At 50.3% G+C, this 70,981-nt stretch overlaps 2 protein-coding genes across 2 annotated transcripts in view; both read right to left on the bottom strand.

The window, feature by feature from the left end:
* The window catches only part of PPP5C (protein phosphatase 5 catalytic subunit), a 23,618-nt gene extending 20,378 nt beyond the window's left edge, over window positions 1-3,240 (bottom strand). Inside the window, exon 1 of the mRNA XM_056846150.1 lies at window positions 3,060-3,240. Within this exon, the coding sequence (XP_056702128.1) occupies window positions 3,060-3,180 (121 nt within the window). The 5' untranslated portion in view covers window positions 3,181-3,240. The remainder of the gene's footprint in view (window positions 1-3,059) is intronic.
* Window positions 3,241-17,822: 14,582 nt separating this feature from the next.
* HIF3A (hypoxia inducible factor 3 subunit alpha) lies at window positions 17,823-63,462 on the bottom strand. Its single transcript, XM_056847027.1, has 15 exons — window positions 63,434-63,462; window positions 42,040-42,230; window positions 40,048-40,193; window positions 37,351-37,435; window positions 34,646-34,755; window positions 31,784-31,998; window positions 28,510-28,616; window positions 25,964-26,111; window positions 24,401-24,561; window positions 24,069-24,304; window positions 23,562-23,657; window positions 22,419-22,789; window positions 20,979-21,090; window positions 20,497-20,602; window positions 17,823-18,299 (listed from the first exon to the last, which is right to left on the bottom strand). The coding sequence occupies exons 1-15, from the start codon at window positions 63,457-63,459 to the stop codon at window positions 18,148-18,150; spliced, it is 2,262 nt and encodes a 753-aa protein (XP_056703005.1). The 5' UTR covers window positions 63,460-63,462; the 3' UTR covers window positions 17,823-18,147.
* Between the last annotated feature and the right edge of the window lie 7,519 nt (window positions 63,463-70,981).

Genomic DNA, 70,981 nt, shown 5'->3' with positions numbered 1-70,981 from the left:
GCCTGGCACCAATGCCATGTCTGTCTTTCAAAACTACTTTTGAAGAGGGCTTTGAGGTCAACAAGACCAAGGCAGGAAATAACTGTGTCCTCCTCGGGTGCCTTTGGAAGGGAAGTCCTCACAGAAAAATATTTCAACAGACCACAATGCTTCTTTCCAAAGGCCGGCAAGTGCTGTGGCTTCCCCCTCCCTACCACCTCTCAGAGGGCGCATGCCCACGATCACATACCGCAGCTTGCGCTGCTGTCCTTTAGTACAATACCTGCAATCAAGGCAGCCACAAAACAACATCACTTTCCCATAGCTTTAACGGGCACTTATGCATGAAGTGGGAATTCTAATCCGCCCAGGGGAATTTAAGCGGGGAAAGACCACTGGCAGTAATTCCACAGTAATTAGGGGAAAGCACAAGTTGTCAGTTTATTTATGTCACATCAGTGAGGGGCCAGAAGCTAAAAGAACACGAAGAGGCTGTTCAACGGAAACGGCTCTTTACGCAAACGTGACGTGAGGGACCGCGGATCGTATGCAAAATAGAAATAGATGCAGCTTCTCAGGAGAAGAAACAGAAAAATGCACTTTTTGTATACCCAAAAGGCCGCCCTGCCCCCGCCCGTAATGAATCCATAACAGTGAGGATTAAGCGCAAACTTCTAAGAGGCTAGAAACCTTCCTGCTTCAGGGCTACCGGCCAACACAGCCAGGCATTACAGGACAGACGCGCTCTGGGAGTTGGCAGCTGAGCTTCCAAAGGCAGTGGAGAGTCTGAGGCCTAAACTATTTAATTTCAGGCTTTGTCGCAACATGGCCTGAGGGCACGGCTAACAGGTAAGCCTCCTAATTGCATGGAGGCAGCAGGCACAAAGGCCTCCCAAAGCCACCTCAAAGGACTTGTTTTCTAGGGAGAGGCTGAAAATGTCAAAGGCCAGGAGCCCCGTGGGGCTCACCCTTCAGTTATCTGGCCCAGGTAGACAAGCCCCTGACTCGGATGCTCCAAGGATGAGGGCTTTTCAGGTCCTGCTTGGAGGGAACCGTCACATGGAAAGAGGCGGCAAAGAAACACAGCTTCGCCCATCAGGCATTTCTCATGAACATGGGCAGCTGCCTTACCATGTGACAGGCCGTTGGTCTACCAAAGTCAGTATTGTATACTGTGGCTGTCAGCAGCTCTTCAGGCAGAGAAAGATCTTTCACATCACCTGGTCCTTTTTTAACTGAAGGTGCCAAGGACTGAACATGGGACTTCCTGCATGCAAAGCAGATGCTCTGCCACAAACTGATGGACTCCTTCTCCAAGGCAGCCGCTATTTCCTGTCCTTCTTAGAGAGGGCATGCAAATAATCTGTGTATTACTGTTTCCAACTGTATTTAGCCCTCCCAAGAAAGTGATTGAAAATAAAACTCCTCTGCAAAACCAGCTGCTAAGACTCCAGCTCCAAGAAACTGCAGCTAACATGCTACTCAGAGATGCCTTCAATGGCCCAACTCTGCCACTTTCAGCAATAGGGACCAACAACCTATATGGCATATAATGGCTACAGTGCTGGACAGCAGCTGGGGAGACCCAGGTTCAAATCCTTCCCCATCCATGAAGCTCAGTGGCCAACTAGTCTCTCTCACAAGGGAGAGGATAAAATGGAGGCAAGAACAGACAGCGCAGTCCTAAACGGTTTTTACACCCTTCCAAGTCCATTGAACCTGAGGGGCTTAGAAGAGCGTAATTCCACTTGGGTTCATAAAACCAGTCTCCAAAGCTCAATGATGGAAACACAGGATTGAATAGTTCAGCAGGCTACTGCCCATGCCACTTCAAGCCATTATGAATTGTTTGAACGTTATGCCAGCAAATGGCCAACCAGCTCCAGTTTTCCACAACGTGTACAGCTAGCTGCAGGCTGAATGGTCACATGCTGTGAGATAGAAGAAACAGCCTGGTTACAGGTACTGAACAGATGCAGGTCCAAGTGGCCACGAAGCAGGAGATGCCCTCTGTCTACCCGCCGTTCCCCACCCACCCACCCAATCACGTTGCCTCAAGGGACCGAGTATCATTAATGCCCAGTGGTCAGTCATAGACCAGCCACCTTAACCCCCCCCCGGGGGGCAAAGATCCCCCCAGGTGGGTCACATCACAGAGCCGCACCGTTTGCATCAGGGGCTGCTTTTGGACAGACCTGGTACAAGCACACGCAGGCAAGCAGTGAGGGCTCCAGGCCTCCGGCCTCTCTTGCAGGAGGAGCAGCAGCACAACAAGGTCGCCCAGCAGCCGAGCACTCCTCCGGTGTGCTGGGGCTTGTGCCTTGCCCTTCACTATGGAACCTGGCCTGTGCTTCTGGGCCGCCCACCCTCTGGGCCTTGGCATTGGCCCTCTTCCTGTTCCTGTCATGTGATTGAGATGTCACATGCTCGCAGCAGAGGGGGTCCCAAGCTTGTCACCCACCCCGGGGGGGGTTTAAAGACAAGCCTGGGTCTGGGAAGTTTGAAGGCTGCCCAGGCTGCCTTAGAGCCTCCCCGCCCCCCCAAAGGATTTCCTGCCACTCCTCCAGGCTTTCTTCCCCCAGGGCACTGCAATGAGGAGACCACTCCCCCCCTAAAGCTCCCTTTGGCCGTTGGCTGCCTTCTTTCCACCAATAAAGACCCCTCCCCACTGGCTCTTTCATTGGGGGTCTCTCCCCCCTATTCCCCACATGGCCATTCAACATTTCCCCATCAGCAGCACCTCTTCCCTGATGATTCTCCTTCACTCACACACACCCTCCCAGGTTGAAGCCCCCTCCTCAAGCAAGACGCCCCTCTCCCATTGGCTTCTCCTCCCTCCCCGTTCACCCCCACCCTTTTGGGCCCCAAAGGCCATCTTTCTCCCCCTCACCCCCCCCGTGACTCCCTTCCCCACACCTCCCTAAAGTAGCCCCCTTCTTTCTCCCCATTGGCTCCCCGCCTCTGAAAGCCCCTCCTGGATTGGCTGCCACTGGGGGCCCCCTCTCCTCATTGGCCCCTCCCCTCAGGAAGCCCCTCCCTGGCATAGCGGCCCCGCCCCCTCCCCTTGCCTCAAGCGTTACCTTTGAAGAAGTCGTTTGCCTGCGTCTTGAGGGTTTCGGCGCGCTCCAGCGACTCCGCCTCGGCTTCCTGAGGCGGCCGCCCGGGGCTTCCGCCGTTCTCCGCCCGCTCTCCCTCCGCCATCGCCGCCGGGCCGTAAAGCGAGCTGCCTTGACTACCAGCGAAGGGGGCACCGCAAAGAGAAGGGGGGGGGCTCCAGTTGCCGTCAAGTGCGGACGTCGCAAACGCCACCTAGCGGGAAACGGGTGGGGGCGGAGTCAATGGCGGGAGGGCGGAAAGGGCTCGCGCCTCTGCCCATGCGCAGTGGCGACGCCGAGCGGCGTCCTGGTGGTTCCCCTCGCGCAAGAGGGGAGGCGGGGCCACAGGAGAGACTCCCGCACATTCGGCGTGGAAGGGGATTCCGTCTCGGAGGCGGGGGGCGTGGCCAGCGAAGGGACGGGGCTCGCGCCCTGATAGGCTGGAAGCGAACACGGTGGCTGTTGTGTGATTGGCCAAAGAGGAGCCTGGGGAAAGGCGATTTGTCGATTTAGGACGTATGGGTGCGCGAGGAGGTCTGATTGGGCCCGCGCCAGGCAAGGACGGGATTGGCGCAGACCTATATGCGGTTTCTGGTTGGGCCGGAGTAGTGGGAATCTTCTGCACTGCTCCTTTGCAGGGAATGCAATTAAATATTGTCAGCGCCTGGCGACGTGTGAGTGGGGAGGGAGGCGGCAGAAGTAGGACGCGTGGATGCATTTTTGTTTCTGCAATCTATAATGTTACATCAAGCATATGGCAGTTTATAATACTGCCAAAAAAACAAATCAGTGGGTTATAGAACAAATCAAGCCTGAACTGACCCTAGAAGCTAAAATGACTAAACTGAGGCTATTGTATTTTGGTCACATCATGAGACGACAAGAGTCACTGGAAAAGACCGTCATGATAGGAAAAGTTGAGGGCAGCAGGAAAAGAGGAAGACCCAACAAGAGATGGATTGACTCAATAAAGGAAGCCACAGCCTTCAATTTGCAAGATCTGAACAAGGCTGTCAAAGATAGGACATTTTGGAGGACTTTCATTCATACGGTCGCCATGAGTCGGAAGCGACTTGACGGCACTTAACACACACACACAATACATGAACACATGAAGCTGCCATCTGCTGAGCTAGACCCTCGGTTCTTTGAACCCTTCCGGGCGCATACCGTCTGGACCGGGGGATTTGTACTCATCCAGTGCAGCCAGGTGCTTCTCAACAAACTCTCTGCCCATGTCAACCAGCAGCTCTGTCGCTGTCTCTAGATGAGCCCATTCTCTTCTTCTTGGGAAAAACTGGGGCATTGAGCCTTTCTCTCTGTCCTGTCAGAGTTTCTCCTTTTTCACCCAACAGTGGGCCTATGGCCTCTTTACCTTGTGTTTGCTCCTCACATATCTGAAGAAGCTTTCCTTGTTGTAGCGAGCCTCCCTGGCCAGCCTCATAGACTCATAGAGTTGGAAGGGACCACCAGGGCCATCAAGTCCAACCCTCTGCACAATGCAGGAAATTCACAACTACCTCCCCCCCGACACACACACCCCTAGTGACCAGAAGATGGCCAAGATGCCCTCCCTCTCATCATCTGCCTAAGATCACAGAATCAGCATTGCTGACAGATGGCCATCTAGCCTCTTCTTAAAAACCTCCAGGGAAGGAGAGCTTACCACCTCCCGAGGAAGCCTGTTCCACTGAGGAACCGCTCTGTTAAAAAATTCTTCCTAATGTCTAGACGGAAACTCTTTTGATTTAATTTCAACCCGTTGGTTCTGGTCCGACCTTCTTGAGCAACACAAAACAACTCGGCACCCTACTCTATATGACAGCCCTTCAAGTACTTGAACATGGTTATCATATCCCCTCTCAGTCTTCTCCTCTTCAGGCTAAACATACCCAGCTCCTTCAACCTTTCCTCATAGGACTTGGTCTCCAGACCCCTCAACATCTTTGTTGCCCTTCTCTGGACACGTTCCAGCTTGTCTACATCTTTCTTAAATTGTGGTGCCCAGAACTGAACACAGTACTCTAGCATCACACTGCTGACTCATGTTCAGTGTTTGGTCTACTAAGACCCCAAGATCCTTTTCACACACACTACTGCTCAAACAAGTCTCCCCCATCCTATAATTATGCATTTGATTTTTCCTACCTAAATGCAGAACTTTACATTTGTAAACTTCAAAGAACCGAGGGTTCAAAGAACTGAGGGTCTAACTCGGCTCACTCTGAGCTTTGGCCTCTCTGATGGCTGACCTACATTGCCTAGCAACCTGCAGATACTCTTCTTTAGAGGTATGGCCTTCCCTCCATCTCTTCAGCATTTCCTTTTTCTCCCATAGCTCATCATGGAGCCTTACTTATCCACACTGGAGATGCTGGGGACTGAACTGGGGACCTTCTGCATGCCCAGCAGATGCTCTACCACTCAGCTACGTCCCCTGCCAATAATAGTTACATATACATTCAGGCCATTAATAAAATGACTGTAAATTAATACAATCATCTTTATTAGTTTCTATGCTATTTAATTAGTTTTTATGCTATTTATACGCAATGAGTAGGGCTGCCAACGTCCAGGTACTAGCTGGAGATCTCCTGCTATTACAACTGATCTCCAGCCGACAGAGATCAGTTCTCCTGGAGAAAATGGCCGCTTTGGCAATTGGATTCTATGGCATTGAAGTCCCTCCCCTCTCCAAACCCTGCCCTCCTCAGACTCTGCCCCCAAAACCTCCCGCCAATGGCAAAGAGAGAGAGACCTGGCAACCCTAATAATATTGTTATTATTGCTAAAGTGACAACAGAATATTCTCCTAACTTGGAGCAGAGGGCTTTTGACAGGAAAAAAATCCACCCCTAGGACTAGAATGACAACCTGCAGAGTGGAATGACGGCCCCTGGGAGTTGTATGCGTGTTCTGGGACTGAAATGACAGCATCCAGGAGTAGCAGAAGTCACTTACTACCTGATCCTTTGAACTGGAGATGCCAAGGATCGAACCTGGGACTTTCTGCATGCCAAGCAGCTGCTCTACCATTGAGCCACAGCCACCCTCTAACAAGCAATTTCAAACAGTGGGACTGCCGTCTGTCACCCATATGTCCAATGGACAGAAGCCATGTGCCTTACTTACAAAGTGTGAACTTGCCCTCAGCTGGTGGGCAGATATTTACCATGCCCTCTGGAGGCATCTAAAGACATCCATGCCTGATAGGCGTGGCAAGTCCAGCATCTTGGATTTAATGCACCAACCTCCGAAAAGACATTAGTTAACCCCCTTCATCTCTTCCCTTGCTTTCTTTCATTTTTCTAACTTTGCCTTTGGGTAATGCTATTTTCTACTTTATTAAGCAAGCAAATTGCTTCACACAGATAAGCCAGGCGGGTTGATAAAGATCAGAATTCCTGGTGGTGGTGGACACGAAGCTTTTGTGAATCTGCCCCTTCTATGCAAACAGAACAAGCAGGCAAGGGCCTCTCCTGAGCAGAAAATCTTTTGAGGCTTGCGAAGACTTCCCCTTGTGTTTTCTTTAGCCTGCCTGCCTTCCTTACACATTCCCTCCATTGCCACGAGGTGGAGGTAAAAGAACAAGTTTGCTGTTCAGCTAGCAGCTGCCAGTTTTGGTGCCAGAGAAGGTGGCAATTCTATGTGCATTTTCTTGGGAGCCAGCACTATTGACCTCAGTAAAACTACTTTCCAGTAACCAAGTCTTAGGCTGCTTATTTCCCTCTGTTGTGTTCTTAGATAGCTCCTGCTCATTTTGACCAGGTGCGCACAGAACATCCCCCTGTTCATTAGTGGGGAGGGTGGTTACTGGGATTTCCCGCTTCGGGCACTGCAGTCCCAAGGCCCGGCTCTGGTTGGCCTGTGCCTTGCCTCTCAGCAGCTTGCATACCCTCTTCCCCTAGGGTAGGCATAGAGAGGCTGACAGGCCAAGCCGTTGCTGGTTGTTTTGAAGCATGCACGAAATTCAGCCCTCTTTGGCTCTCTCCACCCAGCTGCTTCCGTCAGGTTTCTCCTACTTTTTGGTACGGCGTCTAGAGTGCAAAGAAGTCTCCGGAGCCTTCTATGGCTGAACGGCTCTACTGGCCTCAGACCTCTCATCTCCCCCACACACACCTGCCCTGTAGAAGATTCTTGTATGTATTTTGTGTATCAGCAGGGCACGCCCTTGGTATAAAAGCATTACCTACAACCATTTTCCACACCCTCGCCATTTTAATATTGGTTCCATTGAACAATGATTCTTGCCTTATTGAAATATTGGTTCGCAACAAACTCTAGGTCTAAGAAATACTCCTGGTCAAAGTTCACTCTGTATAGTGACATCCTTACCTCAGTGGAGTAATCTTAAAGGGATTAGTTTTAATCCACTCATCTTCTGGAATGTGTCATTGTCTTTGCTATTCCTTGATCTTGTTAATCATTAATCGTGGTATGCATTGCCTAAAGTCCATTGTCTAAAAGTATTGATCAACCTTGCTATTCATTATGTGTCCTTCTTAATAAAAACCTGAGAGCTCCACTCAGATGGTAGAACTGGTTCTCTCACGGATCAAGATACACTTGTGTGTGTTTTCCCTTCACTGCCCAACATCAGCCAGCCTCTCCTGTCCCTTGATCCCATGTGAAGGTTTCATTTACAGCCAAACTAACCCTTTAGCACAGAAATGGGGAACCTCAGGCCCGGGAGCCGTATGCGGCCCCCGAGGACATTTTTTGTGGCCCTCGGGACCTCCAGGGCCCTGCCGCGGAAGCGGGGCACGGGGCGGCCCTCCCCAAAGGTGTTCCTGGGGCAGCGGCTTACAGGGGCGTTGCGGCGCTCTTTGGACCTCCTCTTGCCGACTGTCGGTCGGCGAGAGGGAGGGACGCTTCCCCCAAGGCTGCCCCCTACAGCTGTGGTGTGCAGGAACACCGCAGCACATTGTAAGCCCCTCTCGCTGCCTGTCGGCTGTTGAGCAGTGACGGGGGCGGGGGAAGAGGCCAGAGGCTCCTGGCGGCAGAGCATGCATGTGGGAACCGATCGGGCTTCGGGGGGGGGGCTTTTGTGGACGCTGGGGGGGGGAGAGTATGGAGACAGGCCCAGTCGCGTGGGGCTCTGTGCGCCGCAGTGTGTGTGTGGGGAGGCTGGGGCCTGGTTGTGCGGGGCTGGCGTGCGCGGGTGTGTGTGGGGGGGCTTTTCTCTTTTCTTCCTTTTTCTGTCACTCTTTCTCTCCCTCTCTCTCTCTCTCTGTCTCCCTCTGTCCTTTTCTTTCTCCCACTCTCTCCATTTCTTTCTCCCTTTCTCTCTCCCTCCCTTTTCCTTTCTGTTTTCCTTCCTCCCTTGCCCATTGACTGTGGCCCCTGGTGCCTCGTTTGCTCAGGCCCACCGCTGGCTGCCCTCCCGCCTGGGAGGGGGGAAGCGGGGGCGCCCTGCAGGCCTTCTGTGTGGCCTCCCCTGGGGTTGCCAACCTCCAGGTGGTGGCTGGAGACCTGGCAACCCTTGCCTCTCCCCCCCACCGGGAGATCTACACCTGGTATGGCCCCTGAATGATGTCATAAATGTGCAAATGGCCCTTGGCAGGAAAAAGGTTCCCCACCCCTGCTTTAGCGTAAATGCAACCATCTTGAAACATTGCTCTTTCTCTTCATTAGTGTGAATGTTTGTGAACCTTCTGTGGCATCACAGGAGCTCAGCCAATGGCAGGTTTGGATAAGCTTCCACTCTTTCCAGGGAGCAAAATGAGTTTTAGTGACTATATCTTGGTCAAAGTTCTGTGCTGGGGGGGGGGGAGTCAACCTCTAAACTGCTCTCCCCCATGTTCACTTTGTGGAATTCTGGGGGCGCTCCAAACCCCACCTGGAGGTTGACAACCCTTGCCCCCATGTGCCCAGAAAAACAGCCGTTGCCACATGACATTCTCCCATGCCTGATTTCTGATCACTTTTTATTTCCCTTGGTGCATTAGTTATGTTTAGAATCTGACAACCCCCACCATTCAGCACCAAGAAACGTCCGACATGACAAGCCCCCGCCAGCCTTCTGGCCAACTGACTAGAGTCCCAAGTAAAAGAGCTTACCTTTCCTCCACTTGCCCTTTAGCAAACCACTTTACTCAGAAAGTTCTGTTTTGGCCCATCATTGCCAACAGAAACTAAATTTTCGGAATCAAGAAAATGTTGATACCTGTTCAATACATAGTTAGATTTGAACATAGATAGTTAGAAGGTGGAGAAGTGTTAGATTTGAATCTGAACTTGGGAAAACAAATTTACTTATCGACCAGTTCTAACACCAACAGGAACATTCAGTGGGTACATTTGGTTGCTAGGTTGGTGCAAAATTTGAGAGGGACAAAAAGAGAGTAACTGATAGAAGGCATTTGGGGTTACACACCGCGAAGTGTGCTTGGAGGCTGCAGCTGTGTTTAGACTGCTGGTTGGGGCCAGCTATTGTAGTGCCTTATTAACTTAGTTTATAGGGGAAACATATATTCTTTCACATATATGTATATTCACATAGCATGAGACACACATACATATATATTCTTATATACAGATCTAGAATCACTATGCATGATGGGTAAAATACGATTCTTTGGTCAAGAGACATTCACTACTGTAAGGCCTGGGTCAGCTTGACCCACAACTGTTACTAGACAGGTGCAAGTGAGATCATTCTTTCTCTGTGTCTTGGCTGGCACAGCCAGACTCACTAACGAGCTTACAGGCTAGTGATTGATGAGACCATTAATGTCATCCTGGAATGTAAAGTTGCGGTTCTTCATTACCAGCTAAAGTAAACGCCTTCAGATGACTCTTATAGGATATGCAAATAGTTGTTTATACGTTTCTAATGGTCACTGGCTCAAGTGTTATACGTAACTGTCATTAGTGCTGTCTGTTTAACCACCTATAAAATATGCTGTCTCTTTTGTTCTGGGTGGAGGACTCTGACTTTTTTTAAAGAGTTTCTTCCACGTGCGCTCTGCTCTTTTATTGATCAATAAAAGACCTGCTTGATTGTTAACCTCTCCCTTGAATTACTTAATTGAATGCTAAAAGTAATTAGGGCTTTACACTATCAGGAACACGTGACCCGCCCCACAAAGCCACAATTATACTGGCTACTGATCCACCTCTGAGCCCAATCCAAGGTGTGGGTTTTGACATTTAAAGCCCTACATGGCTTGAGACCAGGTTATCTGAAGGACTGTCTTCTCCCATAGGTTCCTTCCCAAGAATTAAGATCACAGAATTCAGCCCTCCTGACCATCCCATTAATCAAAGAAGCTCATTTGGTGGGTACACGAGAGAGGGCCTTTTCAGTGGCAGCCCCATGAGTATGGAACAACCTCCCCAGGGAGGTGTACCTGGCCCTCTCACTTTCAATCTTTAGGAGGCAGCTGAAGACTTTTATTTAGGAATGCATTAGGTTAAGATTACTAGCGGCCCTGAGTTGTCATTTTAAATTTTGGTTTTATGTTATCAATATATTTCATTCTGTGTGTTTTATCGATGTTTGTAAGCCGCCTTGGCCTCTGTAAATAAGACAGGCCACTAGGAAATATTTTAAATAAATAAATTTACATGTAAGCATTTTTAAATAGGTCTTTTTCCTCTTTCAAGCTTTAACTGTTCATAACACTTTCCTCCAGTTACGATGGGATGGGGTAATGGTCCTTCCATAATTGCACATAGATGAAAACTGTTAAGACTGATATTCAGTATTTATTTTCACAGAACATGCATCAGTCTGAGAACAATCCATTTGTCCTGATAGCAACTGTACCATTTGACAAATATAGTAACTTTGGAATGCCGAACCATGCTCTAGGCCGGCTGTACAACAAACAAAAACAGCTCAAGCAATGTCATCTAAAGGTCCTTACGCTTTTCTTGGGTGACTGCAGGGAAATTCCCAAACATGTTTGCAAAATCCCATTAACGACTGACACTGCGGCAGAGACCTGTGTGGAACAGCCTCTTCCCACACAATAAAGGAAGCTACACAGAGGCGAAGTTATGTTACCAGACGGATTTTATGTCTCACAACAGCGATAGATACAGACGCAGCAAGAGGCAAACCCAATCCTGCCACAGAGGAAAAAATTAATCATACACAAGGGCAGGAGGAAACAATATAAAATAGATATAAAAGCAGATCCCCGAAGCCTTGACAGACGCTGCCTCCTCCTACAACCAGCCCTCCCCTTTGGTGAAGCCCTTCCCTCACACCCCGTGTCATAGCCAGCAAGCCCTTCGGTGTCCACAGGGTCAGATATTGCAATACAGCAATCGTTTGTAGCTGGATTATCATGTGCGGACCATGACTGCGGTAGTGCAATATCCAACGAGTGGACACAACACCTTCATTGGTCCACAGTTAACTAACTCCAGGATGTCACATGCAGGGAATTCACCCAGCACCTGTTCAAGAGCATCGAGAGACGGTCCCCAGTACACAGCATTTCCCATTCCAGCATTTCAGGGGCCCTTCAGCTTTCCTCATGAAGCATCTTACTTACCGTCATGGTTAGAATAGGAGGGCAGGGGAGAAGCGGCACCCTTCCCCTGACTTCTCAGGTCCCATCTTCTGGACAACAAGCACACACCTTATTAAATGCATGGAACCACGCAGTGCAGGACCACCCCCCTCCAACTCCAGCCAATCCACCTGACCCCAAAAGACCCTCATTAACAACAATCTGAGCTGATGGCCTGCCCAGCTGATGTGCACTTTGAACACTGAAAGCAAATGCAAATTATCCCACCCTCAGCGCCAATGTTACCTGATTTTCACAAATTTGGCCCACTCCAGTATTTTAGCTGTTTAACTTCCAGGGTGATTCCGTCTCTAGGAAGGTTTATCCCCCCGCTACAACTCCCAATCTGCACTTCTACCCTGACATTGTTCACCCTAGGGATTTTTGTTGGGTTTTTTTTTTTTTTTAACTGTGATGCCCAACAAAATTAGGATCCACTGGAGGATTCTGCTGAAGGTTGTCTTGCAAGTCCTCAGAAAAACAGGAGCAAACTGGATTTAACTCACCCTGGTTGCTGCCATTTGCCTGCGGACCGACAAATACACACTTGAGGAGCACACTAATTGAGGCATTGGGGGAGGGGGGGGCTTTCAAAATAATACACTAAGACCGTGGCTTGACCAAGATTGAGTTCGGCGGTTTTCAAGCTTTCTGGCTGCCACCTTGACATGGCTGCCGCTGCAGGAAATTCTCGGCTGCAAGGGGCACAGTCCGTTCACACAGAGTACAAGTCAGACTACTGGGCCTCATAATAACTGCATATGAATGGGGGGTGGGAACTAGACAGGTCGCGAGCTCTAAATAGATCTCCCGACCAGTACACAGCAGCTGGTGTGTGTGTGTGCAGGACTGGGGTGAGGAGTTCAGCAAAGAGGGGGGAACTTAACCCTTTCTCCTATGCTATATTCCTCTCCTGAAATGCCACTTCTGTTTGCCCCACTGGGAGAGAAATACAAATAACATCAAGGCAACCAGGGTAGGATAAGGAAAATGGCAGGAAGGGAAACAGTTCATTCGTGCTCCCAGGCAAGGGGCACTGTGGCTATGTTCCAACCAAAAACGCTCAGGGCATCTGATCTGGTCCGTCTCTGCACACTCCTGAACACATCCAAGACCCTCCCATTTCAGGAAAGGCTGGTAGTGATGGCCAAGATCTCTATCTGGACCACCATTAGCGTTCTCCTCACTGAGGAGTTTCCAAGGAGCGCCAGGGCTCCCCCGTGGCTATTTTGAAAACCACCGACCTCGCTGTTCAGAGCTGGCTGGCATGACAAAATGCTTGGAGGGAGGGGGGGGCCATGTGCGTGTGTAAGCGTGGCAGGAGGGGGGGTTGTGTCTCTCGAATATGTACGTTTGAACACTGTGACACAGCAGCCTGTTCTCTGAGGGGTCCCAGAGAAGAGGAACAAGACGGATCCCGTTTGTCAGCTAAGGTGTTCCCTCACGGCCTTCGTCAAGTGCCACAGGCTGCCTAGTGGCCACCACTGACAGAAGGAGGGGACCACAGCTTCTGCGTGGCCCAGCCGCCGCCACCACTAAATGGAGGGACGGAGCACCAGGGCCTTCCTCGTGGCTTGGCACCTGCCACTCGGGACGGAGGGCTGCGTCCTTTGCACGTCAGCTGCGCTTCCCCCTCCTTGGACTCCTAACAGCTGCCTAGCAGGACTGGGATGGGAAAGCTGCCCAACGTCCCTGTCTCAGGTTGGCAGATCGCGACCTCGAGAGGCCTCCCTGTGCCTTTTGAGAGTTGCGGAGAAGTCAGAGGTTCGCCCAGCAAGGCGCCTTCTCCCGTCACGGTGTCTTTGTGGCAGGAGAAGTTGCCCTCCGTTGACTTCCCCGCTTTATGCCACTGTTTCACGGCACAGGGGCTCTCGGGCAACAGCCCACCCCTCGGCAACCTGACCAAAAAACCCTGCCAGAAAAACAGGCGGCAACCCTACTTGTGGCCTAGCACCATGGCAGCCCTACCCGTGGGCCTAGCACCGTGGCCTCTGTGAGGCCTGGGAATGAGGGGAGGTATGTGTCTGTGTGCGGGTGAAGCACCGTGGCACTGCGGTTGGGGCTAGCAGCCACCAATCAGGGCCGAGTGTTGACAGGTGGGTGGAGCTGGCCACCACCCTCTCAGTGTAGGCCGAGCGGAGGAGACGGGGGAGAAGCACCACAGCCACAGTGGCCTAAAAACACTACCCCAGGGACAGAATAGCACCTCATGCTCTTTTCGCATGATACGTCCCCGGAAGTAGGTGTGGCAGAACAGGGTGCCACCGAGTACGCAAGATAAGCTGCCATTTAAGAAGGGGCGGAGGTTTCCTGGGGGGTCCGTTGGCCCCACACTTGAGAACGAGTACTGGTCACAGGGTGGGGAGGGGGAGAGAGACACAACCCCCCTTTAGCAGGACTGGTTAAAATTCACAGGGGAGGGGGTACGGACGGCAGCAGGGGTCACAGCGCCAGGCTTCGGGGCGGACGAGAAATTAAAAAGCTACAACCCAACGATAATAAACAACAGCAACACTAATTGGGAAAGGGGGCCATAATCATTCACCACAGTCTCTGGGGAAATAATAATAAAGAGAGGAAAACGAAACCATGTAAAAATCGACAATGGCAGCGGCAGGGTGGGTGGCGAGAGCAAGACCCCCACCCCCAAAGGAAAAAAAAAACGAGAAGAGTTTTTAAAGAGAGACAGAGAGATGCGACATCCCGTGTTCTTCACCTGGCTTTGAGATTCTATTGTTCTGTGCGTGTTATCGAGTGCGGCTTCTGAGAAACAAAAAAGAGCTGCCTGGGCCCAAAGCGGCCGATTGTTGTGAGATTGCACATGCTTGCAATTGTGTCTTGGTGCGTTGGTGTCTTGGCGTGTGTGTGTGTCTTGCTTGCAATGAACTTGAAAAAGTTTGTACAGCTTGGCACCCATCATTTGGGCTCCTCCTCCCCTCTCCCCCCACAAATACCTACCCCATAACCTCAAAAAGTATAACATGAGGCAGGAGAAATCTGGGAGAAGGAAGCTTGTAAGGAAAGGAGAGGTAGTTGCAGGACCTGCGATGGTTTCCCCCCTCCCTTCTTTGCCCTCGGTTGTTGGAAACGGGGGCCCACCTTAAGTGGAAAAGCTGGCAAACTGGGGAGGGGGGAATCTGAGTTCAGTTCCCCCACCCCCTATATTCTCCCATGCCACTTACTTTTGCTCTCACCGACCTGGAAGAGATCAGTGGGTTTGGTTATGGTGCTGGTGAAATCGTCAGCATTGAAGGCACAGGTGAATGGTGCGACTCAGGCAAACTGGTTTAAGGGCATCGTCCTTCATAAACTGCAGTTCCCAATGCAGTTTGTTGGGGGAGGGGTAGATACCATTTTGGTTGTATCCCTCTCTCTTGGGCGGGGGCAGACTGAGGGCGTGTGTGGTCTGGACCTAGTGAAGTTCTTGCAAGACGGGCGACCCCAGCTGGGTTGGAAGTGGGGGGGTCGCACGAGATAGACCACTGCAATAGCTTAGCTCAGCGGTCCTTTTAGATGGAACCCCCACCCCCTTTTGGGTGCCCTCTACATTCCATATATGGCGGGAATGTAGAACTCTTTTCACCTGTGCACTTCCCAGCAAAGCTTCCTTCTCCTACCTCTGAATGGGTCCTCCGGTGAGTTATCACTAGATGCACTGGAATCTGGGACCAGAAGAGAAGGCAGCCATGCTACGTCAGAGGCAGCGCCCAGGGACACGTCTGTTCCTCCCTGTCGCTAGCCAGCTAACAAGGCTGGTATGCTGAGGAAAAGGGGGGTTTCTTAGCCAGGGAAGGCCAAGGTAGCAAACTCCCTGATACACACATGCGTGCACACACACAAACGCACTCCAAGGGTCTCTCATGCTTCCCAAGGAAGGTGTGGGAAACCCTGGTTTAGCTTAACAGACTTTTCTACTGACGTATAATCAAAGGGGGGGGAGGTGAGTTATGCTAATTAAGCCTGGATTGGGAGATATAAAATCCAGTATTTTAAAACAGTTTCAGTTAAAGTAAAAGTGGCAAGGGATAAATAATTTAGATTTTTTTAAAAGACTTATTTTTAAACAGAGACTAATGGGGAATTATTCCATTAAATGGGTCTATAATTGGAGGTCACCAGCATTCCTGTGGGGGGAAAAGGATTCCTGTGACTTTAACAGGTATATAGAAAGGAGAATTTCTGCATGCGCAACTTCCCCCACCACTGTAATACTATGGAGGGAGAAACTGTGCTTACCAAGAGTCTCTCTTCCATTTTAACAGTTAAAGCCAGAGGAGGTCTGTCCTGCATAAAATAAGGGCAACCCTACAAGGAACACTAATACTATCATGGTTCTTTCATATCGAAAGACATAAAAGAGGTAAGGCAATTTAATCTTTCACCAACCACTGCTGGTGCAGAAGTATGCAAGGTTTCGAGCTACACAGAACTCTTCCTCTTTGGGCAGAATGGAAAGGTAACTGGTTTCTGAGCAGCAGAATGGGTTAGGGATACAGATATTTCCATCATATCATGGCAATTCTTAATCCATTTTGCACAGCTGCTGAGAATGAATCACCTTTCCATGTTGTTTTCAAATGTTGCAGCTAAGACTGTAAACCTACGCATACTGGCCTGGGAGTAAACCCCAGTGGACATTGTGGAGCTTACGTCTGAGTAAATATGCATATGAGCAGGCCAGAAAAGGGTTAGGGTGAAAACCTCAAACCTGTACGCTGCTACACAGGAGGCAGTTCCATTAATTTCAATGGAACAGGCTTCAAAGAAAACATGTTCAAGATTGGGGCACAGGAACACGAGAAAGGCAGAGACTTTCTCTTGAAAAATTCATCCCCCCTCCCCAAACCCCTGGTAAAAACAGAAAATCTGGAATGGAATCTTAACAAAATCATATCCCAGAAAAAATTCAATTTTTTCCACACCAACCTACTTTCAGGTTGGAACTGCATATATGTCACTGGGTTGCCAAACTCAAAGTTTCAAAAATAAATTTCAAAAACATTTCCTTTAAAATTCAGGACTTTGTCTTAATGTATTTTGTTCTCTTGTTGTTGTTTTTTTAAAAAAGATTGTCTTTAAAAGCTTCTGATGGTATAAATAACATTTGGGTTCCTTAAAATTTGTCTTCCAGTTTCTGATTCTTTAGTTCCTGTTTACTGTCTAGCTCTTTGTGGCTTACATGAAGCAAAAAAACACTTTTTTTTTTTGCCTTTTTCCTAATAAAAAGTTTGTGATTTTTAGTACAATTTTTAGGATTTGAGGAGCCACAAAATTACCCCCGAGTGATGAAAATGGAGGGCGGGGAGAGCTTCCTCAAAAAAGCTAGAAATGTTTCCGATAATACGAGGAGCAGAGATCTAAAATCCTATTTTTAAATAGGTATTTTTTAAAATTAGGTTAGCTCCCCTGATCTTTACAATACATTCAGTTTCTTTATGTTTTAAAACGTGTGGCCTTGACCCGCAAAAGCGTTTCGGCTCCTGCAAGTGTAAACAGAGCTTAAACAGGGTCAAAAAGTGGCCAACAGCACCATGATTGCTTCTGCCTCTCTGTGGAAAATAATTCAACCTATTACATTTTTGGCCACTTTAAGTGGGAAAAAAGTGGAACATGGGGTAGCAACAAAAAATCGACCGTGACCAAAAAATGTGTCTCTCAGTTAACTGAGGTGCAGTTGATGCCCTCCGTATCCCTTTAGTAAGGGCGAGAGGCTTGCTGAGGTAAATGAGTAGGGCGCTACCGCCAAAGAGGCACCTGAAGGATTCTGGGAAAGAGGACGGGAGTCTCCTGAGAGGTGCAAAGATGACATTAACCCTCATTACAGCGAGTCCCCCATTTTTCCCCCTCCCAAGATTGGGTGGTCCCAGTTACTTCAGGAATGGGTGGATTTGTGTGAGAAGCTGGGGACATGGAGAAGGTATCGCCCCGTTTATGTTCACGAGCGACCCCTTTGGGGTTGGCACAAAGCCAAGGGCAGGGGAAAGGATAGTGCGTAACGTACTCCTCGTTCCTTATTTCAAAGGAGGCAGATGAAAGCTCAGTGTCGGGTTCCGACCATTCCTGGCCAGACCACCTCACATATTGTGTTGTGGTTCTGGCTCCTCCTTTGGGAACTGAATGGCACCGAGCATCCTGTACGTTAGGTGGGACCTGGGTGCTTTGACAGAACCCCACCACCCGGCTTCTAGCCTCAGGGATATTAAAAGGATACGTAATCAGGGTGGGGTGGGAGATTGTCCCTAACAGTGCAGGCTCCTAAGTTCGGCTGGGCCTTCCTCCCTCGCCATCTCCAGAGAGGAGAGGCTGCCCGATGAGGGGGACAGGACTGAGGTAGGAAGAGTTCTAAGGACCCTGGCGGAGGCTGTGGGGGGGCCGGGGGGAAAAGACTTAGAGGGGGTGCAGGACAAAGGGGAGGAGGAGGAGGAGGAAGAAAGGAGCCCCTCCAACTCTGCCTCTCATGGATGATCTGGGGTTGGATTTGGTTCCATTTGTCCCATCTGCGGAGCAGGAGTGTGGGATGAAGGTGCAACTGTGGTGTGGCTGCCTTCTCAGGTGGCCTGGTCCAACTCCGCAAGGAGCTCCTCCCCGAGCTGGAAGTGCTCTCCACTGCGCACAGAAGCCTCGTCCTCGCCATCGTACAGGGCCAACTGAGAGAGCGCTGGTCCATCCACTACGAAAGGCAGCATATCCCCCAAGAGGCCTGCAGGCAGGGAGAGAGGAAGAGACCAGACGAGGGAAGACACACAGAGATAAATATTTCAGGTTTTGAAACAGAAATTGTGCCTTTTGGGGCGGGAAAGGGGATTATCATGTGGCACTGGGTTCCACAGGCCCAAGTTTTTCCAGTAAAAGCGGAGCTCACTCAACACTATATTAAGCCAGCTGTCTGGGACAAGCCCATCCCTGACTTATAGCAAACCCAGAAACTGAGAGGAAACCACGGATCGATCACCAGTGTAGATGTATGCAGTGTCTTAATACCGGAGAGGCGCTGAGGATCCCCCGTGCAACTTCACATAGGCTGAAGTCCTCGTTTAAACAGTAGTGCCAACCTGTGCAACCTGTGCCTGGTTGGTTTGTAGCCCATTGTGGCGATCTACTGTGCTGACCGGCCAACAAAGCAGATGTAAGTCAGGAGGGCATTTCTTGCAGAGCTCAGCTGTGACATAATGGATCAGTAGGGTTGCCAACCTCCAAGTATTAGCTGGAGATCTCTCGCTATTACAACTGATTTCCAGTCAATAGAGGTCAGTTCCCCTGGAGAAAATGGCCGCTTTGGCAATTGGACTCTATGGCATTGAAGTCCCTCCTCTCCCCAAACCGTGCCCTCCTCAGGCTCCGCCCCAAAAACCTCCCGCCGGTAGTGAAGAGGGACCTGGCAACCCGAGGGATCAGCTTGGGAAGCAGCTTCTATTAGGGACATCCAAGCATTGTGTTGTTTTACTAGGAATCTTTGCTGTTAGATTCCAATAATGTTATCATTCAAATGTTATCGTATTTTGTAACTAGCTTCTTGATTGACTGAACAGTCCTACTGTACTTGTAATCTGCCTTGTGTCCCAGTGAGAAAGCACACATATGAAAATAAATAAAAATAAAGTAAAATAAAACACTTGGCATGGATTGCAGAGCGCTTTAAATATGATCCTGAGCCTATGCAACACTGCATGGGGAAGCTCTTTTGCCTCGCCCCCAACTCATATTTACAGGGGGCCTCAAATCCTCTTTACTACAGACTTGAGTATTAGAAAGATCAATTACAAAATTATTATTATTATAAGAATAGGAGTTTCCTAGAACAAAAGTGGTAAAAGCACTTCCAAAGAGCCTTTTAAACAGGAAATATGTAACAATGTGGCGTAGAAAGAAGCTAGGGGTAGAATCACAGAAACACAGAGTTGGAAGGGACCATCAGGGTCATCTAGTCCAACCCCCTGCACAATGCAGGATATCCACAACTACCCACTCACACTCCCAGTGACCCCCTACTCCATGCCCTGAAGATGGCCAAAAAAAAAAAATCCTCCAGGATCCCTGGCCAATAAAGGGTTAGGGACTGACCACTGTGTTTAATTCATACTATCTGTTGTAAGTAGGCTCCTACTATAATTTTTGCATTCACTTATTTTGTCATGTCATGTTAATACTTATGGCTTTACTTCACCTCTGGTGGCATCCAGATTTCTACAAGTGAAATCCCACCTCACTGTCTATTGGATGCTCCATCCTGTTGATTGTACTGACTTATTCTGTGTAATCTGCCTTGAGTCCCAGTGAGAAAGGCGGATTATAAATAATTTAAATAAATTATCACTAGTGTGACGGTACAGGAAGGCACAGAACAAGTCCATACACTTTACCCCCACCATCTCTTTTGCCCTTAAATTAAAAGAGTTTCCGACTAAACATTAGGAAGAATTTTCTAACTGTTACAGAGGTTCCTCAGTGGAACAGGCTTCCTCGCGAGGTGGTGGCCACTCCTTCCCTGGAGGTTTTTAAGCAGAGGCTAGATAGCCATCTGTCAGCAATGCTGATTCTGTGACCTTAGGCAAATCATGATAGGGGGGGCAGGAGGGGTTGCATCAGTGTTTGGCTCTCGTAGCCCCTTCTTGCATGTCCAGGGTAGTGCCGATCGCCACTTTGTGGTCAGGAAGCAATTTTTCTCCAGGCCAGATTGGCCAAGGATCCTGGAGGGTGTTTTTGGGAGGGAGGGGCCATCTTCTGGGCATGGAGTAGGGGGTCACTGGGGTGGTGGTGGGGAGACAGTTGTGAATTTCCTGCATTGTGCAGGGGGTTGGACTAGATGACCCTGGTGGTCCCTTCCAACTCTATGATTCAATGACCACCCCACCACCTTCAACAGCACATGCAAACCAGCATCAAAAACAAATGCTCACTCATTGGCTCCTCCAGAGACAGCAGCTTCCTGCCCAAAGCCATGTTGCTCCCGAAACCACGCTCAGATCTGGCATCCAGACACTCCTCAACACTCAACAGGAAACCCTGGAAGAAAAGGAAAGGGGGCCCCTAAATGAGGAGCTTCCCACAGTCCAGGCTGGAGGAAAGGGGAGAGCACCAGACCAATGCATTTGAATTTATTTTATTTATATCCCGTTGGGACTCAGAGTAGCTTTAGAACATCGTTCTCTCCTCCTGTTTTCTCACAACAACCACCCAGTGAGGCAGGCCAGGCTGAGAGACTGTGATGGGCCCAAGGTCACCCGGTGAGCTTCCATGGTAGAAGTGGGGATTCGAACCCAGGTTGCCAAGAGTCGTAATCTGCCACTCTACCCGCTACACCACACTGGCTCTCAGTGTTATTGCACCCCAGGCTAGAGGGACTGGGGGTGGGGATGAGAGAGACCCCTTTCACACATACCAGGCTCAGGGATGGCATCAGAAACCCATCGGGCTCGTGGCCATGAAGGCGCTTGGGGGGCCCCGCCTCCAGGAAGATGTCCCCCTCCTCCTCCACACTCAGCTCCCGAGCCCTGCAAGGAAAGTGGGGGGAGAGGCAGGGATGAGGAGATTCATGCAAGTGCAAACATCAAAACACATGAACACATGAAGCGGCCTTCTACTGAATCAGACCCCTGGTCCATCAAAGTTAGTATTGTCTACTCAGACCAGCAGTGGCTCTCCAGGATCTCAGGCAGAGGTCTTTCACATCATCTCCTGCTTAGCCCCTTTAACTGAAGGTACTGGGGATTGAACCTGGGACCTTCTGCATGCCAAGCAGATGCTCTACTACTGACCCATGGCCCCTCCCAACGGGCAGAAAGAATCAGGAGCAGTACTGGAATTTCACACTAGAACATTCCCCCACTCCGAGCAAGGCTATCTGAACCCTCTCTCTTCCCCCCCCCCGCCCCATCCTCTTGGAATCCGCTGTTTTTAATCAGTCAAACAGAGAAAACATACATCTAGAAGCTTCCCTAACCCTCCCTTCCAGCAGCCTTCGGAGGTGGAACCGTGCGTCTGGTTTATCAAACCACCAATTCTCACGACTCTTCTTCCCGTGGGTAGCCCACTAGGGGTTGAACTTTTCTATGCCATCTGAACATGGTAAAACAGCCTCCCAAACGTAAGTGCGCCACTTCAGTACACCCTCAATCCATCCAGTTGCTTCCCAGCAAGTGGTACACTGTATTTAGAAGACTACTTTGCTACACTTGGTGGGGAAAATGGTTGTGAAAACTGATTTAGGTTACCCAGAACACACACACACACACACCCTTTGCAAAATTGGAAGGAATTCAGGGTCCTGGGGAAGGAACAAAGATCTGGCTGGCTGTAGCAGCCTCACCTCCAAATCCCTTGCCTTTCTCAGCATTCCCTGTAGTTTTATTAAGCTGATATTTTGCAACTGGATGTAGAACGAGCAAACGGACACAAGCTCCATGTCCCTTAGCTCAACTCCAGATTTCCTCGGCAGATAGGAAAAGTATCCAGGAGTGAGAGAAAAGTTCTTTTCTACCAGAACCCCAACCTGAACAGAGCACCCCACAAGATTAGAGAGGCAGTAACAAAGCAAAATCTCACCTCTCCCCATTTGTAAGTAGCTCCATGAGAAGAGACTAGGAATGCGCACACAGAAGCCAAAAAATTGTGTGTGGGAAATATAGTGGAGCTCACCGCTCAAGGCTAGCACTCAGATAATGTGGGGATATCCTAGTCTGATTTATAGGGCAAGAGGGAGCTCCTTTCTCCTGCTTCCAGGACAGGGGCGAAAACTGGAACTGCATTTTCAACGGACCTGCTTAGTCTCAATTCAGAATTTGCTCCCACGCCTCCCTTCTGTACAAGCAAATCCCCTCACCTCTTCCGACCACCCAAGGGCAAAGAGGCCACTGGATTGGTCCCTTCCTCCAGCCCGTGAATCTTTACGGATGCCACCATCTCCACCACCTGCCCTGCATCGCACTGGTCACTTCCTGGCGGCTGGGCAGGGCGGGGCTGGCTCAGGCTGGTATCGCTGCCCCAGCGAGGAAGGCTGGTCGATTCAGGCGGGCGGGGAGACACCCCATGGAAGCTTCTGGAACGGGGCCTCGGAGGAGGCGAGGTTGGCCGGGTTCCTGAGTCCCTCCGTTTTTCAGCCAGCCACGGCGGGTGCTCCGTGCTGCTCAGCTGGAAGTCATCGTCCATTGAGATGTAGGGAGCCAGCATCTCTAAGTCCAGGCCTTCATAATCCTGCAGGGGGCAGCAGAGAGCTCTCAGCAACAATGGATACAAACAGCAAAATGACTTTACGGGGCAAGAGAATTCTCCAGCAGATTCGCTTAACCTGAATTTGTTTGCAAAACATTTTTTAAATTAAGTTCTCGTTGGATGAATGGTGTGTCTTTTAAAAAAAAAAACCCACCCCATTTCTAAAGAAAAACAATAAAAAAATAACAAAATTATGGGTGCTGTTGAAGTAAGAGAAGGGAACACAATAACATCACTGCCACAAAACTGATCCACTAAATCAGTGATTCCCAATCTTTTTTCCACTTGATAGCCCATTTCCATAAATTGTACCCTTCATATTACCAAAATATTTGTAATTAATATAGTTGCTGTTATTGTCAATTTATATTTCCACCATTATTCATTTCTCCCCCACGTACCCCTACATCTCCTGGTTTGTACCCCTGGGGCTACATGAACCCCAGGTTGGGAATCACTGCACTAAATCCTAACACTGTCCTTCAAAGTCTGCATTTCAAAAATATTTTAACATGTCCATCAAATTTGTGTAACCGCCCCACCCTCCAACTCTTTAATATACTCTGAAATACAACCCCCTAAGGGGAGGAGTGGAGACATCTAAATCAGCAGCAATGTCCACCTCTGATTATTGTTTTAAGGCTTGATTTTATTGACAGTTTTATTGTTATTTTTATATGCTGTAAAGTTTTTTAAATGATGTTATCCGCCCTAAGGGCAGACTAAAAATATGAAAAACAATATAAATAAATACCTGCAGTGCTGTCTCCATCGACTGAGGCTCCTTGTTGGCAGCAAAGAGCTTTTGGACATTCTCCATGTCTAAAAGGAGTTCATCTGGCAGCTCAGTCTGGAGAAAGAGGAGAAGGAAGCAGAGCAGAGGTGAGACCCTTAAGGACTAGGAACTTTGCTTCCCACCTTGACCTGTCTTTACCATAGCAAGACAGTGCCAAGGTCTTTCAACACACTTCTTAGGGCATCCTCTATACAACCCATTTCTTACAGGTAAACTTCACCACAAGGTGAGAAAAGTACACAAGGGGAGAAACGTACACCTCTGCAACACATTCTTGTTCTTCAGCCATAGTGGTACAGCCCTTCCTTCTCCCTCTTAAAGTATCCCATGTGGTACAGTCCACACAACACACCTGTGAAGTAATACCACATTCCTCCTCCCCCCCAATGACAAAGAATGATGAGACCGTCCTCCAGTCCACCTGCTCACACGTACCCCAGCTGTCTCTTCCAACAGTTTTCGAACTGGGCTACTATTTCCAGAAGTGTTCCTGACAGCCACAGCGGGTTTGGGAACCGGCACCGGGGGCCGTGCCCGCTGAGCTCCTCCTCCTGTTGGGCTCTGAGCTCCAGGAGTGTCGAAGATCGGGCCCAGGAGTTTCTGGAGATCCGGGCTGCAGAAACGTTTGGGGTCCAGCTGCAACTCCTCCTCACTGATGTTGGCAGGACGCAGGAAGGCCAGGACCTTGGGACCACGCAACTCTGGGAGGGAGGATGCAGCAGAGTCATGGCTGGGCCCTCGCTCCCCCCCCCCCCCCGCTCTCTGGTGTTCAAGCCCTCCCCCCAATACCTCCATACCGAAGCTGAGGTTGATGATGGTGTCTCCGCCGTTGGGGTCAAGCTCCTCCAGGCTCCCATCAGAGTCCAAGCCCTCGAGGGAGGGCGGGGGCAGGCGGCGGTGTTCTCCTTGCCGGTCGGTCTGTTCCAGGGACAGCACCAAGCCCGCCTCCTCCACCTGGCTGTAGGAGGCCAAGATGGCTGTCAGTGGGTCATTGTCCTGACTGCTCTAGGCAACCCTGAGCTGGTAGGGCCTGGGCTGCCAGGACAGGGGGTTTAGCTTAGGGGGGTTGGAGAAGGAAAGGAAAATGACAGCTCCTTGGACTGGCAGTTTCCAGGTGGGTAGCTGTGTTGGTCTGCAGTAGAGCAGTCCAGGAGTAACTTAGGTCTTTTATGCATGGCTGTTTCACTTGCCATTACTCCTTCGATGACCTCAGGTCTTTGTTTGGATTATGCACGCCGTTTCCGACTGTCAGAGGTCGCCTCGCTCTCCCCCTGAATTTCCCCACATTTTGCCCATGTTTTCAATGCGGGCAAAACGTGGGGAAAGGCAGGGGAAGAGCAAGGTGATCTCTGACAGTCTGAAACAGCATGCATAATCAACGCAAAGACCCGAGGTCGTCAGAGGGGTGGCGGTGAGTGTTTCAGTCATGCATTAAAGGCCTAGAGACCAACATGATTTTCAGGGTATAAGCTTTCAAAAGCTCCTTTTGTAAGATATGAAAAGAGCATTGACTTGCAAAAGCTTACTCCCTGGAAAATCTTATTGGTCTTCAAGGCGTTCCTGGGCTTGAACCTTGCTCTTTCACTGGCAGCAGCTCTCCAAGGTTTCCATGAAAGAAAGCGAAGAATTTGCTTGCGTCCCCCCACCCCACCCCGCTTGAGTCAGTTCAACTCCCGCATCCACTGTGACAACAACCCCCTAACCGGGACTGATCTTTCACTGCCCTTTGTTATCTATCTGTCACATTTTTAACCAAACCCTTTCTCAAAGTGGCGTACATGGTTATTTTCACAGCAAACCTAAGAAGACAGCTGGGTTGCGTGTGTGTGATTGGCCCGAGATCACCCAGCGGGTTTCACAGCAGAGTGGGGATTTCCCAGGCTCCCCTGCAGCATCGGATTTGCTGCTGTTGGAAAAAGGATGCCGGGCTCAACCGTCTGATTCTGCAAGGGTATTCTTACATTCTTATGAGCCTGGCTACCTCACAAGCATTGCACGGTCTCCCTGGAACAGATTGCGGCACATTTGGAAATTTGGAAGAGGGTGGTGAGCGCCACCCCAGAATGACTGCCACAGGAGGTGGAGCTGAATTAATACCTCCCTCCTCACACCTCCCAGGGAGAAGGAAAACATGAAAGGGAAATAAACTACACAATGCCCAAGGAAAGGCTGTGTCTCCAGCAGAAAAAGTCTTTCATTTGAATAAGGGCAGCCAATAACAAGGCCTGCCTTACAATGGCCCCGCCCACTTTCTGAAAAGCTCAGCAGGTGCCAGGGAAAGGATTGGTGGGCCCCATGGCGCCCATGGGCACCATGTTGGGGAATCCTGCTTTAGACACCATCCCCTCCCGAAATCTGACCTCAGGATGAAGTGGACACAGACGATGCTCTCAGGCTGGGAGTTTTTGCTGCTGGAGATGACGGTGGCCTGGGTCTGGGCCCACAGGTAGCCTCCATTCCTGGCCAGAAAACGGTACTGCCCGGTCACGGCCTGCCCCTTGCTCAGCACTACCGGAAGGAAGTGAAACACAGACAGTCTAGGACAGACAGACAGACGGATAAGCTGGGAGATAGGGGAGGAGACGGTAAGGCAGGGCAGGCTGCGCTCCCTCACTGTCCAGAAATTACCTGCTGCTAAAATTTTAACTTCCCCCAGAGACTGACAACCCACCCTTTCCCTCTGGATCTATCATAAATGTCAGGAATTGGTTTGTCATTCTGTTTTTGCATGGAATCCTGGGAGTTGTAGTCTTGTGGAAGATGACATCTGGCATCTGGCACAAAGGATTCTCTGCAGCTCAGCAGGCAACCATTTCTAGAAGCCTTTGGAGGAAGCCATGACATTTTAAATATGGGGATCAAATGTGTGGCAGATTGGCAGTGCAATCCTAAACAGAGTTACACCATTCTAAGATCACTGACTTCAATAGACTCAGGAGGGCATAGCCCTGTTCAGGATTGCACTGTAGGCCTAAGATGTCTGTTTTAGTATGTGTTTACTTCTGATTCTTGAGGGGTGCTAAATGCAAGAACCCCCCCACACACACACACAAAACCCCCACTTTATAAAGCTGCATTCTAAAGTTAAACAAAGTCCTTTTTCTGTTGTGTTCTCTTAAATATATTTGTCCCAACGCTTACCTGAACTTGCACACGTGCACCATTCTACCCAAAGGCTACCTACCGTTTAATCCTGCTAACACTGGTTTCAGATGAACCACTGAGGTGGTTTTGCCACTAAGGAGATGTCTAGGGACTGGCTGTGTGAAGGCTCCAACGGGTCATGGGCAGAGGGGGAGGGAGCAGCTCAACCCCCTCCCCGCCATCCACACTTCAAAGGAGATGCTCCAGGGTCTCACCACCTGCCTGGCATGATCAGGCCTTCATGCGGACAGGGCACCCTGCCAGAACCAGCACTCCACAGTAGCTCGGTCACCTTGTGGTTCATGACTAAACTCAGCATCAGCAAGGGTGGAAGGAAGGGAACTTAGAAGAAGAAGAATTGGTTTTTATACCCTGCTTTTCTCTACCTTTAAGGAGACTCCAAGTGGCTTACAATCACCTCCTGTTCCCCTCCCCACATCAGACACCTTGTGAGGTAGGTGGGGCTGAGAGAGTTCGGAGAGGACTGTGACTAGCCCAAGGTCACCCAGCAGGCTTCATGTGGAGTAGTGGGGAAACCAACCCAGTTCTCCAGATTACAGTCCACCGCTCTTAACCCTACTGGCTAGCTACTGACAAGATCGTAGGTCACAGGACATTTGGGGTGGGAGAGAGATGGGAGAAGAATCTGGGAGATATCTGGAAGACATCAGCCAACACCCTTCTGTTTCCTAAGCCCCCTCTTTCCCAATCTCTCCCTGCAGAACATTAAGGGCTAGAGGCTTGTTCTTTAAAGCACCTGCACAAAAGTAGAGACCGGCAGCAAGCTGAAGAAGCCAGCTTGTTTGCGTTAGAATGCCTGGCTTACAGACAGAACCACCACAGAAGGACACGGCATTAATAACCTTCATAGTTTTGCTCCAAGCCCCTTACCCCACACTAGCCAAATCCCAAAGTCCTGCCATCCATTGGGATAAACTCACAGCCTCCCTTCTATTGGAAGGAACAGAAGCAACGTTGCAGGAATGCCAAAAGCCACTCTTCTGACGAGCCCTTTAAACTGCGCCTTGGTTCGGGGCTACTCGCCTTCTGCATGCTTTGGAGACATCTCTCTCCAAGAAAATCATGATCCATGCAGCTAATGCAGATTAAAGCATTATTCTGCTTCTGCTGGCCATAGTGGGAAGGCGAATCGCCCTCTCTGGCTGCCAAGATTTCTCCAGACAGTACCCACGTAACTTCAAGCTCACTGCAGCCCTCATGAGGGCTAGAAGCTTAGCTTGCAGGAGCTAATACTCAAGGTTTATTTATTTTGTGACATATAGCCCGCAGAGGCCTGGCTCAGGGCGGGTAACTTCATTTAAAATACATCAATAGTGATAAGCAATAAAAGTAACAATAACTTTAAGTTAAAACAATAAAATCCCAATTAAAATAATCCTCAACTCACAAACTCAAGTGGCCCCTAAATTACACCCATATTCATGTTTGCCCGACAGGTTGCCCCCTCAAGATAACATACCCAAACCTAAAAAGGGGGGAGGGGGTGGGGAGGCCAGCAAGAGGATATCCTCAGCAGCCCTCAACGGTTCTCAGGACGTTCATTTCCACCCCGATATTCTGTTCTGCACCCTTCCAACGCCACCATAATGAGAACTTTTTCTTGTCTGCCGCTTTTGTTTTCTTGTTCTTTCTTTCTTTCGCTGGAAGGAGTGGTTTTATTTTCTGCAGATCAGAATGTTACCCTTCTAAAAAACCCAGGGGAGGAAGGAACAGGCCAGGAGCGGGGGCAGACATGACTTACAGGTGTTGATGCTCTTGCTGACAGAATCAGAGTCCAGGGCGTGGATGTACTCGTAGATGGAACAGCCCAGCAGGTCTTTGGGCGTGTACCCGGCCACCTCGGCAATCCTGCCCGGGGAGAGAGAGAGAGAGAGACAGCCAGAATGAGACACTAAAGCGGCTCTCCCAAGGCTGGGGTGTTATTGTTCCAGCTTGGACCTAAATTTACACCAGCCAGCACTGCCCTGCCAATAGGATCAGGCTTCTTAAAAGACATTCCTGTCATGGCCATGATCTCCCCTCTTGGCCATCCTGAACTGGAGGTGTGTGTCTGGGAATCACCAAGATTTCAAAACCGTGGCATGGGTCAGGGTGGGAGAGACTCACCACACTGCTGCTCATAAACCCCAGAACTCTCTGCCAAGGGACAGGAGTAGAAAAGAGCAAAAGTCTAGTATCCCCTTAAAGACTAATAAAATTTCTGGCAGGGTAGGAGCTTTCGTGAGTCACAGCTCAGCTCCTACCCTGCCAGAAAGCTCCTACCCTGCCAGAAATTTTGTTAGTCTTTAAGGGGCTACTAGACTCTTGCTTTTTTCTACTGCTACAGACAGACTAACATGGCGACCCATCGTGATCTATCTCCAAGGGATAGAAAACTGTGTGCCGTGCTGCCACCAAAGGGCCAGCAACATGGCATTGCCGGGAAACTGCCCAGTGCCTCCAGCCGGCTTGGGGACAGAGTCAGAGGTCTCTATGCAAGGAAAATTAAAAAAGACGTGCTGGAAAGGGGAAGTTCCAGATGCTGCAATACCTCTGACACCTGAGGAGGGCCGAAGGCAGACGAGGAGGCTGGCATTCCCTCCTCCTCAAGAAGCACGGGCTGAGGGATACCCCAGGGAGCACCCCCACCCCCACCCCGCTTGCTGGCTCCTAGAACCAAAGGAAACTCCCCTCATGCCTCCCAAGTAGCTGGGGGATCCATCTGTCTCTTGGCTTGGACGTTTATGTGCTCAGACATCTATCTCGCCCTTCCAATGGAGAACTCAGGGCAGCTCACAAAATAAATGCTCCACGGAACAGTTATATAACCAGGAGTCTTGGCAAACCTAAGAGGATGGTTATCAGAAACTTGGAAAGATGGTAACAAGGATGACATTTTCTGGGATTTTGCTGTTAGTGTAGCGAAGACTTTTATGTTGGTTAATGTTTGCTTGGAATGTGAGTATATTCATCAATTGTGAATGACTGTACATTAATTTTGTATGAGACCAACTCAAATGCTATGTATTACCAGCATAGAATAAACATATTTGGGGGGGGGGGGGAGGGAAGAAACCTGGAAAGATGGATTTGGCTCTTCCCTTGGCTGTGATCAGTTAAAGGATTTTAGTGGCAGCGATGGAAGACAGAAAACAGGGTTTCACCAACTGCTGTAAACAGAGATGTGTTCTTATTAATAATAGATGTCTTTTAAAAATGATTATTTTATATGAGGCACCTTAAGAATTGAACACATGAAGCTGCCTGGCTTATACTGAATCAGACCCTTGGTCCATCAAGGTCACTAGAGTCTACTCCGGATGGCAACGGCTCCCCAGGATCTCAGGCTGAGGTCTTTCACATCACCTTCTACCTGGTCCTTTCAGCTGGAAAGGCTAGGGATTGAACCTGGGACCTTCTGCATGCCAAGAGCAGGCTCTGCCGCTGAGCCATGCCCCCTCCCCGAGGCCATGATGAAAAGGCAGTTTTGGAGAAGAAAAAGAAAAGGAGTTGGTTTTTATATGCCAATTTTTTCTACCTTTTAAGGAGAATCAAACCGGCTTAAAATCTCCTTCCCTTCCTCTCCCCACAACAGACACCTTGTGAGGTAGGTGGGGCTGAGAGAGCTCTAAGAAAACTGTCACTAGCCCATGATCACCCATCTGGCTTTATGTGGAGGAGTGGGGAAGCCAACCCAATTAGAGTCTGCCACTCATATGGAGTAGTGGAGAAACCAATCCAGAAGGTGCCACTTAGTAGACCAAATGATGAACATGATTCAGCAGTGTGATGCGGTAGCTAAAAAGGCAAATGCGATCTTGGGCTACATCAAAAAGGCAAATGCAATTTTGGGCTACATCAGTGTCCAGATCATGCGAAGTGATGGTATCACTTTACTGTGCTCTAGTTAGACCTCACCTAGAGTATTGTGTTCAGTTTTGGGCACCGCAATTTAAGAAGGATGTAGACAAGCTGGAACATGTCCAGAGGAAGGAACAAAGATGGTGAGGGGTCTGGAGACCAAGTCCTATTAGGAAAGGTTGAAGGAGCTGGGTATGTTTAGCCTGAAGAGGAGAAGACTGAGAGGGGATATGATAACCATCTTCAAGTACTTGAAGGGTTGTCATATGGAGGATGGTGCCGAGTTGTTTTCCGTTGCTCCAGAAGGTCAGACCAGAGCCAACGGGTTGAAATTAAATCAAAAGAGTTTCCGTCTAGACATTAGGAACAATTTTCTAACAGAGCGGTTCCTCAGTGAAACAGGCTTCCTCAGGAAGTGGTAAGCTCTCCTTCCCTGGAGGTTTTTAAGCAGAGGCTAGATGGCCATCTGTCAGCAATGCTGATTCTATGGCCCCAGGCAATTCATGAGAGGGAGGGCATCTTGGCCATCTTCTGGGCATGGAGTATGGGTCACTGGGGGTGTGGGGGGGAGGTAGTTGTGAATTTCCTGCATTGTGCAGGGCCTTGGACTAGATGACCCTGGTGGTCCCTTCCAACTCTATGATTCCAGATTGAAGTCCACCACTTTCAACCACTATACAACTATACTCTCCAGTGGGACAAAGAGCACCATGGAGCTAAAGGCAGGAGGGTTGGAATGTCTTCATCTGTTTACTGATTTATTTAGACCGTTGGAGCCCTGTCCATCCCTCCCTCAAGACCCCCAAGGTGGCTTACGATCCACTTTTTAAAAACAAAATCCAGCGCTGCAAAAACCACAGAAGCAGAAGGCAGAACATGGCTGCCTCCAGAAGACACAGAAAGCACATTAAGAAACCATCTGCAGCTAATGAAGCAGCATGTTGTTCAGGCCTCTCAAACAAGATTGTGTTACACGTTCAGCAGAAGGCCACGAGCGAAAGGAGGGCTCAGAGGCACGTCCTTGCCAAGGCATTCAAGAAAGACGGCTTGGCAGTATGGACAGAGGGCTTATGAGAAGAACCACCAGCAGGAGTGCCAGAGCATGTCTACACGGGAAAAAGGGGTCGCCCCTGGAGGCTCCAGTCCCAAAACGTTCCCAGCTGCCTTTGCCTCACCTCTCGTCACAGTAGGTGAACTTCATATCCATGGTGTGGCGACTGAGGAAGGTGCCGCTGTCCAGCGGGGTCTCGATGTTGGCGGGGTGCGGGATGGCCTCGCAGATCAGCACCAGGCAACGCAAGGGGGGCTCCGTGAAGCCCCCCTCCAGCTCCTTCTCGCCCGCCAGCTTGGCAGGCGCGTACGACCTCATGTGGCCGGCACAGTGCAGGACCTGTGGGGAGTGATGGGGCAGAACGACGGATGGACGGCAGCTGCTAGAGCCGCAGGGTTTGCTCAGCGACAGACACTTTAAATACATTCGCTCCATGTGGCCTTAATGATCGCTTGGACCTATTTCCTTTTTTACAAACTTTGCTCGTGTTTGAGGTTTACACATGGAATATCGCTCTCAGTTTGCTCTGGTCCCTTTCAGCATGTATTTCCCCACATGCATATAAGCTTGGATGATGCGATGAACTCTACCGCAGCCGGCAGCCGTCTACACTGCACGTGTTAATTGTATTTATGGCTTCATTGTCTCATATTGTAAGTCTTTAAATTGGGTTTGGGAGATTTTCCATGTTATCTTTATGTGCTTGTGTTTACTAATTGTTATGTATTTTATTTTACTCATTACAGACTTATGTGTCATAAAGGATAATTACTTCATTTCTGATGATAGCTACAGTAAGTCCCATGTAACCTGTTGTAAACAAGTTATATATAATTACTCTGTGATATCTGTACTAGCTATACTTCTGTTTATTGTTGAATTTCAAGGCTACAGTCCGAAGAAGGATATCGAAATGGGATACTAGCCAGCAAACCTGTCACTGTTGTGATTTTATGTTATATTATCAACACTTTTGCTTATTGCGTTTGCTCATTATTTGTGTAAAGTAATACATGTTTTGCAATTTATTTGAACTTTTGTTGTTAACTACTATTTTGTAATTCCTTGTAGGAGCTACAAGTGATTAGATAAACACTTTGTAACCTCTGTTGCTTTACACATTTTTTTCTCCATCAACAGACCCCACCATAAAGACCACAGAAGGTGTCATGTTTATTCTGGGTTAAAGATGCTACCTTGGTTGATTAATTTGGAAAGGTACATTTTAAATCAGTGAGGACCATCGCCAACTAGAGAGGCTGTGAATTAAGGGATATACCTTCCTTGTTTGTCCAGAAGCTATTTTGCTTCCAGTGTGTTGCTGGAAGGAAGAATGAAAAACAACTGAGAGGGTCTATGTTTCCAACAATCGGGGCTCCTTCTCCTCAATTAAATTACACTCTCTCATACTTCGGCAGAGGGTTCCCCAACATGGTGCCCGTGGGCGCCATCATGCCAGCCAATACTTTCCCTGGTGCCAGCCAAGTGTTTTAAGAAAATGGGTGGGGCTCGATGGGGCTCCTGCCCAGCAGGACTTCTGATTGATCACATTTAATCTGGTGGGCTGCACAGATTAAAATAACCACAGTTCTGGTTTCATTCTCTCACACTTTTCCAGGTTTTAAAAATATTAATCCTCTCGCCCCCCCTGCACTTGCACTTCCTGTGTCTGGGTGTGATTGGCTCAGCTTCCTGTAGCGGCCATTTAGTGGTCACGCCCACCAACCTGTGTCAGAACTCCAAAGATGCCCACAGGCTCAGAAAGGTTGGGGACCCCTGCGTTAACATCTCAGAAGGGCACTTGACTCGATGGCCGCTAATTTCTAAAAACATTTAGGAGCTATTCAGGAGCCCACATGGCTATGCAAGAGCTGGTATCTCTGGGGTTCTGAGGTCCCTCTTCTAAACCTACTATCCTCCGGCACCATGAACACCACAATTCTAGGACTACGTCACCATCCGGGCCCGGAATCCAGTATTGTAGCAACCAGGCGCCAACCCTGGGCTGGATCCACACATTGCTGGAAACGGCACCACTGCAGTGTTTCAGCTCCTGGATTTTCCTGTTTAGACAGAGGGCTAAAATCCAGGAGCTGGCTCATTACAAAGACGCGATATCCAATGATATGTGGATCTCACCCTGATCCACTTACTAGACCAGAGGGCCCCCAACCTTTTTAAGCCTCCAGGCACCTTTGGGACTTTGAGAAGGGTTGGGGACCCCAAAATGGCTACCAACAGGAAGCGGAGCCAAATGCAAAGCAGCTGCCGCAGGAGGTGGGGCTAAACTGAATACTTCCCTCCTCTCACCTCCTGAGAAGAAGGAAAGCCTGAAGGGGGAATGGAAATACACACCGGCTCAGGAAAGTCCCAGCTGCTTTCCAGTGCTCCAGTGGAAACCTTTTCATATGAATGAAGGCAGCAGCCAATAACTATCCTTGCCTTATAATGACCCCACCCTCTTTCTGAAAAGCTTGGTGGGCACCATGTTGGAGAACCTTATACTAGAGCATTAGGCTTGCCAATTGCCCGGTGGGGGCAGGCAACAGCCCGCCAATCCATAGAGTTTCAGCGGAGATTGCTAGAGCCCCCATGTCACTTCCGAGTAAACCCAGAAGTGATGTCGGCAACTCGTGCAAGGGCCGCAAGTGTCACGCGCCCCTAGCCACTCCCCCGTAAACTCCCGCCGGTGGAGCAAAGGGACCTGGCAACCCTATAGAGCGTGGAAACTGCTGGTTTTACTACAGTGGCTTTCCCCCTTACTGGCAATTTTCCAGAACCTTGTGCCCCACAGATACTCAAGCCGCCTCTAACTTCCATGGCAAAATACATTCTTGACCCTCCTCTTGGAGAGCGACGGCTGATCCGGAGCCCTGTTTCCATGGAGTCCCCCCACCGACCACCCTTTTCCTCGCCCACCTTCTCCCCCCCCCCGTGATATCTGTACAGCGCCAAGCGCGCTCCCCCCGCCCCCAGCTGCACTCACTTTCCAGGTGGCAGACTTGAGGTTGACAGTGCGCCCCCTGGTGGTCAGGGTGCTCTTCATGCGCAAGGAGAAACTGCGCTCGGTCTTCACTTCCTTCTTCTTTGAAAAACCTGCGGAGGTCGAGGGATCGGAAAGGTCCGTAAAGAACCGGGGCAGGAAGAAGGCAAAGGGAAGAGGAACGAGGAGTAACAGGCAAGCGGGTTTGGCTTCTCTTCTTGACACAAACTGGAGATTGGCAAAGCTTGGTTAACTAAGGAGCTGCTTGTTCTATCAGCTCCAATATCCAGGGAACTTTTAACAGCCCTAATAAGCAAAAACAGATCCCTGCCCCAAGGAGATTACACATCTCGATTGTGACACAAGGGGAGAGAGGCAAGGGATGAAGAGAAGGATCCCAAACTTCCTGGCGTAGCTAGGGTTGCCAAGTGCCAGGTGGTGGCGGGCAAACCCCTGCCAATCCACCTGGCTGCCTGCCGACCAACTGAGGGCCGGCAGGCAACGCGTGCATGCACGCCTGCCCGAGGCACCGCATCGCAAGGGGCCATTTTACACTCAAACTCCTAGTTTGAGTGGTAAAAGACCCATTGTGATGCGGCACTTCTGGGTGTAAAACGCATCGCAAGAGGCCGTTTACCGCTCCTTGTTTGAGTGGTAAAGGAAGACCCCATTGCGATGCAGCACTTCCAGGTGTAAACCGGAAGTGCCGCAATCGCGTTGGAATGTGCACGCGCGATCTCACAAACACCAGGAAAACCTTCCGCCGGAGCAGAGGAGGGACCTGGTAAGCCTAGGCGTAGCCCAAACACGGAACCTTGATTCAAGCTCTAGCAACTCTGCTTAGAGTTAAGAGTGGTCAGACTAGGATTTGAGTTCTGTGGGATGCAGTGGTTAGAGCAGGGGTCCCCAACATGGTGCCTGTGGGCGCCAAGACGCCAGCCAACACCTTTTCAGGTGCCCACCAAGTGTTTTTAGGAAGTGGGTGGGGCCAGGGAGGGCTTTTGCCAAGCAGGCTCTGATTGGCTGTGCAGTTCTTTTTAAATGTTGCTTTGGCAGCAGCTGCCACCACAGCACAGGGATCTGCCCTGTGTTACTGAAGTTAGGCCGTGGCGATCGTTTTGCGGCTGGCTCTGCCTCCTGCAGCGGCCATTTTGTTGCTGCGCCCACCATGTCATGTCAGAATTCCAAATGTGCCCGCAGGCTCAAAAAGGTTATGGAGACCTTGGTTCAACTCCCCCCTTAGCCATGAAGCGTACTGGGTGATCTTGGGCCAGTCACACACACACACACACAAACTCTCTGCCAACGTAGGCAGGATAAAATGGAGAAGGGGAGAAACATGGAGGCCCTCCTGGAGGTAAAAATGAGGCACACAGATGAATCCATCTTATGGAGCCGATGCTGGGGGGAAAGAAACTCTTCTCTGACTGCGACCCTGCAGAACATATGCCTGTCAGAACATATGAACCAATGGTCCAACTCTTTTTAAGACAGCTTTGTAAGACCGAGACAGGGGAAGAGTCCCCGTGACTGCAGCTACGTCACACACTGTGAAGGCTTGGTTTAAGTGGTCCGCAAGGACTACGCAATTGCAGCAGAGAAAAAGGTGAGATTTCAAGAACAATGGGGGGGAGCCATCCTGCGGGTGTCCTGGAAGCCTATTCCAGGAGCGAGAGATTAAAGGTAGTGGGGGGGGGGGGACAAAAGCTCAAAAGCAGGCATGTATGTTGGTGACCTTGAACAAAGGAAGTTGCATAAGGGAATCAGCATTGGCCTACCCATGCCTCTGCGACAGGGTTGCCAACCTCCAGGTGGGGCCTGGAGATCTCCCAGAATTACAACAGATCTCCAGACTACAGAGATCAGTTCCCCTGGAGAAAAATGGCAGCTTTGGAGAGCGGACTCTACGGCATTGCACCCTGCTGAGGGCCCTCCCCTCTCAAGCTCCACCCACCACAAGCCCTACCCCCTAAATTTCCAGGCATTTCCCAACCCGGAGCTGGCTCTGCAAGTGCCATGTGAAGAGGGAAGCTAGCACAGGAAGCCACCTAGCCAGACGAGCTGCTGTTCTCCAGGGTCTGATGCAGGCAGGGGCCTTTCCCAGAAAACTGCTACCCGCGAGTCTTTAACTGGAGATGCCAGGGAGCGCACTGGGGACTTCTGGCACACCAAGGTGCGCAGCCACTGAGCCACGGCTCCTCCTCATGGACAGAAACAAGATGGTTTCATGCGGTGTAAAAGGAAGAGCAGACATTGAGAAGGCTATTTTGGAGAACAGCCCCACTCCCACTTGGCTATAGCATTTATCAGTGTATTCCAGGAATGAAACGTGTGCGTGCATTTAATTTTTTAAAAATGCTAACGTTTATTTGCACAGTTGATGGGAGTGCTAGAAAGGAATGGGACTGTGTAGAAAGGTTAACGGGGAGTTGCTGCAGGTATTTCTTTCCCCAAGATTCAAGCTTTGCGCATTACTACAATCTAGTGTATTATGTCTTCTGAGAAATAAAACAAACACTATTTTAGAAATAAAATTAAAAAAGCATTATTGAAACCCTCCAGATGGTATGTCTCGTAAAGGACTGCATCCAAGGAGAGGCCCCACGCTGACACGTTTGTATCAGTCCCACAGACAGGGGTGCTTCGGCCCTCCCCTTTACTACCCACAATGGGTACACACAGGAAATACGGCTGCGTGCAGAACTCACCCTGCCTGGGGCTCAGTACATCTTGAAGCTCTTCCTGATCGCAGGGATGAATGAAATCAAAGACGCTGTGCCCAATGAGCTCCAGCTAGTGGAAGGAAAGGGGAAAAAAGAATCAGGGAGATGGGAGGAGGTCGGAGGCATCAGACATGAAGCCACATGCAAAAACATGTGCCAAGGAGAGCATCTGTGCCAAGAGCTCACTGATTGGTTGGGGCTCCCTGGAGGCAGCCAATCAGGAATCCCACCCCCTCCCTGTGTTCCCTTCCCGTCTTCCCACGTATGTCATTAAGAACTTTAAAGCCAAGTCACATATTGAAAAGAAAACGTCCTCAGAAGGCATTTGATCGGCAGCAGAGAAGAATGCATTTCAATTACAAAAGGGAAGTTGAAGAAGAAGGAAAAAATATACGGTAAAGAAGAATGTTTTGCAGAATACTCAAGCAACACATTAAAATCAAATATAATTGCTCCGTTTCAAAGGAAAAGCAGCGTTGGTGGATTTTGAAGCGTAAATGGGAGCATTTGAACATTGCTTGGGTAATGCAGTCTTCCTTGGAGGGTAGGATTATCATTCAGGGGGGAAAATGCGGCCACTGCGCTTTAAATTTTCCAGTAGAACGAACAGGTCAATTAAAAAATCAATTTGCAGTTTGGGGGAAAAAATAATAAGGTTCTCTGAAACACACAGAGAAAAATGCCAGAACTAATAGGCTGAAAGAGCTTTTTGTGTGTGCTTTTTTTTTCAATCTACAAAAGTTTCCAATGCTCAGAAATAGAAATAATGAGAATGTGTTCACTGCAATCCTAAGAAGAGTTACTCCAGTCAAAGCCCATTGAAATTAATAGGCATAGACTGGAGTAACTCTTTTTTAGGATTGCACTGTAAGCCACAAGTGTTCTATTTTGTATTTGATACTTCCCCCACCCCCCAAAAGGACTCCTAAATGCAATATTCCACCACTTGGGGCGCGAGACCATTATCCGTATTAACTGGCAGATCCTTGATCAGATCTCTCAACATGTAAAGGCAGTCATGGTGGGGGGGGGTGTATTTAAGAAACTGTGTTGCTAGGTTGGGAGGGGTAGAATTAACACTTTCTCTCGTGCTATTTGGCAGACAGAAACTGGCTTCCCCAAGCTACTACCCCGGAAGAAAAAATACACGCACACACACCCATAATCGCTACAGCCCTAATCCAAAATAGGATCCACCATGACAGCTTTTTTAAAGTACACATTAGAGGATCTCATCCCAGGTCCCCGAAACATGTAACATGGCCTTGCGGCAACTGGGATAAGATTTCATTCACTCAGCCCTGGTTATGGTTCAGCTGCCCTCAGCCGAGGAGGAACGGCTGTCTTCTCAACCCCCTGCTGCCTGCCCAAAATAACCCAGTCGTGGGGAAGTACCCTTATCATCCACCAGGAAAAGCAAAATGGGTCTCTGGGGCTGAAGGGTTCACAGAACACAGAGAAAGCCAAGAGACCAGTGCGGCTGCATGTCTGCCCCCGAACTCTGCCCCATCCCCAAGAGTCAGCGCAGCAGAACATGGTATAATTGCTGGACTAGAAACAGGCAGACTTGGTTTCAGATCCCCACTGAGTGATCTTGGGCTGGTCTTTCTCCCTCAGCCTGTAACCCAACCTCACAGGGTTGTTGTGTGGACAAAATAAATAGGAACAGAAGCATGCATACCACCCTAAGCTCCTTGGAGCCCAGTTTAGAAAAGAGACAACTAAGGGAGGACACAAGATTATGCACGGGGTGGAGAGTGTTGACGATGAGAACTTTTTCTCCTTCTCCCAAAATACTAAAACTCAAAGGCACCCAGTGAAGCTGATGGGCAGCAGATCCAGGACAGACAAAAGGAAATACTTCTTGACACAAAGAGGGATTAAAATGTGGAATTCGCTGCCAGAGGATATAGTGATGGCCACAGGCACAGACGGCTTTAAAAGGGGATTGGACAGGTTCATGGAGGAGAGGTCTGTCAGTGGCTACTAGCAATGGTGACAAAAGGAAACCTCTACATTCAGAGGCAGTCAACCTCTGAATCCCAGTGCCAGGAAGAAACATCAGGGGAAGGCATTGGCCTCTATGCCCTGTTGTCGGTCCTCCAGAGTAACAGTTGGCCACTGTGTAAAACAGGATGCTGAACCAGATGGGCCACCAATCTGACCCAGCAGGGCTCTTCTGATGTTCTTATGAGGTCAGCTAGGTAGCTTCAACTCAAAGCCACCTCAAGTGCTGACGGTAGGGTTGCCAACCTCCAGGTAGTAGCTGGAGATCTCCTGCTATTACAACTGATCTCCAGCCGATAGAGATCAGTTCACCTGGAGAAAATGGCCACTTTGGCAACTGGACTCTATGGCATTGAAGTCCCTCCCCTCCCCAAACTCCGGCCTCCTCAGGCTCCGCCCCATAAACCTCCTGCCGGTGGCAAAGAGGGACCTGGCAACGCTAGCTGGTGGTATAGAAGCCATGTTCCAGCTCAGACCACTAGGCACATGGTCCCCATGCTGCTGCAAATCCAAATTCCAGCGTGCCCAGCCATGGTGCAAGCTTCCCCTCTGCTGCCTGTCTCGGCCATGTGTTTCCCACCAGCGTGGCAGAACTCCAAAAGAGGCAAGAAGCAGAAGCAGCCTAGCCTCTGCCCTCCTTCCACCCTGCCCAGGTGGCTTGAAGGCTGCCCTCACCTGACTGAGGCCCAGGTGTTTGTTGACATTCTCGGAAAGGTAGATCATGTCACCCTCTTCTGTCAGGACCATGAGGAAGCCGTCCAGGGCCTTCAGGTAATAGGCATCCACCTGCTCCTCTGCTTCCACTTCCTTTTTCCAGTCTCCTGCAACAGAGCAGCGCAAGTGAGCTGCTGTGAGGAATGGTGGGATTCATGGATCAGTGACTCATGCCTCGCACGGAGCCGCCACCCCCGGATCCAAAAAACACCCTGATCCCAAGACTGCATCTGGATGAACACAAGCTTCATCCTGCTTTCCCAGGACAAAGTTCTTGAAAGAAAGGCTCCGTCCTGCAACAAGGAAACCGGTTAGATCAGAGGTCCCCAACATGGTGCCCTTGAGCACCATCCAATACCTTTCCTGGTGCTCACCAAGTGTTTTTAGAAAGTAGGGAGGGCCAGGTGAGGCTTTCGCCCACCAAGGCTTCTGATTGGCTAGGGGAAGTTTGATTGGCTATGCAGATTTCTTTCAAAAAATTGCTTTGGCAGCAGCTGCCACCACAGCACAAGGATCTTCACTGTGTGACTGAAGATAAGCTGTGGCAGCCATTCTGTGGCTGTACCCATCATGCTGTGTAAGAATGCCAAAGGTGCCCACAGGCTCAAAAAGTGTCAGCTCAGAGCACCACTGTGCGCAGAGCTTTGCAAAGTAACAAAACAATAGGAGCTTACAATAAAAGGGGGAAAAAACCCAGTCAAGGCTACAGAGGGAGGAGGAGGAGGAGGAGGAGGAGGTGTGGAGGGTAAACTGGGAAAGAACGTGCATTCAGTTGCACAGACACCGGCTTCATTTCAGGAGAAGATGGAGACAAAGAGGTTATGCTTAAGATGTTCATAGAAAAGGTGGGTTTGGGAGAGGAAATTTAAAGAAGTGAGAGGGGACATCACGCAGGTATTCCGGGAGCTACAACCCAGGTTCCATGGTTAAGAATTCCCCATGCACTTTCCAGCTTTTCATGACAGTCATAAGGTCTAGAAACCTGAGGGACCTTGGGGCTTCAAAAGAAGGGTTAGGGGCACCAATTCATTTGCAGGTAACACAAGCAGCCTCCCACCACCAGCATCAGTGCGCTTATATTCCTTGCAACTCACCAATCCTTTTAAACAACTGCTTGCCGATAGGCCTAGACCTTTTGAAAACACATGAAGTTGCCTTCCACTGAATCAGACTCGTGATCCGTCACGGTCAGCACTGTCTATTCAGACCGGCAGCGGTTTTCCAGGGGCTCAGGCTGAGGTCTTTCACATCACCTACTTGCCTAATCCCCTTAACTGGAGATGCTGGGGATCAAACCTGAGACCTTCTGCATGCAAAGCAGAGGCTCTTCCACTGACCCACAGCCCCTTCTCTGGAGGGGAGATCTAGAAGGAGGGAAAACATCTCTAATTGTATCAAGAGTTATTCCAGAAGAGACGCAAAGCAACCACCAAGCTCTTTACTGTTATCTTCTGATCTTGTCCCATGAGGCTAGCCTGGGACTGCAGCTAGCCACTGCGGCGAGAACTTGGTAGCAAAGAGGCATTTGTGTGCAGGGTACATCTGGGTGGCATCTGAAACCAACTGGAATGCCTTTGGGAAGCCTGGGGGTCTAGATTATCAGAGGCACACCAGCATGACTGGGGTGTATCTTGGGAATCGGGGGGGGGGCAGAGTGAGATACAGACCTAGAGATTTTACAACCATCTCCCAGCACCCTAGTGGCGATGGAAGTTGTTTCCTCTGCCCAAAGAGGAGGGCTGTGGCTCAGTGGTGGAGCATCAGCTTGGCATGCAGAAGGTCCCAAGGTCAATCCCCGGCACCTCTAGTCAAAGAATCTGGCAGGAGGTGATGCAAAAGACTTTTGCCTGAGACCCTCCCTGCAGAGCAGCTGCTGGCCTGAGTAGACGATACGGAGCTCAATGGACCGAAGGCAGCTTCATGCGTTCATCACTAAGGCAAGCAGGTCCTCACCAGAGGTCAGTAGCTTGTGCATCCTCAGGTAGCTGATGGTCAGGCGCATGATGGAGGCCTTGTCCAGGTGGGCGCTGACCCCCCGGGCGAAGGGCAAGGTGTGAGCCAGCTGGTAGAAAACTTCCGTCTCCTTGCTGCGGCGGCATCGTGCTGCGTCACGTGATTTCTCCTTCCGGATCTCTGTGGTAGATCTGCGGGGGGGGGGGGGGGGAGTGCACGGATGAATGCCAGCACATGAGTGAGCATTGCCTTGAGAGACAACCATTATGGGGTCCTGCCAAACCAGCCACCAAGACGCCTTGCTTCTGAAGCCCCCCTTCGGGGATGGATTTGCTCCAAGGATTGATACCACCCGCTCTCAGAGGCCAATGGCTCCCCAGAGAAGATCAGGTCAGTAATCTGTTGATTCCCAGGATAACATTGGAGAGGAGGAATTGACCTGTCAGGAAAGAGTTGTCCTCTTCCCCAATACCTAATTTTCTATTCTGGGCCTTATCCTCACAAGCATTTGCTTCTACTAAACAAAAGAAACTTGGGAGGGTGTCATAACTTTTTATCCATTCTCCTTAAAGACCAATCAACAAGTTTCAAACAGCCATTTTAGGATTATTCCACTTCAGAATGGGGGGGGGGGAAGGCATGGACGATAAAATGTATCCCCCCCATTAAGAATTCCCTGCTTATGGAAAGGTTGCATCTCGAGCAGAAAAGGTTTTGCCTATATTGCAAATGAATGCACAAATGTCAGCTAGACAGTAACAGAATCACACTACTTAACACCCACGGATCTCTCCCAAAGCTCTCGCCCCCATTTATGTATTATAATTTTAACCTGCTCTTCTAAGGAGCTCAAGCCAGCATGCACAGTTCCCCCCTCCTCCTTCCACTTGATACCCAAACAACCCTGCAAGGTAAGTTAGGGTGACAAAGAATGACTGGCTAAGCAGGGATTTGAACCCAGGTCTTACGTCCACCGCTCTAATCACTACACCACACGTGCTCTCACAGAGGTGCTTCTGAGTAAAACCACACACAGAGAGAGACACCACACCAAGTTTCTGAAACACACCCTGCGTGCCCACTCATAGTGGGACATCTTCCCCACCCTTCAGGCAGAACTGGAATCTGCCTGGAGCCCCAGCTGGAATGGCAGACGATAAATGAAGCAACTAAACAAATGAAACAAAACTACATATGCACACTCTCCTACAACACCCATCTACTACAACCCAATCTATTACATGCATCTCCTGCTTTTCCTCCACCAGGGCAACAGGCTGGGAGTTCTCTTTTTTATCCTCACATTGACCTTTGGGTAGACCAGGAAAGAGTGACGTAGCTTAAGGCCCGTCGGTGAGTTATGTTGGCAAAACAGGGATTCGAACTTGGGTTTTCCAGCCCAACTCTATCCATGACATCGCACTTAGCACCAGCAATTTAACCTGAAAGAGGAGCGGTTCACAAGCCTCCCCAGGTGCTTGTGCGGCCTCCGGCCTTCTCAGGTGCTCCATGGAAAGGGGTGACAGTCTTGGCCCACCCCCTGGAGTCAGCCCCAAGACCACGTGGTCTCCAACAGTGTACAGGAACCATACAAACAATCTCCACCAAAATGTACACACCATGCCCACGCGCTCACTCTTTCCACAACTGCATATTTCTCCCTCGAAGAGCACCCCCGCAACATACATACGCTGCTTCCACAACTGGAAAACACCCTTGATTACCACACCAGAGAAGTATACACATACCCCCACATGCTTACAAAGCAGATTGACTCTCGACAGGCTGATACAGGGCAAACGCTCGCCTCTACCTGGGGTCTTCCCTCAAAATCTCGACAAGCCCCTCAAAACAGAAGTCCTGCCTGAAATCCCATTTTTTTTAAAAATGAAACAAACATCTCGGGCTTTTCTACCATGGGGCTTCCCTCTCAGGCTGCCCACCTCCTATCAGGCTGAACAAAAGATGATTGCAGGGAAATCCCAGACAGGAAGAAACCCACACTGGGCAAGGAAGGAAGAGAGGCACGTAGATTAGCAGTCGGTCGGGGTGAGAAAAGCTCAAGAGGATAGGTCTCCCTTCAGTCAAAAGCTAACTATGCCCCAGTATTTGAATTCTTTCTGTCTCAGCTGCACATACTAGTCAATCCTTGCCCCTCAGTAGCCCCATCATCTTCATCAAGGCCTACCCTCAATTCTAATCGCTTTCCTGCACCCCATATTTTCTGCCTGATCATAGTGTTTAACTGGGGTAAGCCTATCTCAGCTAGTGCCTCCTTCCAGATCAATTCCGCTCTCCGATTCCAGGACCCAGCTCTCGCAAGCCCCCTGTTTTGCTCTAACGATCCCAGACACCCGAATCTTCCAAAACTACATCCTCTGTGCTGACACTCCACGAATCCAGCAAACATCCCAAGGCATAGTCAACCCGGAGAACCCCACAGAACTGTTTCCTTACAGAGGTGAGAGATCAAAAAGAAGCAGCCCAACCTCCAAAGAGATGAGAGGTGCTTACCCCTGCCTCAAATGGAGGAGAACGGGGTGCCACAGGCTTGCCCTAGATCCAAAGAACCCTACACAAACAAACAACCCGAAGTTCTGCAGTAACTTGAAGAGAGAGAATCTGCCCCATCAGCTCCGGAAAATAGACACCGAGACAATTCCACAAGATCCCCGTTGCAAGCATGTGCGTCCTGAAGGCAAAGAGGCTCAAACATGAGCCATGGGTCTCCGCAAGGCCATCGCTGACCCACAAGAGAGTCACTACGCAACTCTTCACAAAAGCAAGTAGGCAGAGAGCTCTGCAGATCCTGTGTAACCCCACAACTCTGGAGCAGGAACTGCTGCCCTGAAGCATGAAAGGACAGTGTGTAAACAGACCACACATGCAAATGCCCCCGGGTCCCCAGAACTCCCACCCTAGCCTGTATCCAGCTGCAGACGGTCATCGATCTCCCCTCATGCCCCAAAAGCACCGCTGCCCTCACCTGTACCATCTCCTGCCCCTCAGCCTCTTCCGGCGCCGCCGCATGCCCTGGGCACTCTCGCAGGCTCACTCCCCAAGAAGAATAAGCGGGACTTTCAGCTCCCCAATCCTCCGGCTGCATCCTTCCACCATTCCTCCCCACCCCTCCCAACGTGGCCGGTCCCATTAAGGGTACAGGCTGTTCCATTTCTGTCTCTTGGCTCCCTGCCCATCACTCCGGGCTACTCAGAACAAGCTGTTTTGCCACCGGGCATAACAGCGTCTTATCTGCTCTCGTTTTACTCATAGGAAGAGGGGTCACCACGGAGGCATGGCCGCCGGCCAGGTGGGCCACAGGTCACCAGACGTGGTTGGCGACGAGCGGTGGATCCTCGTGCACAGTCACGTGCGAAGAGGCAACGCAGTGGCGCACGGGCACGGAAGCTGTAAAGCGATCACATGCGAAACGTCAGCTAGCCAAGCAGGAGGAGGTGGGGAGGGCTCCGGTGGGACTTTCCTGCCTTCGACGGAGTAGCAAACGGCTCATCGGAATACAAAATCCCTGCAGGATTTCCAAGCAGCAACACAGGCAGGCAGAGGTTAATTTATTTTCTGTTTTTTAAAGCATCAGAGTAATGCTTTCCTGGAAGCGGAATCCTTTGACAACATTCCCAGGCATGCTACTCAAGGACTAGCTGCATGTTATGTGCGTATAATAAAAACCCCATGTGTTTCTTTCTTTCTTTCTTTCTTTTTTTTTAAAGAAAAGCATCTTTGGAGAGGGTGATTGAGAAGAAGAGGTAAGGGGACAGCAGGGTACTTAACCCTCTCCCTCCACGGCAGTTTCCCAGCAGTTTCCCAAGTGGATCCCTCCCCCTTCTCCTGTACGCTGGCCCTGAGGGTGAGCTAAAAACTTGGCGTCAGCCATGTCTGGTGACCTGTGGCCCACCTGGTAGGCGGCCATGCCTCTGTGGTGACCCCTCTTCCTATGAGTAAAACAAGAGCAGATAAGATGCTGTTATACCCAGCTAAAGGCTAACTCTGCACATGAACAGAGGCAGGATGGTCTTACAAGATCCCAAGCCAACCCTGGGTTTAGAGCATACCCCCGAAGCTGGACTCAGAAAAGGAAGAGGCACTAGAGATCATATTGCAAATTTACATTGGTTACTGGAGCATACGAGAGAATTTCAGAAGAAAATCAGCTTCAGTTCCATAGATTACAACAAAGCTTTTGACTGTGTGGATCATGAACAGCTCTGGTTGGATTTAAAGGAAACGTGTGTGCCACAGCATACTGATTGTTTTGATGTGCAACCTGTGCTCTGCACAAGAGGCCATGGTTAGGACTGATTTGATGGCACTTAACACACACACACACACACACACACACACACCTAACGTGAAACAAAAGGCAACATTGCCACCCATTTCTGCTCACAGAACTTTGCTGCAAAACTAACGTGGATTTTGTGTTCCTGACATTGTTTTTTGGGAAATGCATTTTCCTCAAGCATCCCTTTGTGGAGGAATCATCAGACTTCACCTAGAGAACTGATAATACAGACACGATTGAAAGGAGACAGGATTTAAAAATTGAGCAACTGCCACGGCCAGATTGGTCAAGGGTTTACCTAGGCTAATAGTAGCCGGCAAGATGCTTCAGGGAAAACAGGACAGGGAGCAACAACCGTGTCACCCCCACCTAATGCAATCTGATCCATCACTTTTGAATTTCTATTCCAGTCTAAAGGGAGAGCGAGATTCACAGCCGTTTGTATTGCGACTGGGTACAGAATCTGACACTCCCAAGATAGGTTTCTAGCTCCTAACTCTGCAAAGACAGGCTGAAAAGCATACTTTCAGGAGGGTAGCCGTGTCGGTCTGCAGTAGAAGAGCTGGATTCAAGTCCAGTAGCAGCTCAGAGACTAACAACATCTCTCAGGGTATGAGCTTCTGAGAGTCAGAGCTCTGTTATCTGACGAAGGGAGCTGTGACTCTCGAAAGCTTACACCCCGAAAATCTTGTTGGTCTCTAAGGTGCTCCTGGACTTGAATCCAGCTGAAAAGCATGTGGTCCACACTTGGTGAAATCCCAAAAGGAGAACAGGGCAAGGCATCACTCCCAAACCTCTTGTGGTGTAGTGGACAGAGTGGCTGACTATGACCCTGGTTCGAAGCCCCACTTCTACCACAGAAGCTTGCTAGGTGACCTTGGGGGCCGGTCACAAACTCTCAGCCTGGCCTACCTCAACTGAAACAACTGAGGAGGGGAGAACAATTATCTAAAAGCCACTTTGAGTTCCAACAGGGGAGAAAAGCAGGATATCAACAAATAAATGTGAACAAATGCACAATCAATCCTGCAAAACAAAGTCAGTGTCTTCATTTTGCGATGCTTTGGTGCCAGGGTCAGGATGGAGAAAAACAATCCCAGTAGTCACCAGGTTTCTGAGAAAGCAGTTTTTCAAAGGTTGCTCTCAGAATCCCACTTTAGACACCCCCCAGACAGTTATTTGAAATATTTATGCCCTTCCTCTCTATATAACCACATCTGAGGCAGCTTCCTATATAAATCATAAAATAATATGCTAAAAGCAATAAAAACATGAAAGGGCAACCACAACCCCCCATAATTAAAACAGCAGCCATAAAACACACCCAAAATGCTGCAGAATAAAAAAGTTCTAAAAGCAACTTTAAAGTATAAATTCACTAACAAGGACCGGGTAGCTAAAACCAACCATGCGGGGTGGGGGGGTGGCTGTCTAAAAGGCTCAAGAGAATCAAAACTGTCACTGCTTGGTGAACACATGAAGCTGCCTTATACTGAATCCGACCCTTGGCCCATCAAGGTGAGTATTGTCTACTCAGACTGGCAGCAGCTCTCCAGGGTCTCAGGCTGAGGATCTTTCACATCACCTACTGCCTGATCCTTTCAACTGGAGGTGCCAGGGATTGAACCTGGGACCTTCTGCATGCAAAGCACATGATCTGCTACTGAACCACAGCCCCTCCTGTGGTGAAAAGAGAGCTTCCTCTGGGATGTGGGGGGGAGGCATTTGTATAAGATTATGCAGAGGCTCGACCACTAAGCCACAACCTCCCTAAAAGAATCCGCACTCAGCACCAGGTGTGACTCTGTGGAGCCAGGCCTGCAGCACACGGTGGCATCATCAGGCTGGGGGGGGGCACTCTCAGAGGGCCGTTGCCCCCCCCCCACTCCTGCCAGGCTTCGGTTCAGGCCACAAGGGTCTACACCTCAGTCTCCCCACTGGCTGTGTGCCGCAGCCATGCACCACAAAGTGTTTGAAAAAGGGAGGCAGAGGAATACACCGGCAACCTGTCCTGGAGCTTGCAGCTGCCGGCACCAAAGCACAAGCCCCCAAAGCTTGTTGTTGTGCTGCACGAAGGCACAGCTTGATAACCAACGTCTACGCCAAGCGCAGAACGCATCTCCCGGCACCTTCTGCTCAGCTCAGGCATTCTTGACGTCAGCTTCCTTCCTCTGCTGAGAATATCGGCGCTTCGCACATGCTGCTTGTTACAGACTCTCTGTTTTGCACAAAACCTCTTTCCTTCTTGTGACAAAACTGGGAGGTTGGGGGGGGGAAGAGAAACACAGACAGCAGGGGCTCCTCCAGCACCCAGCATAGCAACACTGAGAGCTTCCCCACAGCGACGCCCCCACAGGGCAAGTAACTCCCTTCAAACCAGAGTTGTCAATCAATCAACGTGGTGCAAAGACAGGCCTGGACCTAGGCAAAACATGGAGGCGATTCTGAACAGCCCTTAAGAAGCGGGCTGGGTCTTACATGCTGCAACAATTCTTTGCTCTCCACTTTGGGGGGGGGGCAAGGAGGGCTGTTGTGAAACAAAAGGGGAGGAGAGAATGGGCATTGGGTGATGGGGACAAAATTATTCAGGAGTGGGTTGTATGTCCAGTTCAGGAGTTGGGAAGGAACTCACACACACTATCAGGACACCTGGTGTACTGGTTACGACCATCAGACTAGTATCTGGGAGGTCCAGGTTCAAGTCCCCACTCCTGCCCTGGAAGCTTGCTGGGTGACCTTGGGCCAGTCACACTCTTTCAAGTCTAAGCTACCTCTTGGGAATGTTGTGAAGACAAAATGGAGAATGACATAAGCCACGTTGGGCCCCCAGTGAGGAGGAATGCGAGGCCCAAATGAAGTAAATAAATAAATATCTTGCAAGCCTAGCGAGGGCTTTCCCTCTCATGCAGCTTGTCTCACTTCCATGAGTTACTCAGCTGCACTTTGCTTATGGCACGTGCACGGTGAGGACTCCATATGTGGAGAAGGACTTCCATATGCACTGGCCTACAGTACAGGGCGGGTGGCAGGAGAGCTAGACTAGCTGTCCTTCAAACGCTTCCAATTGGTGCAGTATCCCCTGTTCCTTAGGGTTTCCAGCTCTGGATTGGGAAATACCTGGAGATTTGGGGGTGGGGGTGGAGCCTGGAGAGGGTGAAGTTTGAGGAAGAGCACGCCTTCAATGGGGAATAACACCACAGCATCCATCTTCCAAAGTGGCCCTTTTCTCCAGGTGAACTGATCTGTCACCTGGAGTTCAGCTGCAATCTCAGGAGCTCTCCAGCCACCACCTGGAGGCTGGCAACCCTACGTGGCATGCTCTGCCCTCCCTGGCGTTCCAGCAGCCTCAGTGAACCCTCTGCGTCATGCCGTGCTCTCACCGCCACCCCCCTGCACCCATTCCCATCCGCACCCTCTCCTCCACTCCTCTCCTTCACTCCCTTCTGCAAAGCCCGCTGCCCTTCCAAGCTTCTCAGCCTGCCACCGCCAGCTTCCTCCTCCGCCCGCTGGCGTCCAGCCCTGATCCCCCCCCTTGCACATCACAGATGCAAACTCCTTAATCGCCGCCCAGCGCCCCCTCCCAGCAGAAATCCTGCTGCACGTGCTCTTGGCAGCGCCTTTGGCTGTTCTGTCCGCGTCCGTCCGGGACACCGTGTACTGCAGACAGGGACCCGTGCCAAGCAGTCATCACTGGGGGGAGGAAGGGGGGGTGGAAGGAGTGGTGACGTTGCCATGGGAAGGGGAGGGGGAGGAAGGGGAGAGCGTCCTTCGTCACAACCAGCCATTCACAAACCTTTCGCCAAAGAGAGGGGGGCCCACTCCTGCAGCTCCGAAGCAGGACCCTGATGTTCCACCCCCAGCACAATAATCTTACTGTACTATCCTCAAGAGGGCAAGTCTCAACATTAGTGGATTCCTGCAGCCCCAGAAGGATCGGTAATCCCCCCCCCACACACACACACATGCAGATAGATCCCTGATTTTGAAGGGCTGCCTCATTCCATACAATGTTATGGCAATAACACAACACAGGAGCCTGGAGGCGGTGGGGGGGATTAAAGGCGCTCATGGCAATTAGGCAGTTGCACCACCCAAACTGAACCGTGAATGCCGCCACCCACCCACCCCTTCCCTTCGCTCCCCTCTCTTTACACCCACACCAGGGCCTCTTCCCTCTGGGCTGGGTGGGAACGTGATGTTCCTGGCACAGCGATGCCTCCCCACCCTGGTTCTGGAGAGCGTGAGCCGGGGTGATTGTGTACACAAGGGAGGGAGTGCGCTACCTTCTACCTGAACCAAGTCCGGATGGCGGGGCAGGGCAGGTGTGGAGCGTGCCACCCTGCACTCCTTGCCTGCCAATTCGTCTGCAAGGAACTTCGGTCTTTGGACTCTTAGAGGTCGCCCTGCTGCTGAAGCCATTTTTATTTTTAGACTTGTACCCCAACCCTCTCCTGGGTCACAGGGGTCAAAACAGCTCACAACATTCAATAAAACATACTCACAAAATATTAAACCAGAAGCTGTAAAATAGCATCCTAGCTCAGGCCACAGAAGAAAATGAAGCGTTCTTGGGGGGACATATAGGCCTTTTTGCAGGGGCGTTTCCCTGCGATCACCCCCACCAACTGCTTTCGGGCTTCATTTTGATCATGCATGACCGTGTTTTCTGGATGCTGTTTTAGCCAGAATCTGGAAAACACGGGCAAAACGCACAGGGAGCAAGGCGACCTCTGACGGTCGGAAAAGGACTGCATAATCAAAAGGAAGCCCCAAAGCAGTCAGCGGGGGTGACTGCGGGGAAACATCCCTGCATAAAAGGCCATAGGCAGAGTCCATAGGTATGAAGGTCCCAAACAGTTTAGGGCTTTACAGGCTGACACACTGAAGCAGCAAGAGGACAAGGATTTGCTCACTCCAGGCACCAAATCTCATCCACTTTGGGGAAAGCTCTGTGCACAAGGAACTGAGGCACACCCGTTCTCCCTGACCTCTTTGCTGTTCGTAGTCAGTGGGGCCAACTCCAAAGGGTGGCACGCTCAGGCCTCGGTTAGGGCTTTGAGACCAGCAAAATGGCCCCAGACACCCAAGCACTCCACTCCAGGAAACACCACTGCAGTTTTCACTTTGCATGGAGCACTCCAGAAGGACAGAGGTTGTGGGAGAGAATTTGCGGAATGGATACTCCTCGCTCTTTGGTTCCCCCAAAAAATCCTGGTGCAAACACTGACCAACAAGGTGACTATAGGGTGGTTTTTCCCTGCTATGCACACTTCTCGGTAAGCGTCAGCATTCTAACCCACGGTGGTGACTGAATACATTAATGGGAAGCAGTCATTCTGGAATAATTCACACACGGCTCAAAAGGTGTAACTTATCCAAATCCAAATCCAATTCTGTTCCTCCGTCCTGATAACGAACAGGGGACAGCTGATCCTCATACCCCTTAATGGCCTCAAGTCAAGCCAGCAAATTTTGCTTTCTTCCACCCCACGTATAGTCTATAGTTTTCACCGATGTTGTGAATTTGCATCGCGTCGTGGCTAAGAAAATGAGCTGTGACTTTGGCAATCCTCGGTCCAAATCTTCTCTAGCACAAATTTACTAGGCGGGGTCACACGAAACGTTTTCTCCTGGCCTCAGCACTCCGGCCATCTGCAATATGGGGATAATAATGCTGGCCTACCTTCCTAGGTTGTTGTAAGGATTGCAACAGGATAACACAAAGTGCACTGAATGTTGAAAACACTATCTAAATGCAGCACATCCTGTCTCTCAACACACACACCCTCCAGTCTCCCAAGCACAGCTGCCCCTTGGTTCCAACAAAGCAACTGTTCATATACACAGGAATCCCTTGTTGAGTGCTAAAGGAAGAGTCTTCTGGATTGGCACAAAAGCAGATGCTGATCCCCTCCACCCTTGTTGAAACGCACCTGCCTCAAGGAGCAATGGCTGAGATGCACCTGGGGTCTGCATGCCAAAAGGATCCCCTCTCCAATCACTCATACCATTCCCTGCAGCATGGGGGGGGGGCACACACTCATCAGGCACTGTCCAGAGTATTGCAAAACTCACAGGGTCAATGTCAGGACCACTCTGGCATGTGTGTGTGTGTGTAGGGGGGAAGCGAGGTCGACAGAGCCGCTCCTTGGCCCCTTTCCACCGCCTGTTCTCTCCCTGAGCCAGAGGGAAAAGCCAAGAACATACATTGTGTGTGAATAAACAGAGAGAGCTGGAACACAACCCGTTCACAGGCAAAACAGACCCAGCGCCAGAAAGTCTTTCCTCATGAGGGTGCCAAGGCCAGGGCACCCATGCTTTTAGATTCACCCACTGCCCGGTAAAATACATACATCTGAACGCAGAACCCAGGAGTTCTGGCATATATTTGCAACTTCTATACCATGCCCTTCTCCTACAGTTAAGGAACAGAATTCAGAGATTAATATTTCTGGCTCCTTTCCTCAAGCCAAAACACAGCCACAGACACTTCCTAGGGAAAAGAATGCAGTTGCCTGTACTCTAGCCACTAGGCTCCAATTCCATTGTAAAACAGGGAAATAAAAACCAAACAGGTATCCTGATGCCAAGTTTTTTCCATTCTATGCACAATACCAGGGCAGAAACCCAAAACCCCTGAATACAGACAAGCCTGCTAAATCTAGAGGAGCAGCCGTGTTAATCTGATGCAGAAAAATAAGCACAAAGATTACCAACATTTTATTTCCAGCAGATGCCCGCTTTTTCAAATGCAAGGCTCTTAAGCAAATCTCACTCCCAAAATACTGCAATATAGCCTCCCTGCTCCATGAAAACTCGGTTCGGCTCTGTGTTCACGGCCACAGGGGGTCTACCAAGCATCCGCAAAGCACTGCTGGTGCCTAACAGTTTGGGAAAGAACATCCCCCCACCTCCAAATCTGGAAATAGGGTTTAGTGGCTACAACAAGCCAGAGGTGAGGGGGCCTAGGATGGCCAGTTTCTCTGGGCTAGCAAGCCGGGACCCGGCGAGTCAATCCCAACGCAGACCAGCAACGGAGAACCATGAGAGAAGAAGAAACGGCCAACGCTGCCAAGATTGCATCAAGCTGATAATGGCGTGTTTTGTATATGAAAAAAAAAGCGTGCAGCTTGAGCAGGCAGAGGACGCCGGCACCGCAACGCACGGCCTGGCAGAGAGCTTTGCGCCACCAACGGAGGGCTTTGCGCCACCAACGGTGCCCAATTCCCTGGGCAGCCCCGCCGGCCTGGGCTTGACGTGAGCTCCTGCGAGGCCTCTGGGGCCTGCTGCTCGGGCCGGGCCTAGCGGAGCCCTCGCGAGCCTCCCTTTCCCGCCCACCCTCGCTTGGAAGGCCGCCCGGAGGCCCCTGGCTCAGGCTGGGCCTACGTGAGCCGAGCGACGGGAGGGGGCCGGCTAGGCCAGGAGCAGCCAACCAGCGGCCGGCCTTTCTCCTGTTTGCCTGCTAATTTCGGCTGGGAACACTGAGCTGCCATTGGGCGCCTGGCTCTGTTGCGCAGCGCATGGGCCTGCTGCCAGAAGGGCCGGCCTTGGCACGCTGGGCCTGCTGCTGCTGCTGGTGGGGGGGGGTGGGGGTGGCCGAGCGGGAAAGGGAGGTAAATATATGCAGGAGTGGGGGCAAAACCCACTCGCCCTTGAAACAGTCTAAGCCCTTCCAAACCCTTTTTTTGGGGGGGGGAGAGAAGGGTCTGTTCTACACATCAGCTCCACCTCAGTCCCAAAACCTCCTGGCAATGACAAAAATATGTTCCAAACACGAGGCAACTTTTTAAGGGATAATCTCTGACACGTCGTCTCCTGTAATCTTGGATTACAACCCCGGCTCTTGTTCTCCCCTAACAGAAGGGCCGATTCCACCTCCCGCCCCCAATATTTGCGGAAAAGATTCCCGTTTGCTCAAGAAATTCAAAAAAGTAGGGAATTAGCCGTTCTAAGCCACACAAGACGGAAAGCAATTAGCAAAACAGGCGGGAGAACACGATTTCATGTAGTCCAGACCCCAAGAGTCCAGTAGCGCCTTAAAGACGAACAAAATTTCTGGCAGGGTAGGAGCTTTCGTATCTGAAGAAGTGAGCTGTGGCTCACGAACGCTCACACCCTGCCAGAAATTTTGTTCGTCTTTAAGGCGCTACTGGACTCTTGCTCTTTTCTACTTCTACAGACAGACTAACGCGGCTACCCATCATGATCTACCGACACCAAATGTGCATACAGGTGTAGAGATTATTTTAAAGAGCTTTGTAAAACGTATGCTTACCGGTTCTGGTTTCAAGGTTAACACTGGAACCTTTTAGTTTGATTTCAATTCTAGTGTGTACGTTTAAAATTAATAAAGGGTTTAGAGAAAGAAACTCAGCAGCATGGACTGGTGGGCAGAGAACTGGGCTGGGGAGATCCAGGTTCGAATATTCCCTCTCAGCCGCTAGAATTGACCTCCCAGGGTTGTTGGGAGGACAAAATGGAGGAGGAGACAACTACTTCTGCTGCCCTGGAAATGTAAACAGGTAATCTGCAACAGGGATTGAGGCCGAGCACCATAATCTCGGCTTTCACGCACACACAGACCCTCCTCTTGGAGCCACTGAGACTGAAATTTTGCCTCCCTGCCTTGGAACCTCTGCTCATCACTTCTGCCACATGTACAAAATTTCACGTTTGGCCTCTGCATCAGTTTATCTGGAGTCTGATTTGTGACTTATGACACGGACATGCGGCCTCTGAGCACCCTTCCACCACCCAGGAAGTAACAGCGAACTAAAAGGTAACTAATCTAACAGTACACCTTAAATGTGCTGATGCTCCTAGGTTTGCCAAGGGTCAGGTTCGCAGCATGACACATTAACAAGTGAAGCTGCCTTTTACTGAACCAGACCCTCAGTCCATCAAGATCAGTATTGTCTACTCAGACCGGCAGTGGCTCTCCAGGGTCTCAATCAGAGGTCTTTCACATCACCTACTTGCCCAGTCCCTTTAACTGGAGATGCAGGGGATTGAACTGGGGACCTTCTATGTGCCAAGCAGACGCTCTCCTACTGAGCCACAGCCCCCTCCCCTGTCCATTTGGTATTTCTCCTGGTTGGGGATCATGGATTTTGGTTTGATGAACAAGGTATTTCAACCCAGGAGGGGGTTAATCTTTTTTTTCTTCTCCAGACCTCACATTCTGACCTACCAGGATTCATCCCCCAATAAGTCAGAATCTGTCCTCGGCTCCACCCATCTAATCAGTATTGTTCGAATCCCAAATTGGCATGTGCCCTGCTCTGGGGGAACAAGGCACACTCCCCTCTCCGTTCCCAGGACAGGAGAGGTACAAACCCTTCCGAAGACCTCCTACGAGATCATGGGGCATGATCATCCAGGGGCATTCCCCTCCGGGGCTAGGCACACTTTAAGCCCCAGCCCATCATGTTCTGCAGAAGGGTGCCCAGCTCAGAGGGGCTTCCTTTCACATAACTTCAGAAGGACTGGGAGGCTAGAGCAGGTTGGCCCACTGCATCCACTTCGTGGAAACAACCCGAAAACCCTCCACGTGGCAGCAGTTGCGTCGTCTGCACACAGTGGCTGATGCCACTGATCTGGACGAGCTTTATCGTATCAGCACGGGTCTTGGGAGATAAAGGTGCGCAGCTGCATGAGTGTAGTGAAAGCTATCCAATCTTCCGTACGCATGGACAAAGTAAACCAGGGCTGAGCCATTTTTGCCTGGTGGAGCTGAGGATAAGGAGCTTGGCACTGCACATGAACAACGGGGTTATTATTAGGCAGCAGGAGGTGGTTTCCAAGAGGGGCCACTGCGCGTGGTTTGCTGAGGGTTTCAACCTCTGGTACAATAGGTTCAGCAGGTTTTTGCATTGTTTCACAAACCAGTTTAAACAGACGCAAATAGGACAAGAGAGAAAGTGTGTTTACACCGTGGAAGCAAAGCCTCTCTGTAACCACTTTCAACTCTCTTAAAAACAAGATTGTCATTTTCTAGCTTCATTCTCAACTCCAGGAGGGAGCACAAAGAGGCCAAATGGGCATGGCTCAGGGGCCACAAAAATGGCCTTTGCCGACACTATCTTTCGCTTAAAAAAAGGGGGATCGAGCAGATGTAGTTTTTGTAAAGGGTCCAAATGACAGCAGAGGCAGGCATTGGCAAACCACCTCTCTTAGTCTCGTGCCTTGAAAACCCTACAGGGTCTTCATAAATCAGCTACAACTTGCCGTCGCTTTACACACACACACACCAAAAGATAGCAAACGGAAGGCTGCCATCAAGCAAAATGTCGAGCCGTTAAAATTTCTCAGATAACTGCAGGTAGATTTTTGCACACATCTCTCTGCCTTTGCCAAATGTGTTCCGCAGTTCAGAGCAAAATGTGGGCTCTCATTTGTCCAGTGTCCCTTCCATTAACCCTTGTGATAAAAGCGTGGGTGGATAATTGAAATGCCCTGCACCCTATCCTACCATTTGTTATCCTGTACAGATAAGCCAGTCCCCTTTAAGAAGGGGAACAGAGGTTAGCGATCTATAAGGGGACACGGGGTGGGGGTGGGGGGGGTGAAACAAAGGCAGCCAATCTTCAAACCAAGGATTTGTGAGTTTTATTTCCCAACTCTGGGAAAGAAGCAAGGCTCCCAAAGTTACGTACTCCATGCTGGAAGGCAAGGTTAGAATCCAGGGAGGCGACGGACATCAAATAGACCATTAGTCTGCTCCAGATTAATCAATTAATAAACCACCCCCTCTGGTTCCAAAAACGATTGAACTTTTCTCAGTATAGAACAGCCGGGTGGGGGAGTTTTTAACTAAGCTGGAAGAAAGATGTCATAATGTACCCTAGCTAGATTCGAGTCCAGTAGCACCTCTGGGATCAACAAGATTTTCAGGTTAGAAGCTTTCAAGAGTCAAAGCAGATACAGAAGAAGTTGGGACTCTCAAAAGCTGACACCCTGAAAATCTTTTTGGTCTCTAAGGTGCTCTGGGAATCAAATCTAACTGTTCTACCGAGGATCAACACGGCTACCTTCTGAAACTATAATGTGGCCTAGAATCTCTGGCGCTCACAATTTGTGCAGATTAAACGCATATTGTTACTTGTTTTCATTACAAGTAACCTTCAAAGGCTTAACTAGGCAGAGTGCCATACGCCCACAAGTCCTCTCATTCACTTCCACAATCGCTCTGCGGGGTTAGTTATGGGGCGGCTCCCATCTAGCAGAACGAAGGGGGCAAGGGCCGAAAATCAGAGCTACTTGACTGAGGCCGCTGAGCAAGTATGTGGCAGAGATGGAGTGTACGGGGAGGACAGATCTTCTTTTAGCTGCAAGGCCCACTGGATGGCAGTGGAGCTCCAGGCATCTGTGGGCCCTGGGACCCCTCGCTACCCACGGGCTGTCCATAGCCCACTCTAATCCTATCAGTGCAAAAAAAGGCCTTGAAAGCATGCAAAATGCTCTCCCTTACCACGGCATCACCACCACCAGCCTCAAAATGTCTGAAATTCTGGGAAGGGGCTCACGCTTCTTACACTTTTGAAACCTACGCCTTCCGTCCACAAGGATGGGAAAACCCCGCCTGCACAAGGAAGATGGGTGAGATCCACAGAAGGTCTCTCAACAGCCTCTGAGCCCAACAAATATCTGCCTGACCCACTTTTCAGGGCCGTTGCGAGGATAATAAAGGAGATATCATGCCAGGTATGTTTCCCTACACTCCTTGGAGCAATTCCAGTTGAGTGACAGGAAATAAAATAAATAAGATTCAGAGCAGAGTTAAAGCAGAAGATTCTCAACTTTATAGGCGCAGCCAAGACAGAGATTTAAGCAGACCTTGTAAAATGTGGCTTTCTTAAAATGGAAAGTGCTCTTAATGATCTTTTTGTCTCGTCCTCACTCCCACCATGCCAGGTAGGCCACCGTCTCCATTGTAAGCGCGGGGGAATCTACGGCAACAGATTAAGTGCAGGGAAAACACAACAGGCATATCTGAGATCCAAGACATTCCCTCCCTAGATACTGTGCTGGGACCACCTTGTGCTTCGCGTTGGGCCCTGGCACTGGTTTGGGGGCACAGCCAAAGTCCAAAAGAGGACACCTCTGCGCATGCAGAGAGTACCTCTGCCTATGCAGTGCGCACCTATGGCCAGGCACCACAAACCTGGAATCAGAGCTTGCCGATCAGAGCATTTATCTAGGAAAATGTGAGAGCCGGCATTTAATGTCAGAAAATTAGCCATCCTATGTCTGGCAACCTCAGCTTCTCCAAGGCTTTAGGAGGCCCAGAATTCCTGAACCTGTCGCCAAGGAGCAGACTTCACACCCATAGGAGACTTGGTACTTGTGGGGCTTGGTCTGCCATCAGCAAAATGCATAACAATTGTTAGCTCAATTAGGATTAGAGAGAGAGAGAACACCATGCACAGCCACAGGAGAGCGCCATGCACAGCCACAGCCCGGGGTGGGACTTTTGCCTTCCATGGCAAGAGGTGCCATGATTAATTTTTCGTTGCTGGAAGAGATATCAGCCTTCAGGCTCCCCATTGGTCTCTCCCCCAGCCACAAAGCAAGACCCCTACTTTCTGACCTCTGACTGCTCTTCCAGCAACGAAAAATTAATCATAAGAATTTCTGCTTCCCATTGGTATCTGTTACCCAGTTCACAGAAGGGGGAAACTGAGGCATGGCCCTAGGAAGATCTCTTTTCGAAGGAAGAGAACATGAAGTCCTCCTGACGCTCCTGATCCAAACGCTTAACAACATTCCCTCTTCAGAGCCCGAAAACCAGAAACTCCAAGTCCATGGATCTCCACCTGCAGAATTTCTGGGCCCACTTCCTTCCCTGAGACCACGAACGAAGGCAGGTTGCTTTCCTCTCACCCTCCCCCCTTAAAATCTCTCTCTTGCCAAGAAGAAAAAAGAGTCCCAAATCCAAGCAGATTCCTCCATCCCCACTGTGGGATCAACAGATGGAAAAACAAAACAGCCACGCCACCTCCAAAACACAACATGGATGGGACGGAAAACCCTTTTGCCGCTGGTTCTGGATCTGCGGAGAAGCCCATGCAGCTTTGCAAGCTGCAGCCAAATCCCGTTTACGCCGATCCTGCACTGCGGGCTCTCTCCTGTGGCCATCGATCCCCATCCAAGCCACAAGTGGCAGAGTACGAGCCAGACAGGCCTGCAAGCCACAGACAGAAAGCCAGAGCCATGGGTGCAAAGAAACGGGCATGCTAGCGTGGATTTGTAGGAGACATACACAAAAGAAACAAAGAAAGAAGGCATGATAAGGGCAGAAATGGCAGAGGAAAGAAACGAAAAGGGAAGAGAATGTGATGAAGACGAGAACGTGGAAAGGAAGAAAAAAGACACACACACGAACACAGCTCGAATGAAGCATAGTTTGTGTACAGGAAGTCATTAAATGGGCCAAAGAGAGAACAGAGGAAGGAGAAAGGTACCGAGCAGACCCAAAAGGGAGCTGTGCGGAGATCAGAAAACGCTGAGAACAGAAGAGGAGAAAAACGCACAAATGGGAGAGGAGTTCAGGAACGCAGGCATGAGGAAGTCTAGAACAGAGAAGCGATCACGCAAAGAGGAAAGAGGAGAGAAAAGGGGAGCTCCGGGGTGAATCAGGAGATGGGCAGAAAGCGAAAAGGCTTCGAGGAGAGGAAAAAAGATAGCAGGGCAGGAAGCCAAGCCAACAGGAACAGCTGCGCCAGCTGCCTCCTGCCCCTGGCAGTGCCCACACTCACCAGCCAACTGAGCTCCCCACCGGAGATGTGCCCACGGGCCCTGCTTCCTGCCGAGCCGGCCCTCCCATCCCCACTGCCTGCTGACCACCAACTCGCTGCCAACTCCCTAGCCGAGAGGGCTCCTCTCCACATAGGAACTGCCCCCTACCTCCGCCCACCGCGTCATGGCCTGGCACGAGGCCGGGAACACGTGATGTACACAAGCCCCGTCATGCGTCCGTCCTCCGGCACATGAGGGCCACCGGCTTCCCTGCCAGGAGGAAAACAGTCAACAGCAAATGCTGGGGAAGGCAGGACATGAGCGAGGAGGCTGGGTTGGGCCCGATGCCAGTCCATGCGCCTGCAAGGGGAGAGAAACGCCGGAGCAAAAGGAACCATGAGCAAGTTCTGCAAATGCCACCAGGGGGTGCTGGCGGGGGACAGAGGATCCCGCCGTGCCAGGGCAAGAAGACACCCAGCTCTGCAAAGATGCCCGGGAAACATTGTCCCGTACTGATACTAAGCAGAAACTTTGGTGCCAGCTGGAAAGAGGTGGGCAGGGCTAAAAAAACCAAGCCCGGCCAGCCTTCCCAAAGGTAGGACCCACGACTGGGGCATCGGCACTGAGCACCAATGCAGCACCAGCGCTTCCAGGAGTTTCTCAGCTGAGTCAGCAACAGGATGATTCTTGAACCAGGCAGGTGGCTTCTGCTCACCAAAAGCCAAGTCGCTACGGGACTGACCTTAGGAGTCCTCAGACTACAATCATGGAAGCATTTAAAAATAAAACAAGGGCATTCCCTTCCCCACCCAGAAGGGGGCACTGTGGGTCATGCACAGATTGCATCCCTGGGTGTGTTTGGGAAACGTTACCAAAGGGACATTGGATTTAATCCAGCACAATCAAAGGGTCAGAAACGGGAGCCCCGGAGTTTCCCCCCACCAGCTCTCTGAGGGCAGAAATCAGCAGTCATTAGAGCAAGGAAGCAAGGATTTGGCGCCCCTCATTTTTAAAGGTCGTTCCTTACTGCAGAACACAAAAAATGTGGACGGATCCCTGATTTGAGGACGCCAGCCTATCCCTTTACTTCTGCCTCGTCCTGCACCCCCGCAAGCTCTCACTCTCCAGCATAGCAACCGCTCCCAAAAGACCTGCACCCTGCAAAAGCAAAGAAAAGGGCAAATTCACAGTTAGTTCCAGGCTGGCCTGACGCCCTCCGAATGGGGAACGGTGCCAGGTCCACGCCGCCTGGTGATGGAAACCAAGATCCTCAGTGGGATGCCAGGTGGGACGAGTCCTGCGGCACAGAAACCCAACGGAGCGGCAGAACGACACACCCACCTGGGCACAGTGGCACTGCCCAGACTGTGCACACACCACCGCTGGCCCTGGTGCCCGACTCCACCCCCAAACTTCCACCCTGCCCACCAAGTTCTGACGCTTTTTTGCAAAGTTGGAAAGCTGCACATAAAATCTCGCACGGCAAACTCAGCTGTGTGCCAAGTTGTCATCTCTTCCTGGACCCACACACACACAAAAAATAAGGAGACAAAACTCCGTCACCCCAGTTTCTCTCTGACCTAATTCCAAGATGATCTCCATGGATTTGACCTACATCTGAAACGGATCTCGTCTGGCTCCAGATCACAGGCGTTGGCGAGCAAGCGCCACACCACGACCTTGGCTGACACCCGATTTTAAAAGCCCCTCGAAACTCAACCCCCTCACAAGCTCTTGCCAGGGGGTCTCATCCGCAGACTCCTCTCCCCCCTGCTTCGCTGGTGATTCCAGCGGCTGTTTGGGTTGGCGGTCTCACTGCAGTACCAAAACACTCCTGCAACCTCAACATCTGAGCCATGTTTTAAGAGAATCAGCCCCGGCACCCAACCCAGTTTGTGAAGGTCTTTTATTATAGTTTCCCCCACTGGGTCCCTATATTCCCCCTTCTGCACTGTGCAAAGACTCCCTCCCAATTCGCTTCTGCGGAAAAGCTGGTTTATATGGACAGAGACGCAAACAACTATGCACCTTACCCAGTGCCCCCCCCCCCGCATCCAGTGTTTTCTTCAATACAGAAAGGAAATCAGAGAATACCAAAAGACAACTGCAGTTGAGGAGCTTGCGGGAATGCAAAATTGATATTTTCCTCCTTGCTATCGTTTAAAGGGGGCACCCAAACTGGACTTATTTGATTGCTTTGAGCCCCCCCCCCCACCCACCTAGGTAATTTACAGGGCAATTCTATGCAGAGTTATTCCAGTCTAAGCCCAAATGAAGTACCTAACTGGGGGGGGGGGCAGTCTCAAAGCAATAAGCAAAGAGGTCAGGATAGAAGATTGCAGCCCTGTCAAACAAGGTGTGCAGAGAGATTAAGCGGCATTTACAAACACATAATCCCCCCTCCCCAAAGACGTGGGTCGTCTGCCTGCCTCCAGACTCCACTTTTGGGCCTGAGCCACACACACAGCTCGGTGTGATTCCTGGCAACCGGCCCCAGGCACGTTCCTTGGGCGCAGATCAGGGCTGGCTCGGCCCCTCTTTCACGACTGGTTTACACATTGGCACAGGCTCTGTGGTAATCTACTGGATCCCAGGGCTGGCAAGAGGACATTTATCCCCCCCCTTCTTTCTTTCTTTCCTTCTTTCCAGCTCTGAAAGAAAACCTCCCGCCGTTCCTTTGCAAGGATGGCTTTGACCACGACCACCGCCAGAAGCAAAACCTGCCGCATCTCATCCTGCTGCTGGGTTTGGGCTGGGATTGGCTCCCAAGGAAACAAACGCGGTCACGTATCCCCGTCAAACACCCCCCTCCCCATCAACACACATCCAGCAAAGCAGCCCGCAATAATGCAACCCCCTCCCCAATTTCCACATTCTTGCAAGAAGCCGAAATGGAGACGCCTACAAGTTTTTTTGTGTGTGTTTTTTAAATGCACTTTCTCCACACAAATGTGTGGGGGGGGGGAGGCGATCAACTGTAAGAAAAGAATGTGGGGGGGTCCTTCCACGGGCGCTCTCCAGGGAACCCCAGAAACACAATATTGGGGCCCTCTTGTCTCTCTCTCTCTCTCTCTCACGCACAGAGCGCAATGTGCTGACTCTGCAAGGGAGCACCCCCACAAGCACCCCAGCGTCACCGTGGGAGGGGGGGAGGGGGTTAAAAGGCCACTGCAGGAAAATAAAGCAGACGCATTCCTCTGCAAACCTCCCCCCCCCCAAAAAAAAGACCCAGGTCCCGGAGCGTGCCCATTTCCCACCCCAAAGGGCGGCTCGCAATGTAAACCTTTCCACGGAAAAGTGGGGAGGGGGCGCCGGGCGGGGCCGGCCCCTCCTTTGCTGGCGGCTCCGGCGGCTCACCTTGGCCCCGGCAGCCCATTCTCCATGGCTGTCCGCCTGCTGCTGCTGCGCCTCGCGCCCTCCTGCCTCTGCGCGGGTCCTCGGGCGGCCGCTGCGCTGCGCTCCCCTCCCTGCCGCCTCTCTGCCGGCGCGGCCGCTCCCCTCCCCCGCCCTGAAGCCCACTCCCCTCCAGGCTACTCCCACCGCCCCTCCCCCATCCGTGCCATTGGCTCCCCCGCCCACCCTCAAGACCCCCCCCCTTGCAGCCGTGCAGATTGAAGGCTCTCTGGCACGCCTCCCTCGGTTGAGATGCGCGGTGATTGGGCGCCGGGGGTGTCCGTTCGGGACCTGGGGAGCCCCCCCTCCGCCCACCCGCTGGCAGGAGGGGGGGCGAGGGTGCCCCACTGCGGCGGCAGGAAGGAGCTCTCGGCGGGGGGAGGTGGCAACGAGATGGGTTGGGATTCCGGAGCAGGTTGCTGGGGGCGCGCGCGGCCGGGGGGGGGGGTTAATCCGGAGTCACACGCGAAGCGGATCCGGATTCAGACGCGAGGCTTGCAGTTGGGGGCCACACTTGGTGCGAGGGAAACGTCAGTGCCTCCCAGTCCGGTTTCTGGGCACGGGCGGCTATGGAGAGTTAATGGGGAGCCGGATGCGGCAGGGTTCAGGTGGCCCCGCCGGCGGGCAGGTGGGCAGGTGCGAAGCCCCGCGCGTCCCGTTGCTAGGCGCGCGCGCGGCTCTCTTGCGCGCTCGGGGGAATCGGGCTTGGCGCGCTCCCGTCCGCAAACGGGATCCGCATCCCGAAGCGAAGGCTGCGCTCCTTCTGCAAGAAACCCACACGAAACCCAAGCCTAAGCGCAGCTGCTCGCCAAGAAGGCTCACGTCGGCCAGGTCCAGTGGACTAGGACTGCAGTTTTAGAGAGGCCAACAGAATGATTTCGTGGGTCCTTGGTCAACTTGGGCCGTTTACCCCCGGGAGGGTTTGCCTCTCTCTGGATGCGCATTTCCCCCGTCCCAATTCTCACAAGCTCTGCACGGGGGGCTTCTTTGCGGGGGCTTCCAATGGGCTGACTTGTCATTCGTTTTAGTACATCCCTTATTTGCTGCCAATCCGGAGTCGGCCGTGTACACGGGGGCTTGATTGCTGCGTTCCTCGGGGGTTCGGTCAGCATCCCATTTGACAGGCGAAGGCGGCCACTGCGCAAGGTGCGTTTACTCGAGAGTCAGTCCTTCGTTTGAAATCCGTCCTTTTCAGTAGTTCCCGCTACGAAATGCATTGCCTCCGCATCAGCCACGCGATCCTGGCTAGGGCCTTACTTAAAAAGCGCGTAGGATCGCAGCCTTCATCCCTGGAACAGGATTCCGAAATTACTCTCTAAAAAAAGAAAAGCGGAAAATCGAGCCAGAGGAAAAGAAAGGGCGTGACGGGACTCCGCTTTCTCAGCCAGAACTGGATTCGGATTTCCTATTTCCAGGGCCAAATCCGCAGCTGCTTACCTCCCTTTTGGCTCGGTGTTCAGGGCTGGAAAGGGATAGCATTTTGCCTTCGGTGTAAATTTTCCCACTCTTCTCAATATTTTCCTTAAAGAATTTCAGGATTCAGTACAATTTACAGGATCGCTTTGCTGACGCGCGCACACAAATCGCTAGCCAAGAAACGAGGATTGGTTGTGTCAATGCGCCCCCGTGTGGCGAGAGACAGGTACAAGCGCAGTTTATTCTATATTTTGGAAATTTTTTCGTCTGGTGGAGATGGTGCGCTCCATAGGATTGCTAATCAATGAAAAAGTAGGACTTTCTAATTTCCTGAAAGAAGAAAAGGGGGAAAGGTGGATCGTTAACGCCGATCTCCTTTTCTTCTTGATAAAAATTACCAACTATCCACCATCGGCAAAACATTGTAGGTAACCCTGTGAGCCAATAAGCAAAATGACGAACAATTATATAATAACCTTATTAGGACTGTTTTATTTATTTGCTTCATTTATACCCCACCTTTCTCTGCAATGGGGACCTAAAGCAGCTGACATGGTTCTCCTCCATTTTATCCCCACAACAACCCTGTGAGGTAGATTAGGCTGTGTGGGGGTGACCAGCCCAAGGTCAACCAGCAAGTACCCATGTTAGAGTGTGGATTTAAACCTGGCTCTCTCAGACCCTAGTCTGACACTCTTAACTGCTATACCACACTTTCTCTACAATCAAACAGTCATAACACTGGGAGCACCAGCATTCTATGTTGTGAACCACCTTGAGCTCCATAAGGAAGAAAGGCATCTAAATAAATGCTTTAAATAAATAAATAAATAAATAAATAAAATTTTCTACAGAACATCAGACAGAGGCATATATACTTTACAGCATGATGCTAAAACCCCAGGTTTGCAGCCAGTCTCTGAAAATGGAGATCAGGAGTTGTGGCAGATTTAAATAGATTACACGATACAATCAGTAATCTAATTAAATGGAATTTGCAGAGAGATCACAACTGGACCTGGGCATTAGCACTCTCAGGGGATTCTTTTCACACTTGGTCACTGTACTTATCTTGGATACTTATGAGAAATGCGTAGAAACATCACCGACTGCGTATTTCATGGCCCTATAACCCCATAAGTTTCCTCCTGCTGTAGCTTTGTGTGGGTGTGTTGCCAAGAGAGGCACTTCATGAATCCCATGAAATAGAGTTCAGCGCACAAAAAACATCTGGTGCAGTAAATCTGAGAGTTTTCAAGTGGCCTCAATGTTCCTTTTTTACTGGGAACTATTTTTGGGGCGCTCCAGAATTTGTTTTAATTGTTTTAATTATGTGTGTTTTGGAGAGAGCTTGATTTTAATGGTTTTAAAATATGATTTTACCATTTATATTTTAAATTGTTAGCTGCCTTAGTAGCAGAAAGGCAGGCTATACATTTTGTAAATAAATAAATAAAATAAAGTTAAAATACCTATGACTGCAGAACCTGTTGGTTGCTACTAAAATTGTCCTAGCATGTTGTCTGAAAACATCAAATCCACCTTTAGCAGAGGTGGAGAGAGAGAGAGATGGTTAAGAGCAATCCTTAGCGGGTCTACACAGAATCCTACTCAGGTCTATTCACTGGGGCTTACTCCCAGGAAAGTGTTCATACGATTGCGCTATATGTCCCTTTGCTGGGAAAATGCAATCCATGTATTATTTATTGGAACTCTAGCTCCCTGGGGCCCTGACCTGGATGGCCCAGGCAGTCTCGTTAGATCTCAGAAGCTAAACACGGTCAATGCTGATGAATACCTGGATGGGAGACCACCAAGGAAGTCCTGGGTCGCAAACCACCTCTGAACATTGCTTGCCTTGAAAACCCCATGAAGGGTCACCATAAGTCAGAAAGAAAGAAAGAAAGAAAGAAAGAAAGAAAGAAAGAAAGAAAGAAAGAAAGAAAGAAAGAAAGAAAGAAAGAAAGAAAGAAAGAAAGAAAGAAAGAAAGAAAGAAAGAAAGAAAGAAAGAGAAAGCTCCCTGGTGTTTCTCTGGAAAGGCATGTTTTGCAATGAGCTTTAAGTCCCTCACGCATTTTGCAGGAGGGCCGTGGCTACAGGTGGCTTCATCTGCCTGGTCCAGCAATTCCTTCCTTTGATCAGGAGCCTTATCAGAACCATTGCAGGTGCTTGGTTTGTGAAATGCTGATGTTATCAACTTCCTACCGAAGCCTCTGGAGGAGCGGCCTGGAATGTTGAGGCAGCCCTGGAGCAAGTTGAGCCCGGGGGACACTGGGGTGGTGCCAACAGTTGCACTGCTCCACTGGACCCACCCAGGTCCTGGTGAGGGTATACCTATTGTTGTCGTCGCGGCAACCCAGGTCTGAGCTGAGCAGTCCCCGTGCCTTCAAGTGTTGTAGGGACCACTAAGCTCAGGTTGCTCCTTCAGGGCAGTGCCCCCCCCCCCGGTAATTTTACCAGGAGGAGGAGGGGAAGGAGAAGAAGAGTTGGTTTTTATACCCACATTTCTCTACCTTTAAGGAGTCTCAAAGCGGCTTGTGATCTCCTTTTCCCTCCCAACAACAGGCACCTTGTGAGCTAGGTGGGGCTCAGAGAGTTCTGAGAGAACTGTGACTAGCCCAAGGTCTCCCAGCAGGCTTCATGTGTAGTAGTGGGGAATTGATCCCAGTTCTCCAGATTAGTCTGCCACTCACATGGAGGAGTGGGGAATCAAACCCAGTTCTCCAGATTAGAGTCCACCACTCTTAACCACTACAGCATGCTGCCTTTATCTGGTGGTGAGGGGTTGGGGCTAGGGTTGCCAGGTCCTTCTTTGCCACTGGTGGGAGGTTTTTGGGGCAGAGCCTGAGGAGGGCGAGGGTTTGGGGAAGGGAGGGACTTCAATGCCATAGAGTCCAATTGCCAAAGCGGCCATTTTTCCCAGGGGGACTGATCTCTATCAGCTGGAGATCAGTTGCAATAGCAGGAGTTCGCCAGATGGTACTTGGAGGTTGGCAACCGTAGTTGTGGCTCAGTGGTAGAGCATCAGCTTGGCATGCAGAAGGCCCCAGGTTCAATCCCCGGCATCTCCAGTAAGAAGGTTCAGGTAGTAGGTGATGTGAAGGACCTCTGCTTGATACCCCGGAGAGCTACTACCAGTCTGAGTGGACAAGAGTCACCTTGATGGATGAAGGGTTTGATTCAGTCTAAGGCAGCTTCTCTCCACTCTTGAAAGGCTGTAAAAGGTAAAGGTCCCCTGTGCCAGCACCGGGTCATTCTTAACCCATGGGGTGACGTCACATCCCGACGTTTTCTACGTAGACTTTGTTTACGGGGTGGTTTGCCAGTGCCTTCCCCAGTCATCTTCCCTTTACCCCCTGCAAGCTGGGTACTCATTTGACCAACCTCGGAAGGATGGAAGGCTGAGTCAACCTTGAGCCGGCTACCTGAAACCGACTTCCGTTGGGATCGAACTCAGGTTGTGAGCAGAGCTTTGGACTGCAGTACTGCAGCTTACCACTCTGTGCCATGGGGCTCTTTCCTGAAAGGCTGTAGCCCATACAAAACAGGGTCCCACATTCTACTTCAAAAACCTTGCATAGCAAAGGGCAGCTTTGCTCCAGTGTAACCCTGCCTCGAGGCGACTGGGAGCTTGAGAAATCCATCTTGTACTTTGCGAAAGTTTCTCCCACCCTGACCTGTCCTCGGTATCCACAGCCAGTGCTGAATTTCTCGAAGGGGAACGTCCTGGGTTCAAATCCTCCCGTGTCAGCTACCTCTGGTTTTACCTGGAGAGTTAGGCTAGGAATGGACTGGCTCGTTCTGCTATCTGGTTAGGGTTGCCAACCTCCAGGTACTAGCTGGAGATCTCCTGCTATTACAACTGATCTCCAGCCAATAGAGATCAGTTCACCTAGAGAAAATGGCTGCTTTGGAAATTAGACTCTATGGCATTGAAGTCCCTCCCTCCCCTCCCTAAACCCCGCCCTCCTCAGGCTCCGCCTCAAAAACCTGCCGCCAGTGGCGAAGAGGGACCTGGCAACCCTATATCTGGTGCAGGAATTTGTGAAGAGAGCTTTAAAAAAAAGCAATTTACCACCATTGTCCATCCGTGGGTGGTGGTGGATGGCCATCTCGGATCCGTGGGAAAAGGCATCTGAACCCCGAAAACAAAAGAGATGTCCCCCTGCTGTTGTGCCAAGTGACAGGGATAAAGACGTAATTGCTTTTTGTGGTGGGATTTTGTGTATTTTTAATATACTGTGCACTGAACACAATTTTTTTCTGGCTGTCAAGTCACAGCTGACTTATGGCAATCCCGTAGGGTTTTCAAGGCAAGAGATGTCTGGCGGTAGTTTGCCATTGCCTGCCTCCGCATTATGCCCCGGTATTCTTCGGAGGTTTCCCATCCAAATACTAGCTGGAGTCAGGACTGAGAGGGTGTGACTGGCCCAAGGTCACCCAGCAAGCTTCTATGGCGTGAGTGGGAATTCGAAGTTGGGTTTTCCAGATCCTAGTCCCACACCTTAACCACAACACCACGTGCTTCATCTTTCTAAAACAAAAACAAAAACAAGCTCATGTCATAAAATAGCAATCTTTGTCAAATCAAATGAATCCACTCCATCTGTCCGATGGAGAGTAGATATTTTTTAAAACCATATTATTGCCTCTGAGTTTTATGGAACATAATAAAAGGCTGCTATGTTCTCATAAAATTATCCAAGCATAATTCTCTCTTAACTTAATTCAACACAACTAAATTTCTCCGTCATGGCCAGATGGGGGATTTTTGAAAACCAGATAGCAATAAGCAAGCAGGTTGCTTGCTTACGCTTTCTGCTAATGCAAATCTTTTCAAGTATGAGTAAATACCGTATATAAATGTATAATTTTCTCTTCCAATATCTTTTTAATATTGCTTATGAAAATAACTCTAGGTTCTTCTGGGATGCCAGCCTCCAGGTGGGACCTGGGGATCCCATGGAATTACAGCTCATCTCCTGATGAGCTGTAATTCCAGATCAGTTCCCCGGGAGAAAATGGCTGCTTTGGAGGGTGGACTCTATGGCATTGTACCCCACGGAGGTCCCTGCCCTCCCCAGGCTCTATCCCCCAATCTCCAGGAGTTTCCCAACCTGGATCTGGCAACCCTACCCCCACCCCATCCCCACTGGTGGCCAGGGGGGACCTGGGAACCCTAATTACCTGACACCCTTCTAATTGTGTCCCAGAAAAAAACATCCAATATGTTCTAATTTAGAAAAGGGCAGACTTTTGCTTTGTAGGTCTATTGCTAATTTTTGTTTGTTTGTTTTGTTTTTAACTAGGATACCTAGGGTTGCCAGGTCCCTCTTCGCCACTGGCGGGAGGTTTTTGGGGCGCAGCCTGAGGAGGGCGGGGTTTGGGGAGGGGAGGGACTTCAATGCCATAGAGTCCAATTGGCAAAGCGGCCATTTTCTCCAAGGGAACTGATTTCTATTGGCTGGAGATCAGTTGCAATAGCAGGAGATCTCCAGCTAGTACCTGAGGAACCCTAAGGATACCCTACATGGCTTGTGACTGGGGCATCGAAGGAATGCCTTCTCCCGTATGCCCCTGCCTGGGAATTAAGATTGCAGGGAAAGGCCCTCCTGACTGCCCCATCAATCGAAGAAGCTAGTCTGGTGGGTCCACGAGAGAGGGCCTGTTTGGTGGCAGCCCCACAATTGTGGAACAACCTCCCAGGGAGGTGTGCCTGGCCTTCTCATTGTTGATCTTTAGGAGGTAGTTGAAGATGGTTTTATTGATAGGGTTGCCAACTTCCAGGTATTAGTATTCAAAATCGGGTTCAAGTACAAAATAGGAGAATGAGGAATCAAAGTTATGCACTTGTTGAAAGCTCAATAAAGCACATAAGAGCAATATGCAAACAATTGTATTCAGAGAAAAAAGAACCTCACTGCAAAGGTATCCAAAGGATATAAATACTGAGCAAGGTAAGTTAATACACAATGAGAATACAAAAAATGTGTACAAGAATAAGTCAGGTATACAATAATAGACTATCCAGAATGGTAAAGTCCAAAAGAGCACGGAATAAATATCAGACGCAATGGGCTTCCGGTAAAATCCCC

Source organism: Euleptes europaea, chromosome 3 (genome assembly GCF_029931775.1).
Source record: "Euleptes europaea isolate rEulEur1 chromosome 3, rEulEur1.hap1, whole genome shotgun sequence".
NCBI classification, from domain to species: Eukaryota; Metazoa; Chordata; class Lepidosauria; order Squamata; family Sphaerodactylidae; genus Euleptes; species Euleptes europaea.
This window is presented reverse-complemented; position numbering and strand designations above follow the sequence as displayed.

Coding starts and splice junctions, on each gene's coding strand:
- HIF3A (XM_056847027.1), bottom strand. CDS start 63,459: ATGGAGAATGGGCTGCCGGGGCCAAG. Junction 40,194..42,039: donor GCACAAGCTACTGACCTCTG/GTGAGGACCTGC, acceptor GCTCTGTTGCAG/GAGACTGGAAAAAGGAAGTG. Junction 26,112..28,509: donor CAGCAAGAGCATCAACACCT/GTAAGTCATGTC, acceptor TCCTTCCGGTAG/TGCTGAGCAAGGGGCAGGCC.